General features: G+C 41.1%; 3 protein-coding genes across 5 annotated transcripts in view; 1 reads left to right on the forward strand and 2 right to left on the reverse strand.

The window, feature by feature from the left end:
• Positions 1-17,760: 17,760 nt before the first annotated feature.
• Positions 17,761-18,330, reverse strand: LOC108669756 (splicing factor 3A subunit 2-like). Its single transcript, XM_047885406.1, has one exon. The coding sequence runs from the start codon at positions 18,328-18,330 to the stop codon at positions 17,761-17,763; it is 570 nt and encodes a 189-aa protein (XP_047741362.1).
• Positions 18,331-21,126: 2,796 nt separating this feature from the next.
• LOC125179473 (putative RNA-binding protein Luc7-like 2) lies at positions 21,127-21,914 on the reverse strand. Its single transcript, XM_047885407.1, has 2 exons — positions 21,889-21,914; positions 21,127-21,535 (listed from the first exon to the last, which is right to left on the reverse strand). Exons 1-2 carry the CDS (start codon positions 21,912-21,914, stop codon positions 21,127-21,129), a joined length of 435 nt encoding a protein of 144 aa, XP_047741363.1.
• A 44,548-nt stretch (positions 21,915-66,462) lies between these two features.
• The window catches only part of LOC108669766 (LIM/homeobox protein Lhx1), a 22,079-nt gene continuing 16,452 nt past the window's right edge, over positions 66,463-72,089 (forward strand). For all 3 annotated transcript variants that reach the window (XM_047885403.1, XM_018157173.2, XM_018157174.2), the window contains exon 1: positions 66,463-67,244. In XM_047885403.1, the coding sequence (XP_047741359.1) occupies positions 67,072-67,244 (173 nt within the window). In that variant the 5' untranslated portion in view covers positions 66,463-67,071. The remainder of the gene's footprint in view (positions 67,245-72,089) is intronic.

Here is a 72,089-nt window from a genome sequence, read left to right on the forward strand (position 1 = left end):
GAGTATATAATATTGCACGTGAGTACATAATATTGCACGTGAGTACATAATATTGCACGTGAGTACATAATATTGCACGTAAGTACATAATATTGCACGTGAGTACATAATATTGCATATGAGAACATAATATTGCACGTGAGTACATAATATTGCACGTGAGAACATAATATTGCACGTGAGTACATAATATTGTACGTGAGTACATAATATTGCACGTGAGGCTGTGAGCAACATAGTAGCATCATATTGCTAATATCATACAATTAGGTAAATAACATAATATTGCATGGGTCATACATTAAGGTGAATAGCATAATATTGCATGCGTCATACATTTCTGTAAATTGCATAATATTGCAAGTGTCAGACACTTAGGAGAATAGCACAATATTGCAAGGTTTATACAATTAGTTGAATAACAAAGTATTGCAGAGATTATGAATTTAGCTGTTACGATTATGGCGATTCATCAGAGACTTGAAAGTTTTTCCTTTTTCCTCTTATAAAATCTGGTGCTGTTATCCACATTACTTCGCTTTGTAATTAAATCAACAATACATAGACTCAAATAACATTTATTGCAATATTTACCATTGCATGATCCCTACATATTCGAATTGACCTCATGCCACAAATCACGGGCTTGGTGACGCGGAGAGGCTGAATTTGTTTGTATTGATGCAGCCTCTGAATAATGGCTCGCCAGGTTTAATAGCTATAATAAAGGGCCAACTGAGCAGAGCTTGAGACGTGTTTAATAACAACCCTTAGCTCCATTAGCCCGTCCTTAATGGTAGCTCTGCCCGCGTAATGGAGTAACCTGTGTTACCTCATTGTTCAGTGTGGTTGACTATGTAGGGTCGCACTCTAATGTAGAGTGAGCATCGATATCATGCAGTCAACATAGCATAGTGTGAACCAGCGGACTATGTAGGGTCGCACTCTAATGTAGAGTGAGCACTGACGTCATGCAGTCAACATAGCATAGTGTGAACGTGTATGGTGGACTATGTAGGGTCGCACTCTAATTTAGAGTGCAAACATTTTTGGCGCTAAAAAGTTTACCATAAAATTCTGAATTCGTGACTTGACAAAGTTTAGCATATCCGATATGTTATTCATAAGCTTTATTAAATGCAAAATATGTTCTATTTACAGTGTTTTTGGGTGAATGTCGGGAAGTCTGGTAAATGCGGTATATTTTTGTACTGAAATTATGCAGAAATTGAGTTGTATATAATAAATTGGACGCAAGTGAGGAAGCAGTTGCTCTAATAAGTTTCTCTGAGCTTTTAATTATTGTTTCTGTTTCAAAATGATATGCTGCTTTGAATTTATCAATTCAACTCGCTATAAATATGCAGATTAACGACGATTTAAATAATGGGTTTAATAAATTTAGTATATTAAGTGAAGCATAATCATTTATTTGAATATCTATTGATTTATCAACACATGTCTAAAATAGGTCTAAATTTATAACGAATTATATAGACTTATTTCAGAGCCAGGCTTCTTACCGCCGCCCACGAGTCGCCAGCGCTGCGCTTGTATAGGCTCCTCACTTTTCCTGAAACAAAACAAAATGTTCAAAATATTATAAGTCAAGAACGTAAGTTCTTCACTTGAAAAAACTTGAACTTGATTGCAAACAATTGAATAATATTTTAATCAATTATGTTTGCTGTTCAATTTGAGTAAGAAATAAAGCGGTTATTTAATTTGCATCGAAACATTATATACTGGCAGGAACACTTTATAATGAGAAAAATACTTTCAAATAAAAATGAACGCAGAAAATGAACGCATTTAAAAATGACGCATAAATATGTTGTAATAGATGGTATTCAACGTATGGAATGATAGGGAATAAGCGACCAATGATGCAAGCTCAGAAGTTACTTCGGCACAAAATATTTGCACAGATACGCAGATTTTTTGCTAATGCCAATACACAGCTACGCAGATTCTGCGTGAAAATGTGATGAACATTAATGGTTTAATATCAGTTTATGAAATAAGAATAAAAAACGGCAATAATAATCTTATTAAATAGTATAATACTGGAGACTTTATAATTATTTCAAGAATTATATTTATATATAATACTACACCGGTATAAACAATTTAGTGCACAAACATTCCAGTGGCCTTGTATATAACCAATATTGAACACGCTGTATTATGGTGATCAAATTATGGCAAGTTTTCTCCACGATGAAATAAGTGATCAATGCGTTAAAAGTAAACTTGAAATGACTGGTTAATGTTGGTAAATTGTGATAAGAATAATTGAATAATGATTGCGGGATAATGGTATAAATCAGTACAGGAAAAACACTATATGCTTGGTATTGAATAATGGAATGCAGAACAATTGGTTTGCAAATTTAATACAGAATATATACAGAATAGTAGAGTAATACATAATAATTAGTACACATTGTTGCGCGTTTGTAACAAAAAGACCAAATCCTCTACAATCTACTTACATTTTGTAATGAGAAACTGTCTCTTATAAGGAGAAATGTCTCATTAGGTATCGACAACGTACTGTTTCTTAACGTAGTGGATTTGAGAAATCGGGAACCTTGTAGGTGCAAATATTCGCTACCAATAAACTTGCGTTATATAGTCGTGGAATGCTGCTTACATGGAAATTAAACCGTCATATGAATTAGCTCATAACAAGCAAATTTCGCTAAATAAATGGATTGATGGAGTATCTGAAAATATCTTACAAGAGGACGACTCATGTGATAATAAAGGGTAAACCAGAAATATTCTTCCGACCTAAGGCAAAACATGTCCCATTAGGCAAATGTAATTGAAATAACGTTGATTTTGAGTTAATGTTTATTGATCTAAGTTTAATCGACGTTCGATTTCGTTGAACAACCGAAATGTTTTAGATCAATCAGAGCTTCGGAATCAAATTCTTGTGGCAATGTAACCCTGAAGTTATACCCCGCATATAAAGTGGTGACGCAGCACATTGATGCCACGGAAGTATTTTGTACGGCGATGTCACGCACGTCGAGGCGTACTGCCGCCGCGTACAGCGTACGCACGTGCGGCGTAACTCCCGCATGACGCTGGACCGTCTTCCCCAGATCGTAAGTTCATCAGCCAATAACTGACGGCCTTTCAAGCAAAATCCACCAATCATAGACAAGAAAATAGTGCGTAAGTTCTCAAGTTCACTTAGCGAGTTTTGAAGGTGTGGCCCCTGGCATCCGTGTACACGAGTATGCGCTATAAGTTCTCATTATAATATTTTTCAAGTAGATCTCAAAATCTACATTACTGGGAGTTCATAGCTTATTTTCATCACGAATCCATATCAAAGAATTTCTTGCCCTGGATTTTCCTTACAGGATCTCCGCTGACGAATTTCTAACACAGGATTTCTTTACGGGATATTCACCAGCTAACTTCCCATGTAACTTTCGTTACATATTTCTACAAACGAGCCTCTTCCGCAGACTTTATATTGATATATGTTACCACAGATTTCTACGACAGGGTGGAGATAAGATGAGAAAATACTACTAATTCAGTAATATTAACCCGGAGCTGTATTGTCTACCGCTCCTACACTGAGGCTGTAATGTCTAATGAGTTATCCATGTAGTAAAATAAAAGAAGCCGCGCAGCGTCACAAGTATAATGACTAATGAGTTATCCATGTAGTAAAATAAAAGAAGCCGCGCAGCGTCACAAGTATAATGNCGTGCAGCGTCACAAGTACAATGTCTAATGAGTTATCCATGTAGTAAAATAAAAGGAGCCGTGCAGCGTCACAAGCAGAGCCTGCGATGAGCGCGATCAAGTCGTTGGGACTTCCTTTAGTTCCCTAAAACCATCACAAAAACTGCACAGTTTGCACTAATATCACGACGCCGCTGCAAAGATGGCGCAGACAGGAAGTAATATGGGTCATTAAGCTTCGAATTATGGCGTACGTCGTGCAATGTGGATGTCGATGGCGCAAGGCATCAAAACCTGAAACTTCCATCGCACCTGGTGAGTCTAAATGACAGACAATTGCAGTCCTTCTGTCAATCCGGCGCCCGTCAATGAGCCTGTCGATGCCTCTGTCTCACTTGCATCATTGACGGTCTCGGGAAACTCAATCTGTCCGAACGAGGTAAGAAATTTACGGTCCCGAATGCTGGTGTTAGTGCGCCGGAAACATCACGGGTCTGCGGAAATTATTCGAGACGGAGTGGTTGCGAAAACCCCGGCATCAGCGCGGGATCAAAACATCGATCCTGGAAAAAAAACTTCGCTCTGAACTCCTGAGTCACAAAAAGGAGAGGAAAAAACTTTGCACTGAACTATTAAAATGAGCTTGCGTTGTTCGCCTAGTGCTGCCCGTAGTGATGTAGCGCGCTAAAAAAGGATTTTATAAGAAATAATTCCCTTTAGCCTTAAGACTTCTAGAAAACATCCGTTTGATTTCTGAAGCAATATTTTCTCAAATTTTGAAATTCAAATAATCTTTCAGCCAATAATTGGTATCTGTATAATTTAAAGTTTTATACACCTATAGTACCAAACATAACACGAACTAGAATACACTTTATCTCAGCACAGCTCTCAGCGTTACCCTCAAGGGCACGTCGTCGATTTGGCTGCACGCCAATGAAGCTCGGAAAGCTGTGTCATCGTCCGCTCTCTATTTTATTTGGAGACGATTTTCGAAGGCAAATCAGTGGCCGTTGGATGGCCGTATTTAATTCACGGCAAATTTCAAATTGGGAGGAAGCTGTAACATATTATTTTCGGTGGCCACTCGCTGACCGATGATTGGCCACCCAGAATCTGTTCGAAATTTTCAACTGGGATCAAAAGTTTAAAAAATGAGGATGAAAAGCGCAAGGTAACGACCCTAGAGAAACTGCTTGACTTGATGATATTTTCTCCTGCGCCAAAAAAAGTTTTGTTAAAGTGAAAAAATAATTCTTGGCTTCTCCTTTCCAGGAAGTGCGCTGGAACCCAGGCGAAAGATCGCGCAAAAACCAGAGTAAAAATCTTTGATTTTAATTAGGACCGCCAAAGAGAATTAGCGGCTGATTAGCCTCGTTGCGAGCTGGGTCTTGTTTGGGCCTTCACTGTGCCTAGCTGGGCCTTCACTGTCCCTGGGACTGAACTGTGCCTGGGCCTTCGCTGGGCCTGAGTCTTCACTGTGCCTGGGCCTTCACTGTGCCTGGGTCTTCACTGTGCCTGGGCCTTCACTGTGCCTGGGACTGAACTGCGTCTGGGCCTTCACATGTGTCTGAATATTCGCTGTGCCTGGGCCTTCATTGTGCCTGGGCTTTCGCTGCGCCTGAGCCTATACGCTGTGACTGGGCATTTACTGTCCCTGGGCCTTCGCTGTGACTGGGCATTCACTGTGCCTTGGTCTTCACTGTGCCTGGGACTGGACTGTGTCTGGGCCTTCACTGTGCCTGGGCCTTCACAGTACATAGACCTTCGCTTTGCTGGAGCATTTGTTGTGCCTGAGCTTGCATAGAGCCTGGTCACGAACTGTGACTTAACTTAAATCGTTTACGGGCCTTTGCAAGACCTGACCCAGCCCATGCGTGCACCTTCAATGTATCTTGCCCAGTATGCATGAAACTAAGCATAGCAGGGCTAGCCTAGTCCTGATGTATGCATGAGCCTCTAGCATCAATGGCAGCGGCTGAATCGCTGCCAGTTTGTGCTCTAGTAAACTAACTTGAGCTCTAGTCCTAGATATAGACTCTGGGCCACCTGGATATACTGGGCCTCTTATATTTTCAGCTGGGTCCCTTCTCTACGGCCCAGAATATGGCTAGCTACACAGCACCTTGAAACTTTTTTGAACTTACTATGCTTCCGCAGGACGCTCGAATTTTTCAAAATTAATACAAGTCCAGATTTTTCCAGACATTTGTTTGGAGAAGTTTCACGTCATATCAGTATGCTTACGGGTTGAAATTGAAAAACCAACCAAAACCAAAAACCCCTTAACAATTCATATTATCCGTTGTGACTGCAAGTACACTAACACGCACACTCACTACAGCCCCCACGAACAGCCTGTTAGTGCGCATTGCAGCCCATGCGAACAGGCCTGCTAGTGCGCCAAGCAACATAAACGAACAGCCAGTTAGTGACAACGTGACGTGAGGCTCGTCAAACAAACAAGGGTCGCGTGAGCGGTTCAAGACTAAGAGCTTCCTCCCGCTCGCCTAATTCCGTCCGCAGCATTTCAATTAAGTGACGAACAAATTACCGACTAATTTGCGGAAGTTCGGCGACAGCCGCCGCTCTGCGGTTCCCTTGTTTGCGAACATAGCCTGCGTCTTGCGGCATACAGCCTGCCTGCTTAGGCGCGCAGCCTGCGCCTGTTGGCCGTCTCAGCCTGCGTTCTTAGGCGCGCAGCCTGCGTTCTTAGGCGCGCAGCCTGTGCCTGTTGGTGGCACAGCCTGCGTTTTTAGGCGTGCAGCCTGCGCCTGTTGCCATGCGCAGCCTGCTCCTTTTTGCCGGCACCGCCTGTTATTGCTGCATAGCACAGCCTGCTTTGGCGAACAGCCTATATTTCTTTGGGTTCACATTTTGGGCTTCTAATTTTAGCATTAATTCTCAATCAGCTTCTTTGGACACACACATCCTGTTTGTCATCAGAGTGATTATCCACACGTAGCTCTGTTGATCCGTCACCTCGTTCATGTCTGCATGAAAACTCGTTTACTCGACGTTGCCACCTTCCCCAGTTGGTCTGTACAAGCTTCTACTCTTTTGGTGTTCGCACTTCGTCTCCACGAAGATCCGTTAATTATCACGTCTCTGTGAGTGTCTGTTGCCACGTCTCTACCTTCTCTAATCGTCCGCTATTACATCTCTAATTTCTCTACCCGTCCGCTACCTCGTCTCTACCTTCTCTACCCGTCAACTACCACTTCTGTACCTCTCTATCCTGTCCACTACCATGTCGCTACCTGCCCGCTACCACGTCCCTACCTGTCCGCTTCCACGTATCTAAATTCTCTACTGGCCCGCTATCACGTCCCTACCTGTCCGCTTCCACGTCTCTACCTTCTCTACCTGTCCACTACCATGTCTCTAACTCTCCGCTACCAGGTCTCTACCTGTCCGTTACCCTGTCCGCCGTCTGTTCGCCCGTCTATTGGGCCGTCGGTTCTCAGGAAAGCTGCAATAACAGCACTCGAGCTTCACGTCAATCAAAGCTCAGGCAAAGCCGGGCACGAATTCTTTTTTCCTTGTTTGTTGATAAAATCGGCGGAAAAGCGATGGTGTCAAAACGCGTTAGGCTTGACGCGCAGACCACGACATGCGAAGTGGATCCCGGGATACGCTGGGTCCCAGGCGGTGATGGGTTCCAGACTACGATGGGCCCAAGGCGGAGATGGGTCCCAGGCTGCGATTGGTCTCGGGATACGATCGGTCTCAGGAAACTATGGGTTTTAGGCTGCTATTGGTACCAGGCTGCGATGGGGCCCAGGAGGCGATGGGTCTCAGGCAGCTATGGGTCCCAGCTTGTGATGGGTTCAAGGCTGCGATGGGTTCCAGGCGGTGATTTGTTTCAGGCGGCAATGAGCCCAGACGGCGATAGGTTCCTGGTGGTGATGGGTCCCAGGTTGTGATGAGTCCCAGGCTGCGATGGATTCCAGGCGGCAATGGGGCCCAGGCGTCAATGGGTCCCAAGCGGCGATAGGTTCCTGGCAGCGATGGGTTCCAGGCGGCGATTTATTCCAGGCGGCAATGGGGCCCAGGCGTCAATGGGTCCCAAGCGGCGATACTTTCCTGGCGGCGATGGGTTCTCGGTGGCTATGGGGCCCAGGCGACGATTGGTTCCCAACAGCAATGGGGACCAGGCGGCCATGGGTTTCAGACGGCGATGGGTTCCAGGCAGCGATGGATTGCTCTCATCGGACAAATTAGCTTCGGGTCCTGGAAATACTTGGTCTTCGAGACCCTTTTGTTCGTGCCGATAAAATTAGGTGAAATGTAGAGATAAATGGGGTACTTGGAAAAACATTAATAAATTTGGAAATGAATTTTATGTAATGGATTTGAAAAATTGAAATATATTGATGAGGAAAGATTTAATAAATATCTGTTGCAGAACACATCTAAAGCCAAAAAATTTAGATGGTTCCTTTGATCACAGTCTATCGATTCATTTCATTGAAGCCCATGGACTGAGACATTTTATAGTCAATTACAATCCTGAAAGAATTTTTCTACCGTCAATGCAGAGTGTTGGAGCGATCAAAGGAGCAACTGAGCGCAGCCACATGCAAGCCTGAGCTGCCATCTGGTTGATGTCTGAGCCAAGTGCTGAGGTGATCATAGACTGAAGCAATAAGCTGAGCCAAGTGCAGAGTGATCATAGACTGAAGCAATAAGCTGAGCCAAGTGCTGAGTGATCATAGACTGAAGCAATAAGCTGAGCCAAGTGCAGAGTGATCATAGACTGAAGCAATAAGCTGAGCCAAGTGCTGAGGTGATCATAGACTTAAGCAATAAGCCGAAGCAAGTGCTGAGGTGATCACAGACTTAAGCAATAAGGCGAGATGGGCCATAAAGTGGACCGCCATTAGCCTGGTAGCTCACAGTTCGAGGCGCCCATGGCTTGCAGTGCGTCGGGAAGTAGTAGCCTGTAATTCCAGCGTCTCGGATTAAGATTTACCACTGAAGGGAACACGGCGGAGTGACAACTGCTCGCGCCACCACATGACAAATGGCGTGCTCTCAAATGCTGGGCTGGTCGTGTCTTCCGCTCCTGTAATGTTTCTACGGAATTATTGTGCTCATACTTTCTGTTGCATAACAATGAGTGTATGAATTAGGAATTGTTCATTAAATCTTTGCTTGATGACATTTGTATTCGTTTACTGTTGGGGATTTATTGTGGATTGAGAACGGAATTTTGTAAGTGAGTTCACTATTAGCGTCGTCGATCCATGAAAATTATTAGCTGACACCAAAATTTTGGTGAAATTTTTTATATTTTTTCCTATGTAAATTCTCTCACCTACCGTCTGATTTTGATGTTTGTCTTTTTTTCTAGATTGTCCCATTTTATCTAACTCAAAAATCGACAAATTACATTGTTTTCTCGTAACCGGAAGTTTTTCCAAGTCAAATTATATCAACCCCTAACACATTACCCCACGCTCTTTACATATTACTCCATGCCCCTTACGTATTACCCAATGCCACTTACATATTACCCCATGTCCCTTACATATTACTCCATGCACCTTACGTATTACCCCATGCCACTAACATATTACCCCATGTCCCTTACGTATTACCCCATGCCACTTACATATTACCCCATGTCCCTTACATATTACCCCATGAACCTTACATATTACCCCATGTCCCTTACATATTACCCCATGCCACTTACATATTACCCCATGCACCTTACATATTACCCCATGCACCTTACATATTACCCCACACTCATTACATATTACTCCATGCCCCTTACATATTACCCCATGCCACTTACATATTACCCCATGTCCCTTACATATTACTCCATGCCTCTTTGTCAGTCTTTGAAAAACAAAGTAAAGTCAAAGCTAAACGTCATGTTTAACTTGATGTTTAGCTTTAGCTTGAAACGTGTTACTCTGTGACCTTGCAAATATTTTTGATCTCCATGTTCTTGCGTACATTAGTCTATGTCTGTATTTGTTTTCCTTTCTGTGCATTTTTCGTATTTTCTGTAATCAAAAAGACCAATTCTTATGTACCCACAGTTATATTTCTCTGTGCATTCGTATCTTTTTATCGAGCTATTTTGCCTCATCGCATTGTTTTCCTCATACGGATTGTTTTTTGCATTGTGTCTTCATTCTTATTAGCAAGTGGCCTATAACAAAACAAGCTTACGCTTCTCATGTCTAGTGGCCAGAGACGTCGATGTCGTCCATCCTGCTGCTGCGATATCTGTTCGCCGGCTCTTTGGATGCCAACGTAATAATTATTTGCATAAATCTAAAGCCAGTTTTATTTGCGCTTCGCCCTTACTGAAAATCACCGGCGGGTCACAAGACGCCTATCAGCGGATGTTGGTTTGCTTGAATTTCATAGAGTTTTAAATTACATGACTGTTAATGGTTGCGCACTTCTATTGTTTAATTATAAATATCAAACGTTACGCAATATTGATTCTCGGGCATAAAATCTTGCAGAAATAATAAGGCAACAACATGGTGAGCTTTATGAGCTTCACCGGTGAAAGGATTAAATCATTTAAATGTGCGCATTTATCAAATATAATTAAGATTTACTGACTAACAAAAAATTGACGACGGAAAATTTGTTTTGATTCAAAATTTGTCGCTTAAAATTTTTTTTAATACTTCTACACGGAAGTTGGGCTTATACGTATATATTCATGTGACATCCTTGACGGCATAGAAAAAGCAATGGATTTTTTGATAATATAGAGTACACGAGTATAACTAGAATATCGATGCGACATCCATATTCTGTGTTGTGAAATTAGCTCTTTCTTTTGGTAATTGGGTGAAGACTAAAAAATGAAACTTGACGCTTATGTATTGAAGTTCTCTTACTTGTTGTAAGAGAACTTCAATACATTGTTGTTTGCAGAAGTTAATTGTTGTTTATCCAGTCAATTAAAATTTCCAATTATACATTACGGGAATGCAGAATATAGATGGAATGAAATGAGTTTATTCAACCGTTTCTCAAACTAAATCGGTTTGTGGTAACGGTTAACTTGTATAACAAAGGCATTTAACTGCGCAGAAACCGTGTTTGTGATGACGGGCAGAACAAGGGATATAACAAAGGCATTGAAGTACACACAGGAAACAGCGGCTAAGACCGATCTCGAGTCGTGCCAGCGAGGCACCCAAAGAAAGACTATAACAAATTAGGGTCACCCGTGGGTTAAAAAGATTCCCCAACTCATTAATAGAGTGTAGGAATTGCACGGGACTCATGCTGGTCCACAATAAGTCTTGCCCAGAACGCAGTTTAGAGTTCTTGGAGCTGCGGTGCTGTGCGATAGCCTCATGACCACCAGCTCACTCGCGTGTTGTTCAACAAAAATGACGGCCAATAATAAGAATTCAGTGTAGCTATGATAAATGATACTTACTCGGCATATTCATGAATAGAAAGTGGCTGGTGTGGAGCCTGTGGACGCTTGATTGTGTTAGCATAGATCACGATGGGCGGTTAGGTGACTGCGACGCACGAGAGATAGTGATCCATCTACTCGATCGTTCGCTCGCACTATCATAATACTTGTACGATGGTCGTTAAACCTACGACGATTCGAGAATCTATGATGGTCATATAATATAAGATAATCGTAAAACCTACGACGATTCGAGAATCTATGATGGTCATATAATGTAAGATAATCGTAAAACCTACGATGATTCGAGAATCTATGACGGTCATATAATATAAGACAATCGTAAAACCTACGACGATTCGACAATCTACGATGGTCATATAATATAAGATAATCGTAAAACCTAAGATGATCGAAAAATTAACGATGATCGTAAAGCCTACGACGATTGTAGAATCTACGATGATCGTAAAACCTTTGTTGATATCCGATTGATATTTAGCTTTATGTTTTCACTGTCAGGAAGTTATTAATAATTTTTATTAGTAAACTTGCGTTTAACTTGGCCCTGCATGGGCTTGGAATTACAATTGATGAGCTATTTGCTACATAATATATTTTTTTCGATTGGGATTTCCATAGAAAAACTTATCATTTATAAATCACTTACGGAAGGTTTTTTGAGCAAAACATTCATTTTTAATTGAAAAACATTCATTTTTAATTGAAAAACATTCATTTTTAATTGAAAAACATTCATTTTTAATTGTGAGCTATATACCACGAAAATTTCGGTGTCATTTTCAATCGGAACAAATTTTTCAGTAAAGTCTGGGATGGATCAAATACACTATTCTGTAATATGATTCAAAATAGAGATTTGTAACAAAATGCAATGTTAAACTTTAATTTTCAAACTTTCGCATCCCTGAACTCACACCATAAAATTATGAATTAAATTTTACAATTCGTTTCAATAGATTAACTACGAGGTTCTGAGAATAATTTATCCCAACATTGTGGTATAATTTTCTTTAATAATTCTATCTAGAAAAAGTTAGTATTTATAAAAATATAACTATGATATATAATAAAAAATTCTGTTTATATTCAAGTCTGAGAGCAGTTTCTTGTACCGCAACTAATAAACAATAAGCCAGAAGTGATCACACCGGACGGCCTGACCGTGTCGTAACAACCCCGGCTCGCGATCTTCTTTAGAGCCGTCGTTCTTATACGAGGCAAAGCGCCGCAAATTAACAACACCACAAATTATGAGCGTCGGAGCCGTAATGGGTGCCGGCTGACCAATACAGTCTCTGGGCGTCCCAATTCTCTGAGAAGCAAAGGAGAAAATACCGAGCTCGATAAAAAGAAAAAAAGAGGCAGAGCATTAATAGAGGCAGTCACGCTAGCACCCGAGCACTGCTTTGCCTCCTGTGGTGCCGCCAAGACGCACGACTTTACCACGACAGCTGTAATTGATACGCTCGTGCTGCTTCATCCATGATGCTTCATCATGCTGCTTCATGCACGCTGCTTCATGCTCCATCATGTTGTTGGTGGTGCTGTGAGCTTCATAAATGGTGGGTGGTTCACGTACTGATACATCGATCGATATGCTTCATGAAGCTGTTGGTGCTCTTGGTTTCATAAATGCTGGGTAATTCCAGCGATGCTTCATGAAGCTGTTGGTGCTCTAAGCTTCAGGAGGTTCTTGTGCTGCATCATTAAGCTGCTTCTGCATGCTGCTTCATGCTGTATCAAGCTGTTGGTGGTCTAAGGCTCATAAATGTTAGGTGATTCCTGCGTTGCTTCATGAAGCTGTAATTGTGTACACAGCTTCATAAATGTTGTTTAATTCATGCGCTGCTTCATGCATGATGCTTCTTGAAGCTGACTCGCAGGCTTCATATCATCAGATTTGTTCACGAAAAAATCGTTAAGGGTTTTTCAGGTTCAGTTATTCACTCCGACGACTTGAATTATTAGGAAATTCACAAATTATTATTATATCTTCAGCAGCAAACAATATTTAAATTATTCAGAAGATGAAATTTTAAAAGGTTTGCTCACGCCATTTTATTTCATCTTCTAACCTGTAAGAATCTAATAAATTCTCCTCTCGTTCTCTAACTAAGATAATGGAAATTCAAATTAGGGAATTGGGGATTCTTAAAGTACCCATTTTTAAAGTAAATAATTACTCAATAATATTTTCATGTGCAATTTGGTTAAAGCCAACAGTTGGGAATCCTTCCGAGTTAGACTTGCATGCGAGCAAAAATAATTCAAATGCTTAAAACAATACGAAAATAATAAATAAATATGATCTATTAAAGGTAATTAAGGAGCGTAGAAATATTGTACGGAGATGGTAAAATAAAAAATCTCCAGTAGTTGTGCTTAAATATTGAACTGATGTAAAAGTATGATGCATGGAACATGAGTCCTGAGAAGTAGCACTGTCAGGGCGGGAAGACAGCTTGTAAAATTAAGGAAGAATAAGAACGAATCGTTAAGGAGTGGAATCCTCTCAGTCTCAAAGGATGAAATCAGCAGCATGAATCTGTAAAAGGTCTCTGAAGGCATCCAATAAGTTTAAAGAATCTCGAAAGATGGAGGAATTCTGAAGGGAAGAACTGAGCCATAAAGTGCCGAAGCAAAGGCCCGGTCAATGTTTAGTAGAAGTGTGGTGCTGTGGAGCGGTAGGGAGCCAAGATGCTATTGTGTCGAGCCGTGTTGCCCGTCACTGAAGACTCGTCTTTTAGAGGGGATAATTAGTACCTTGAGAACAAGAGAAAAAAACGCAACATCTCGAGAACACGGCCGAAAAAAAATTCTTCGACCTCCCCATCGTAGAGTTGGCTTCTTGATCTCTTTGCCGCGTTGAAACACGAGGTCCTCAACACTGGGGGAATCAAGCATGTATATTCTGAGTCCAATTGTAGATCGTCTCTACTTTTATTATGAAAAATTTGCTTTGGAGCTTCAGGGGTATCATGAAATATTTTAAATTGATGCCGGTTTCTCATGCCCACTTCTCAAAAATGGGCATAAAAAACCGATGTAATGTAGTCCGACATTTCCTGTGTCCAAGACCTTCAACATATATCAAAATTAATTGGAAGTTTGGAGTCGAATTGATGAGGTATTTTCACTAAAAATTTAAGATTAGATTTAATTCCTTAGCTCAATCGCATCCGCTTACAATAATCTTTGCTTTGAATAACTTTTAATGCAAATATTAACTTAATAATTAAAAAAGTAATTAAATTAATTTTTTCTAATATTAAATACTTCAAATTAGTGTTAAATTGATATAATAATTAATGTTTTTCAATTAATATCGAATTACTTTTTATTATTATTACCTCAATTACTATTGAAGGTTACCGAGTAATATTTTTCCTGACATGTTCCCATGAATCTGAAAGACGCTTCAGGTATAAGCAATTGAAACAAAGTCCGTCTATATCTAGAAAGCTGAAGCATTAGCTAGATATTACTTACCTCTAAAATTATCAGAAACTAAAATTCGAGCCAGCCCGATCCTGATAATAATCCTGATTAGGCGAACGTAAAATTTATAATTTAGTTTATTTAGATTAGTAAAACTGATACAAATAAACATATACATAAAGACAATTAATTTAGAGTTTATATTCGCTCATTTTCTCGGCCAACCTTCGAGGCATTGTTATTTTTCATGAGTGCAAAAAATATCCTAACGTTGAGGTAGAAAATAATTTTTTTTGTAAATTGAATGATAAGTTGTTAAAGTCACTCATTTTCGCACGACTGAGGGTCTACAGACTGAAGGCAAAAATTCCTTGTTTTCGTTCAATTCGAGCGAGTTGGCAATTAATGTCAACATTAAAGTGAACAATATAGCTTTTGGAATTATATGATAATTATTTGTCTAATATGTACTAATTTGACGTGACTAAGAAAGAGTAACATTTAGATTCTTTCACTAAACTTGTAAATCATGACCTATGACCACAGTCACGATCTAAGCGAAAATTCAATTGACATCAGTAGAACTCTACCATTTATTTACACACATTTTTCAAGTTACTCTCTCAAACTCCACAAAATCTTGATATATTGTAGACCATTTTTCAAGGAATTGTAGAAACTAAAGAAGTTTGTCGGTGAGTCTGACGATGCTAGTTTGTAGCTCATCACGAGCATCGTCCCTAATTATCTCAGCAGGAACACCGGTCACCACACAGGTGTTTTGGCAATAAAAAACTCGCCGCTCACCGTGTCAAGTGACACCAAATCTCTGCTTAATGTCCGCCGCAGACACTCCGCAGACTCTCGAAGAATGTGTCGCCGCTGTCGGCGCTGCGGGGGTGCCACACAAAGGAAAATCCCGGTCCCATCATCGCCAAATGATCGTCGGCCAGATTAGACGTCCCAAACACATGCAAAATTTTCATCAGGGAGCAGGAGACACATGAGAGCGCCGATCGGAAGACTTGTGACAATCGTTTCTTGAGTCATCGTTATATATACAATCCGCCGAGGGTCGGCCGGGAGCCGGCCGTGAGTTGGCCGAGAGTCGGTTGAGAGTCGGCCAAAGTTTGGCTAACATTAGGTTACGATCGATCGATAACCGAGATTTTATGTAGAGCAGAGGAAGTTCAGATGAAATGTTATCGATGATATGCTTGCAAACTCAGCAATGTCATTCTTACTGTACAATGACTAATGACTATTCACAGCATTATATGTGCTGACTTAGTGGAAGTTTTGCGGTTTCATTAATCTTCTTAAACTCTGGTTAATTACCTTTTATTTTTAAATCAATAATACAAAATTGATCTCATTGTGTGTCAGTTGAAACTCACAGCATTTAATAGACAGCCCTGAAGCCTCCATTAGTCTAAAATTTATCACTCGATAACTCATTGGTCCGCCATCATCCGCAATTTATTTCAATCAAATAAACGCCAAGCCTCATGACGGATCAGCAGCCTTGCCACATGCGTCGCCCAGCGGCGCAATGACGCACAATTAGCCACCTCCTCCACAGTGGCGCTCGATCTACTACCGATTGATGGTACCCGGAATTGCGCCATCAGGAGGCCCAATGGCGCATAAAGCTTGACTTTCAATAGAACTGTAACATCTTTGTCGGTGTTGTCAAAACCCGGCAGCGGCGAGTCGTGCGAGCAATCACAGCGGGCATTCAGCGGCGGAACACTCGTAGAAATTGCGTAACGCATGACACAGTGAGAAGAAAGAAGCCCCCCACTAGGAGAACGCTCCCCGAGGGCATATGATTTCATGATGATTGTACAGTCCCACTGCGCTCTATACACCGCGCGCTGTAGGGAGCGAGGGAGTATTTGTGGCCGGCGTGGTGAAGATGATGATGCTGATGCTGCTGCTGGTGTTTGTGGGACTGGTGAGGGAGCTAATGCTGCTGCTGCTGCTGCTGTTGGTGGGACAGGTGAGGGAGATGATGATGCCGATGCTGTTGGTGGGACAGGTGAGGGAGATGATGATGCTGCTGCTGCTGTTGGTGTTGGTGGGACTGATGACGGAGATGATGCTGCTGCTGCAGGTGATGGTGTTGGTGGGACTTGTGAGGGAGCTGATGCTGCTGGTGTTAGTGAGACTGGTGAGGGAGTTGGTGTTGGTGTGACAGGTGAGGTAGTTGATGCTGCTGGTGTTATGGGCAAGGCATCTCATCACCTTATGACAGGTTTAGGACGTCGTCGTCATCGGTCACGCTGATGCGCCACCTTCGTTGTCCTCCATCTCCAAGCCGTCGATAGGCAGGTCACTCCGCCCTCGGGTCCCAGAGTTAACTTTAAACTTGTTCTGTTCATCTGCCCTCTTTTTAGCCAGCTGATGCAAGATGCTGTTACTTGTCACTTGCCGAGGGTAGTGGTCCATATCACGATAACTTGAAATCTCGCTCAAAAAGCATTCAGTCGTCTCCTGAATGTCGCAGGGATGAACTCCCCTCCTCTCAGCTCCTTCGGCAGGGCGTTGAACAACTCAAGGCACAACACAAGACGCACCGATGCGGGTGGCCTCATCGGACCTGCACGGTGCCTTGGCCGCAACAAAATTGGAATTCACCGCAACAGAAACTGCAGCGAAAAAAATAGAGCAGCGATCTTCTACCAGTGGCTGACTGAGTAACTTTCTGCGACTGACTGACTTTCAGCACCTAACTGAGTGTCAGACTCTGACTGACTGACATAAACCGGCCGACTGGCAGTGCCTGATGACTGTAGGCGTCTGACGGACAGATGGCGCCTGACTTTCAGCGCCAGGCCGACTGTTACCACCTGCCTGACTGCCAGCACATAATTTGTTGCAAGCACCGACTGCCCTTCAGCGAACATGATGATGAAAATCTGACATACTTGAGTGGCGGTACCCATGAACCCAGCGGCGTCAGCATGAACCCGTGAACCCAGCGGCGTCAGCATGAACCCGTGAACCCAGCGGCGCCAGCATGAACCCGTGAACCCAGCGGCGTCAGCATGAACCCGTGAACCCAGCGGCGTCAGCATGAACCCGTGAACCCAGCGGCGTCAGCATGAACCCGTTACAACCAGCGGCTTCAGCATGAACCCAGCGGCGTCAGCATGAAAGCAGCGCCGTCAGCATGAACCCAGCGCCGTCAGCATGAACCCAGCGCCGTCAGCATGAACCCATGAACCCATTCTTCGCCGGCGCTGTGATGGCGGCATCGAAACTGGACTGCATTCCGCAGGCTGTACCCCGGGCATGGCAGGCTGTACCCCGGGTATGGCAGGCTGTACCGCGGGCACGGCAGGCTGTACCCCGGGCACGGCAGGCTGTACCCCGGGCACGGCAGACTGTACCCCGGGCACGGCAGGCTGTACCCCGGGCATGGCAGGCTGTACCCCGGGTATGGCAGGCTGTACCCCGGGCATGGCAGGCTGTACCCCGGGTATGGCAGGCTGTACCCCGGGTATGGCAGGCTGTACCCCGGGTATGGCAGGCTGTACCCCGGGTATGGCAGGCTGTACCCCGGGTATGGCAGGCTGTACCCCGGGTATGGCAGGCTGTACCCCGGGTATGGCAGGCTGTACCCCGGGTATGGCAGGCTGTACCCCGGGCATGGCAGGCTGTACCTCGGGCACGGCAGGCTGTACCCCGGGCTCGGCAGGCTGTACCCCGGGTATGGCAGGCTGTACCCCGGGCATGGCTGCCGTGGTCAGCTCAGCGGGGCTTCGTCTCCCGCTGTGCGCCGCTCAAACCTGACTGACCAGACGGTCAGCACTACACAGCCAGCACCCTGTGTTGTTGTCAGCACTACACAGCCAGCACCCTGTGTTGTTGTCAGCACGTTGTGTTCTTAGGAAACTTAGGAAAATTTACGAAAACGATGCTAAAAACCAATTATTAAAAACATTTTTTTTTAAATAAGGGAGTGAAAATTTTTTTTACAGTGATAATGATTTTTACTTCGCCATGAAGATGTTTAGCTGCTATTGACGTAAATACTGAATTATAATTCTTTTCTAAGGAACTGGACAAAATTTCAGTCGTTTTGAAATCGGAAATTTACAGGCTTCATCTTTAACAGCAAACTCTTGCTATTCAAGAGGAGAATTTCAAATCGATTTTCATCGACATAAGACTCACTATTCGAGGAAAGAATATTAGGATTTAATTTTCCACGACGAATTCCCTGAGCGCAATTCAGTGGAGCGCAATTCAGTGGAGCGCAATTCAGTGGAGCGCAATTCAGTGCAGGATAATCGCGCTGCAGAGTCGCGGCGCATCTTTGCATACAAGCGTCGCGCCGGCAAGTCATTTCGCTGCTATTAAATCCCGACGCAATCTTCCCGCGCCTCCCGCGCGCCGAGCGTCGAGCGTCGAGCAGCATATGCGGCGCGGCGAGCAGCATGTACGGCGCGTCGAGCAGCTGTACGGCGCGTCGAGCAGCATGTACGGCGCGTCGAGCAGCATGTACGGCGCGTCGAGCAGCTGTAAGCATGTACTACGCGTCGAGCAGCATGTACTACGCGTCGAGCGGCATGTACTACGCGTCGAGCAGCCTGTGCGGAGCGTCGAGCAGCATGTACAGCGCGTCGAGCAGCCTGTGCGGAGCGTCGAGCAGCATGTGCATGGAAATAAGACGAATGGCATTACTCTGAATAGGATGATGTACAACGAACTGATTCATTAGTAAGTGAATAAAGTAATGTATGGGAAAATTAATAATGATACTAAATCAACGGATTGGAAGTAGGGTAAGGAAGTCGGATAATGTACTCTGCTATATATATATTTATATTATTAGTTTTCATTTATAACGTTAAAAATGAATGTTGATTTTAAAGTGAAATTTTTACTTTCAAATCTATTGCTTGATTAAGGGGAGCGTCTATCCCCAAAAATTATCTCGGCTATTTACAAACGGATCACTCTGAAACTTGGTACACATATGTAAAATGGAGAATAACTCGCATTTTGTTCATGTGAATTTTTCGAAAAGAATGAAAAAAACCCTGAAATTCTTAGAAAACGGTCAAAAAAGGGGGTACTTTTGAAATCCATCGCGAGATGGATTTCAAAGATGGATGGATCCATCGCGAGATGGATTTCAGCGAGACACATATCATTCGATGCGTAAAAACCATATCTATAAAACTGCGTTGGCATTTTTGAAATTTTCATTTTTGAGGGTGTGGGACCCTTTTTCGTAAATTTTTCGGAAATTTTTCGATTTTTTTCGATTTTTCCCCACTTTTTACTGAATAAAATCCAAACTATAAATAAATTAGAAAAACCCAAACGCAACTTTGTAGATCTTTTATTTGCAAATCGAATGATATATGTCTCAACGTTGTAGCTTCAAAACTTCAGGAGGAGATAGGTTTTCCGTGACAAAGTGTGAATGTTGAGGAGAGCGCGACAAAGTCCCGCACGCACCACAAAATGCGCTCAATGTAGCATAGATACCAAACTAAACGTTTCTGGAGCTTGATTCCACTCAAGGATGATGGGAGCAACTACATGCACATCTCTTTTTAAAAAGCCCGGAGGCACACTGAGTCAGACCTCACAAAAACACTATATTTGTAGTGGTGGACAGCGAATTATCTCATATCTAATTACTGAAAGAACTCCCCCCCGCCCCCCTTTCATGAAGTGTCGTGTACGTAAAAATCGACGTACAGAGATGGTAATGATACCATTGGATAGGCCAGAATGTCAGCTTTAAGATGAGACTAAACACGTAACTGCAGCACAACTCAAGTAGACACTATATTTAAAGAGCTCAGCAGCTAATTAGTTCCTATCTAATTACTTAAAGAACTCCCCCACCCGCCCCTCTTTCATGAAATGTCGTGAAATCATAAATCAACGTAGAGAGATGGCAGTGGTACCGTTGGATAGGGCAGAATGTCAGCTTTGAAATTAGTATAAAAACCGAAGAAGTAAAAATTTTCAATTTTAGGGTAGACGCTCCCCTTAAAAGCGATCTAAAAATAACTAAAATATCAAAGTCAAAAATATTCAACTTGTAGAGGATTTGCAATATTACTATTGATTAGCAACACTATTTTAATTTATCATCCATGAATTAAGGTGATCATATCCTAGATTGTTATATATATATATAGCCCTTAGATTAAACAAAATCAAACCACGGTGTTCAATCATGCCGCATATATGCCTTTCGGCGTCGTCTCCAATGACGCTTCTAAAATTTCCAACGTGAAGGTGCCACATAAAACTTTCCTTTCTCTAACAAACATCAATTAAAAGAATCCTTTATTGCGTTGCACGATTTACGGGAGTCAATTTCACGGCGAATAGGCGTTCTTGAAGCCAGCCTTCGATTCTCATGCGAGATTTTCCGCCTCACAAAGGGACACAAAATAGCTCAAAATCGAAGCTCGAGCTTTTGTTGCTCTTTTGTGGCGTGGCGAAGCTGGTGGCCGCTTCTCCTTTGGTGCTTCTCTTTTGGTGCTTCTCCTCTGGAGCTTCTACTTTGGTGCTTCTCCTTTGGTGCTTCTCCTTTGGTGCTTCTCTTCTGGTGCTTCTACTTTGGAGCTTCTACTTTGGTGCTTCTCATTTGGTGCTTCTCCTTTGGTGCTTCTACTTTGGTGCTTCTTCTTTGGTGCTTCTACTTTGGTGCTTCTCCTTTGGTGCTTCTCCTTTGGTGCTTCTCCTTTGGTTACTTTGGTGCTTCTCCTTTGGTGCTTCTCCTTTGGTTCCTTTGGTGCTTCTCCTTTGGTGCTTCTCTTTTGGTGCTTCTCCTTTGGTGCTTCTCCTTTGGTGCTTCTCCTTTGGTGCTTCTCCTTTGGTGTTTCTCCTTTGACGCTTCTACCCTGGTGCTTCTCGTTTGGGTCTTCTTCATTGCTACTTATTTGGCGCTTCTCCTTTGGTCTTTTCCTTTGGATATTTCTTCTTTAATGCTTCTCTTTCGGTGCTTCTCCTATAGCGCTTCTGACGCATTGCAAGAAAAGATACACATAATAGATTCCAAGCATCGATTTGGGGAAATCTCATAAAAACTACAATCGAAGAATCAATCTTTCATCGATCTTTTTAAAAATCAATCCTTGAAAAATTTCTGCAAACCAGATTTAAATGAACTGAACTTCTAATTAACTAATTTAATTATTTATCTACCGCTTCGGAAGATTGATCTCGATTAATTAAACACTGAAAGATCGAGACGAAGTGGTCAACAATTGATCGAAGATCGATGGAGTTCTTGGTCGGAGACTTGTCGAAGTTCTTGCCATTGTTGTTGTTGTTGCATCGTCATTGTGGTCAAAGGAAACCATTCAAATAAGAGCAGACTAAAAAATACAATAAATCGAGTGGCTTATAGCATCCTATATGTCACCACAATACCGCAGAAATTACATCACCGAAACAATACCTGAAGATAACGGCCGAACTACATCGTATATTGTTACACTCATGTCTTTAGCAATAATATTCTCAATGATATTCTCAATAATATTCTCAATAATGTTCTCAATGATATTCTCAATAATATTCTCAATAATATTCTCAATAATATTCTCAATAATATTTCCAATAATATTCTCAATAATATTTTCAATAATATTCTCAATAATATTCTCAATAATATTTTCAATAATATTCTCAATAATATTCTCAATAATATTCTCAATAATATTCTCAATAATATTCTCAATAATATTCTCAATAATGTTCTCAATAATATTCTCAATAATGTTCTCAATAATATTCTCAATAATGTTCTCAATAATATTCTCAGAAATTTATTGATTTATTGAGAGGAGAAGATATTGTAACCACTGTATATGCTTGCAACAATTATATTCCGCAACATTTAATAGGAGGATTTGTATGAAAGTATTATAAGAACCAACGATTGCGGAAACCAACTAACCAACGCCACCGGAGCGGAAAAAATACCAAATTTTTAGAAATTATTTAGAATTCAACCATTTCAAGGTTGAAAAGATTCTCTAGATAATTATAAAAACCGTCAATCGTGACGTAGAAAAAATTCGTAAACACATTACTTACATTTTTTGATCATAAATAAAACCAGCAACTAGCGGTTTCCGAACGATTTTATCGAGGAAACTTCAAAGATGATGACAACGAAACGCTTACGTTAAAAATGTAACGTTTTTATGTATAAATTGTATTTTGCATTAGATAATATAAGCAACATCATTGGGTGATGCTAAGCCCAGCATCAGCCAGCAGCGCCCAGCAGCGCCCAGCAGCGCCCAGCAGCGCCCAGCATCACCCAGCAGCGCCCAGCAGCGCCCAGCAGCGCCCAGCAGCGCCCAGCGGCGCCCAGCATGCAGCAGCGCCCAGCAGCGCCCAGCATCACCCAGCAGCGCCCAGCAGCGCCCAGCAGCGCCAGCATCACCCAGCAGCGCTCAGCAGCGCCCAGCAGCGCCCAGCAGCGCCCAGCGGCGCCCAGCATGCAGCAGCGCCCAGCACCCAGCAGCGCCCAGCAGCGCCCAGCAGCGCCCAGCAGCGCCCAGCAGCGCCCAGCATCACCCAGCAGCGCCCAGCAGCGCCCAGCAGCGCCCAGACATACCTCCATAAACGCGCTATCATGCCGCGTTAATTTATTTTGCGGGCGTCGGGAGCGCGACAAAGCGCAGGCGGCCGACTTCATTATTTGATAGATTGCCGGGCAGCAGATTGCCTTCATCGCCATGTTGCGCCTAAATGCTCCTTATGTTGCGCCTAAATGCTCCTCATGTTGCGCCTAAATGCTCCTCATGTTGCGCCTAAATGCTCCTCATGTTGCGTCTAAATGCTCCTCATGTTGCGTCTAAATGCTCCTCATGTTGCGCCTAAATGCTCCTCATGTGCATAGCACGCCCCCGTAGTGACAAGATTGCATCTATTGGTTCGCATTGCGTGTCACAGTGGAGTATTAACCTCGGGGTTTTACTCACAAGTGAAGTATTACCCTCACATTGGAGTATCGCCCTCACATTGGAGTATTACCCTCGTAGTACTAACCACACAGAAAAGTAATACCCCCCCCCCAGTATCACCCTCACAGTAAAGTATTACCTTCGTCTCCAAATTCACCTGGAAATTACTAACGCAGTCTAGAAGCTGCAGAGCGCCCATTCCCCCCTTCCCCTCTTTCCTTTCCTCGGATTCGAGGGCAGCGGTCCGGCTTCCCTCTTGATGAGACCGAGACCGGCACACCGTAATCTGTTTGCAGCGCGGCTCAGGTTCCACGTCCCGGTTGAACTTGACGGTGTTTGTAGCCGGTTACACGCGAAAGGGTTAAGGGTATTCCCTGCTGGTTGCGCGGGGGAAGGGTTGAGGGATTTCATACCGGGGATGCACGGTAGGCTTGAGGGTGTTTCTAGCCGGCTGAGCGCGGTAAAGTTGAGGGTATTTCTAGCCGGCTGAGTGCGGTAAAGTTGAGGGTATTTCTAGTCGGTTACGCACGGTTGTGTTATGGTACTCCATGACGGTTATCTGGAACGGGGTTGACGTTATTTCTTTCGTCGGATCTCAGACTAGACTTGGATTGAGGGGTTAGAAACGATGAATTCAAACCTGAAGATTGAATTAGATTGTTCAAACCTAAGTTTTTATATTCGTAGTTATTCATACCTGGCTGTTCGTACATCCGTAGTTTTTCGTACCAGCCCGTTCGTAAGGAGTTATACGTACCTGAGTTTTCGTGCCTGGGTGTTCCAGGTCCAGCATGTAATATATCTTTTTTAAGTGTACCAGAATCTGAAACTCTTTCATGAGTCTTGGGAGCTGCCGAAAGACTGAAGGATATGAAGGAATATCCGCGTTAAATGTAAAGGAAAGACCTACGATATTACACACGGTACATGCATAACACACAGTTGAATTATAAACATGAAAGTATACAACGGCAGAAATCATTAGCCGAGGAAATATGCTGTTTGTGCAACGACCGAGCCGATGCGTGTAGCTGGTGCACTAAGAATATGAATTTAGTAAGTGCAACTAAAATTACATGTTTTGCTATTTATCTAATAACTATTTCAGAATGAATTATAATTTTAAATATGAATGAAATTATACTCACAAATACCGCAGCAAAAAATTTAAATTCATGTGTATTTAGGTTGCCAACGAGCGGCTACGCCATGCAGGCAGAGCTGCGTTCACTTACTCAGATTTGTGTTAAATAAATCAACATACGCTAAGTTTATTGCTAGGGGCGGATCATCGTCGGCCAACGTTTGGCCGCCCATAATCCAGCCAAGACAACTCGTAAGAATATAACCTTTGCGGGGCAGCGATCAAGGATCGATCGAGAGGGTGAGAACGGCTAAAAGTCACGTTGTGGTTGCCGTAGAAATAGCATTAATAGTGTTGCTTGTCGTAGGAATATGATCAAAGTGGTATTTCCGTAGTAATAACATTGTTAGTCGCAGGTGCAAACATGATAACTGGAGGCCAGAAGGCAATTCATAAGCTCTATTATTCGCACATGACCGCGGCTTCGGCGTATGGAGAGAAAAGTGCGTGGTGCGTGAGAGGGACGTGCGTGGTGCGTGAGAGGGGTGTGCGTGGTGCGTGAGAGGGGTGTGCGTGGTGCGTGTGAGAGGTGTGCGTGGTGCGTGAGACGCATGCAGTGCTGGAAGGATGGCAGGACGACGCAGTGTTGGAAGGATGGCAGGACGACGCAGTGCTGGAAGGAAGGTAGGACGACGCAGTGCTGGAAGGAAGGTAGGACGACGCAGTGCAGGAAGGATGGCAGGACGACGCAGTGCTGGAAGGATGGCAGGACGACGCAGTGCTGGAAGGATGGCAGGATGACGCAGTGCTGGTGGATGGCTGTAATGACAGGAGCAGCCTGGGTGGTGCCAGGAGCAGTTCTGTCTGCAGCCTCCTGTCATTACCTGTAGAGTTCGTCCTTTAATTACCTGAACCCTTCCATCGCCTCCCACACCTTCACTAATGACGCCTTCCTTCGCCCTAATTCCCCCTTCCGTTAGACGCTGGAAAATACGTTTTTAAAGCATTTAAGCTAAATTTCGATTCAAAAATCACTCACCACAATCAACTAAAACTTTATATTTAGAATCATGGTCATTTACAACCGCTCTAAATCTCCACGAAAGTTCAGGAAAATTATAACATCACCACCCACACATAATCAATAACTCACAGGCATCATCACACCACGCTCCACATGCACCACTTACTGCAATTTACCACATTCACCACCCACCACCACTTGCAGGACCACCTCCAGCACTCGCACCCACAACACCGCACTGATCACCACTAGCATACACACAGAGGTGGGCAGTAGCGCGCTACATGTAGCGGCCGCTACTAGCGGCCGCTACATTTTAAGTAGCGGTTGCGGCGCTACATTTAAGTAATTGTAGCGGTAGCGGTAGCGCCCGTTACATTTACAGCATGTAGCGGTAGCGGCCGCTACATTTCAAAGTAGCGCTACCAAGCTCTGCATATTCAACACCATATGCACCACCATTATCACTTACATCGCCACATTCATCATCACTGACATCCATCCACAATGCCAAACTCACCACACTCACACTCACAGCACTCGTCATTAACTTACCGCCAACAGCATCGCAATAAAACTCTCCACACAAACGACTTTCATCACCCTCACCTTATACTCACCACCAAACATCTCCCAACTCTCACCACACCGTGCCGCCACTGGGATGGCCAGCATTGCTCCATACCATCATCACTTTCATATACCTTCCCGTGAGCAATTAGGCTTCCTTCCTTCCTCCTTCCTTCCTTGCTTGCTTCCTTCCTTGCTTCCTTCTAATCATCCATCCTTCCTTCCTCCTTTTATTCCTTCCTTTCTTTCTTCTTTCGTTCCTTCTTTCATTCCTTCCTTCCTTTCTTCTTTCAATCCTTCCTTCCTTCTTTCATTACTTCCTTCCCTCCTCCTTCCTTCCTTCACTCCTTCCTTCCTTCCTCTATAGGCTACTAGCCTATGCCTATGCTTACTAGCCTATGCCTATGCCTATGCTAAGTTAAATGCTTACACCCATAGCTCCATTAGGCCACGGCCATTGTTCAAGTTGCATATTCGTCCTGGATTCCCAACTCCAACAAGGCCTTACCTCCACGCTTACCCCGACTCGCCACCCAAACAAACCTAACCTAACTGCAGTAAGGTTGGGTGTTGGGGCAAGTGGGGAGGCTGGGGCTATTCACTGGCTGCCGTAAGGTGAAGAATATGGGTAACTGTAGAGGTAGGGCCATGTTGAGGTTCCAATTGAATTGAAATGGTCACTGGCTGCAGTAAGGTGAAGAATAGGGGTAACTGTAGAGGTAGGGCCATGTTGGGGTTGACTTGAAACTAGGCTGACTTGGGCGAAGGCTGCATGCGGGTAGACGACGCCATGGCTTTAAGTAGATCCGTAACCGGTATAGGTGGCCGTGGTTTCTAGCCTGGTCTGCGGCATCGTAGCTCCGAAGCTTAGTGCATTTGTCCACGTTTAGGTTGAAAGTTGGTTTGTTTGATAGTTAAATTTGGGGCCAAAGGCTGCGCCAACCTCACCAGAGGCCATGTGGAGACACGACAGTCGAAGGCTTCAATTAAGCAGGAGTCGGCCATTAGAGGCTAGGCAAGTTATTGAGTCGGCCATTAGAGGCTAGGCAAGTTATTGCTGCCTCCTACCACTCACCACAAATGTAGCCAATAAATATCCCGGCACCACAATTACCCACTGGCCTATCCAAACTTCGCCGCCGCCGCTGCCGCTGCCGGTTCCGGTGAACCTGGCGGCATCTTAGCGCGCTGTACCTTTCCGTGCGTCAGCTGTGCACGCACTCCGTGGACTGCCGTGCACCACGAAGCTGTGCACGCACTCCGTGTACTGCCGTGCACCACGAAGACGTGCGTGAAGAATATTAGATTATAATGAGTTTATGTCAATAAATCAGATCACTGCGATCATTTCTTGTTCTGAATGTTAGAAACAATTTCATTGTGACCTTCAAGCTGCATGACCAACCTCCACTGCGGCCACTCCACTGCGTCCTGCGGCCACTCCACTGCGTCCTGCGACCACTCCACTGCGTCCTGCGGCCACTCCACTGCGTCCTGCGGCCACTAGAAGACACGAGGGGTGGGGTTAGGGGGAGGGAAAAGGGCCCACGGAGTGATAGTTGAGTGGTGATGTTGAGGTATGAGTGGTGAGTGATGGTGGTGAGTAATGTTGAGCGCTTCTTATGAGTGGTGGTGGTGGTGAGTAATGTTGAGCGCTTCTTATGAGTGGTGGTGGTGGTGGTGAGTAATGTTGACAAATGACGATTTGCTACTGCATTTAGGAGTGAGTGATGAGATGTGATGTGGTGTCGTAATAATGACACAGCGTTATTATAAATGCCAAACTTAACCTAATGCCATCATCACATCTTGGCAGTTCTGGCTCAGCGTCGCACATCATCCGCTGATGTTGTCGTGGTATGGATGGCGAAAGAAAATTCAAGTCTTCCTGTGCCCTGAAAATTATCGATTCAAGTGAAGACGTTCCAGCTGAAGGCGTTCCAGGTGAAGACGTTCCAGCTGAAGGCGTTCCAGGTGAAGGCGTTCCAGGTGAAGGCGTTCCAGCTGAAGACGTTCCAGGTGAAGGCGTTCCAGCTGAAGACGTTCCAGCTGAAGACGTTCCAGCTAAAGACGTTCCAGCTGAAGACGTTCCAGCTGAAGGCGTTCCAGGTGAAGACGTTCCAGCTGAAGGCGTTCCAGGTGAAGGCGTTCCAGGTGAAGGCGTTCCAGCTGAAGACGTTCCAGGTGAAGGCGTTCCAGCTGAAGACGTTCCAGCTGAAGACGTTCCAGCTAAAGACGTTCCAGCTGAAGACGTTCCAGCTGAAGGCGTTCCAGGTGAAGGCGTTCCAGCTGAAGACGTTCCAGCTGAAGACGTTTCAGCTGAAGGCGTTCGTTCCAGCTGAAGACGTTCCAGCTGAAGGCGTTCCAGCTGAAGGCGCTCTAACTGAAGGCGTTCCAGGTGAAGGCGTTCCAGCTGAAGACGTTCCAGCTGAAGACGTTCCAGCTGAAGGCGTTCCAGCTGAAGACGTTCCAGCAGAAGACGGTCCAGCTGAAGGCGATGCAGCTGAAGGCGTTCTAACTGAAGGCGTTCCAGCTGAAGTTGGGCCCGACTAAAGACCCGCGGGTGGGGCCCCTCTCACCCGCCAGAGGCCCGCCTCGCTGGGCCCGTGCACAGGCCCGCGGTTGGGCCCATGGCCCGCCCGTGGCCCACGGGCTCGTCCATCACAGTTCCCTTCAAATAACTCCAAACGTCACAGTTCATGATGAGAACTTCTCGCTAAATCGAAACCTGCGTCGCAGCTGCGCGTTTCCCGACCGTTGCGGCGTCACGGTTTAATTTTTGGACGTTTGAGGTACGTTGCTGGTTCAAAAACTTAACTGAAATGCTGGAAATTAGGGATAAATGTTGCTGTTTCGGAATTATAACCGAAAACGGTGGAAATAACGGACAAAGTAAATGTTGCTGTTCAGGAAATATAACAAAAAATGGTGGAAATAACGGACAAGTATTTCTGTTCATAAAATGTAGCAGAAAGGAGTGGAAATAACGGATAAATGTTGGTGTTCAGGAAATGTAACAGAAAACGGTGGAAATAACGGACAGATGTTGCTGTTTATGAAATGTAGCAGAAAAGGCTAGAAATAACGGACGTCTGAATTTCGTTTCTGTTCATCAGGCGTAGCAAATCACTAGCAATAGCGGATGGGAATTATATATACCTGCCATGAGTGAAGTGAGATGAAACTAAGTTCAAAAATCCAAGAATTCAAAAAGAAGAATGCATTTTAAAGTAATGGATAAAAGTATTTTAAAATAATGGAACAAAGAGTCTTATAATAATGGAAGAAAATATTCAAAAGTCATGATAAACAAATAAAAAATGAACGAGAAGGAAATGTTTGTATATTCTGTTTCTGTTATGATTAACAACCTCGGCAGCGACGATGAACTAAAAAATAAATGAATGTTATTACATCGCTGCCACTACGTCATACTTTGGCAGAGACTCACTTCCTACGCGGGATGAAGGGATAACGAAAAAAATACGATAAAAACGCAATAAAACGGTAAACGGGAGGCAACGAACGGAGAACAACGTAGCGGCGCTGTTGCGAGAAATGTGGTTTACGATAATCGTATGATTTCTGAATTTACGTCTGGATAGTGAAACATGTGATAAGTTATTAGTATGGGTCGTAATCTCCATGTTGATAAAAGTTATCTGTGACGATCATATTCTCCATTATGATCGTGAGTTATTGAAAGATCGTGCCTGTGTGCGTTAAAGTCAATTATTGATCTCTACATAACCTATAAGTTTATGGCTCAACGTCATTTCGATTATAAAGTTTCATAAAAGACTTTTTCCACGAAAGCTGGTTTTTAAGGCTACGTAAATATGGATTACCGAAGCCTGTTATTCAACAATTTCCTGTTAATAATCACCTTTATTTGTAATAGTTACGTTAGAAGCAACAGAACACAACTGAGAAGTCAACAACCCCACAACACCACAAGTTGGCACCACCGCCATCACTGAACACAATAAACTGCACAACTTCTAATTGTATTACAAAACTTTCCTTCCCAGTGGCAAGAGAAAAACAATATATATCCAGGACATTGCGCTGTTTAGCTCAAGCTTAACCTTTGCCTGAGTTTAGCAGCTTCTTTGCAGACTAAAATAAAGAAATTTTTAAATAAATTGCAGCTTTGCTGGGAGTTTTGGGAACTTTTGAGTCCGTGGTTGTTATCAAAATGGAATCGAGTTTACAATTTTGCTTCCATTTGTGCTGAACTGAAGCGTGATGCAGATGGACAATTATTAAATAGGCTTATTTAAAATTAGTTTATTTAAGCGTAGCTTATTTAAAATTAGCTTATTTCAAATTAGTTTACTTAAAATTAACTTATTAAAAATAAATCTATTTAAGCAGCTATCCCATGCATATCTGTGGAACGTTGCCACTTCACGGTATTCCCTCCAGCGTTGAGTCATCAGCAAGCGGTTTTCCCGCTGATCAGTGAAGAAACGCTACCAATTACTGTTTTCCCTCTGTTTAACCCAGACTACTCCCAGCTAGCGTTTTTCCCTCTATTTCAGCAAAGAACCATTCCCAGCCGGCACTTTGCCCTGATTTTACCATAGAACCATTCCCACCCAGCGGTTTTTCCTCTGTCCAGCCCTAGCGGGCAGCATTACCATGTGTTGGCAACGCTTCTATTGTTATGGCGCGCGAGGCCGGGTCAATTTTTACAGCGAAATGATAATCTGGCGCTGGTATTTTCCGCTTGATCGATGACCGGAAACCTTTTGTTGCTTTGCTCTTTATGAAGCAGAAGAAAAACGCTTAGACGCTCGCTGGTACAGGGGAGCTTTGATCGCCTTATTATACATGCATTGAGCGCCGTATAAATATATCTTGTATATAAACGATCACGGAACGATGTGTTTTAGCCAAAGTCCCAGAATGTGAGTAAATGAGAGAAAGAAAAAGTCGTTAGATACGTGGGATATTTTTAAGGCATTTTCTCATTTATGGAAAAAAGGCGCTATTGTGCTCGCCATATCCGTCCGTCCGTCCGTCTGTCCGTCCGTCTGTCCGTCCGTCTGTCCGTCCGTCTGTCTGTCCGTCCGTGACTTCACGTTTTCGTCGACGAGAAAACGCGCTCTCTGTCACTCACTGCAGTAAGTACTGAGTTATATTTTTTTAGATTTCATGCAAGCAGTTCCTGCAATGCGGAAACTTTCTACGCAAATTCTGCGGAAACTGAAGTTTGTTCATTAAATTGTGCATCGCTTGAGAAGTTCTTTTCTGCGGTTTTGTGTGCATTAAAATGAACAAAAAGAACTTACGTCACGCAGAAAATGGTTATAAAGATTAATTTTCATAAAATTTATATTTTCATACCGATTTTTTGTCCTTGTCGTTTCTTAATAACGAGAGACTTCCTTCTTAGGCCTGTTAATTAGAGAACAATTATTTGAACAATTTATTCACAGAAGTATAATTATTTGAAAAAGTAACGTAGAAATCTCATGTAAAAACATTGAATGGCCTTCATTTTATAAGAATTTATAAAATTTAACACGAATGAACATTCCTGTAGAAAGATAAAGCTCAAAAAGAAGAAATGTCGCTTTGAGATTACCAAGGAATGCTCTAAATTAGAAATTCCAACAATTTTTGCACAGACAATATGCAAAAAAAGGCTATTAGAGGGGCGCCTCTATAACAGAGGGCACTGCCGCTGGAGGGGCGCCTCTATGACAGAGGGCACTGCCGCTAGAGGGGCGCCGCTGTGACAGAGGGCACTGCCGCTGGAGGGGCGCCTCTATGACAGAGGGTACTGCCGCTAGAGGGCCGCCTCTATGACAGAGGGCACTGCCGCTAGAGGGGCGCCTCTATGACAGAGGGTACTGCCGCTAGAGGGCCGCCTCTATGACAGAGGGCACTGCCGCTAGAGGGGCGCCTCTATGACAGAGGGCACTGCCGCTAGAGGGGCGCCTCTATGACAGAGGGCATTGCTGCTAGAGCTGTCTCTTATACACATCTAGATGTGTATAAGAGACAGGTGGTGTGGTGTTGGTGTGGTGTGGTGTTGGTGGGGTGTGGCGTTGGTGTGGTGTTGGTGTGGTGTTGGTGTGGTGTGGTGTTGGTGTGGTGTGGTGTTGGTGTGGTNGCGAAGAGTTGCAGCATCAAGTGACCTCCTAGCGAAGAGTTGCAGCATCAAGTGACCTCCTAATCGGTAGCTCGTCAAGGGCTCAATTGGTCCAGTAAATGAGAGGGTCGGGGTCTAGCGTGGCAGGGTTAGGCACGGGTTCACGTGCACGTGTCATGACACGTGCACGTGAGGCCCCGACACGTGGCGTCACGGTGCCGACGCACGACAGAAATCGAACAGTCGTGGCCGACATCTGTCGGCAGTAAGCGGCACGGCGGGACGTCGGCGGCTAAACGCAGGCGCAGGCGCAGCGGCGGGACGTCTGCGTCTGAAGGCAGGCGCAGGCGCAGCAGCGGGACGTCTGCGTCTGAACGCAGGCGCAGGCGCAGCGACGGGACGTCTGCGTCTGAAGGCAGGCGCAGGCGCAGCAGCGGGACGTCTGCGTCTTAACGCAGGCGCAGACACCGCAGGCTTATCTGAGAAACTTTCATTGCATTTCCCGACGCATTTGCAGGCTTACAGACTTCACAATAGAGCCGCCCATTACCTTACCTTGTAGACTTACAGACTCGTATCGCATCATTACGCTGCGTATCATGCCACGCGTAATCTACGCATCTATATACGCAGTAATCTCATTAAAAATACACTTTTTAAATCTGCAGTGGTGCCAAATATGAACGCGCAATTTTTAACTCTTTCTCAGGCGTCAATAAAAGCTGGTTTGATAAAGCCTCAATGGCCTGAGGCGGGCCTTTTATTTAACACATAAAGGCCTCAGACGGCGACGGCCAGAAAACGTCAACGTTTTCCTGCGTCTGTTATCTGCTTCTGTCTTTGCCTGCTCACTTTCACTTCTGTCTTCATCGGCGGTCTTTCTCTTCAGCTTCTGTCTGCTGTAGTCTGCTTCATGCAGTCTACAGCTCGCCTCTGCCCGGGTGTCTGTGATCGCCGTCTGCTGCTTCTGCTGTAGTGGTCTGTAACGCTGAACGCTAACGCCACACCAACGTCACGCCAACACCTCACTAACGCCTCAGTAACGCCACACTAACCGTATTACACCAGAATAAAAGATAATTCTAATTACCCAGTAGATTCCCAGAGACTCAAAGTGTACGCAGTAGATCTCCGGACTCGCTAAACACCACACTAACGCCACACCAACAGCACACTAACGCCACACCAACACCACACTAACGCCACACTGATGCCACACTAACACCACACTAACACCACACTATCTCTCTATAACTCCCCACAAACATTTCATCAGCCCATGAAGCGCCTTACAAACGCTTTACCTCATCATCGCCGTCCCGCACGAACGTTCCTCAACTTTCGAGTAAGTGAAAAGAGGAGGAAGAATGCCGTAGATTTTCGCAGAAGATAAACTATGCTTTTGCAGTTACATATCTTGTCCTGGCTAGCTAAAATTCAAACGGCCACCTCATCAAGCCAGGCAGAGACAATGATAACGAAAAATATTAGTCATTCTGGGTTGTTTCCTTATTCTTCTTATAAAACTGCGGAACAAAATTCCGCACATCTGAACAAATGAAAATACAAACTGAATATTTAAACCAAGTACAAATATACGTGGGTATTTAATAAACCAATATCTCTGTATAGCACAACTCCTGGCTAAAATAAATATGAACGTGGCAACAGATATAACTCTCTAGGAACTTACGTGGATGGTGTGTGGCCTCTTTACATTCTAAATTGTCAACGGGAATTCAAGCTTACTTTACTCTGTCAAAAAAATGAAACTATTTTACTTCACGCTGGAGAATTATAAACTAACTAATATAATATGAACAAGACAATGACAGCAAGCCGCGGCCCCGAATACAGCTCCGCGCCATAAGGCTACAAACTAAAAGTTCGTAGTACTCGTAAGTCCCCGGTAACTTCCTGGTATCCTGTACTCCTGCCGTGTCATCCAGTATCCTCAGCCTCTCTATACCCCTGCAGAACCCGCAAATCCTCAGTACCCTCAAATATCCATGTAACCGCAAATAATAAGTACCTGCAAGTATCCAAGTACCCGTAAATACCCCAGTACCCTCAAATATCCAGTATCCCTAAATACCTAAGTACCTTCAAGTATCCAAGTATCCCCAAACACCCCAGCTAACCTCAAATATCCAGTACCCCCAATCAGTACCCCCAAACACCCAAGTACCCTCCAAATATCCAAGTACCCGCAAGTACCCCAAATGAACCAGTACCTCCACGTACCCCAGTACGGGCGCAGTGCTCGTGACAGGCAACAATAAAGTGAGCCTAAATTAGACTCGGGAAATGAGCCCCGCTGAAAAAGGGCCAACCAAGGGCGAGGCACATGGCCAACTTCGTTAAAAAACATCGCCGTGTTTTAGGTGGCCAACCGGCTGCTTTTTGTACGGCCGCTCATTGCGCGAACATAAACCGGTATGTGTAGGAATAAAAAATGAATTTTCATGATTTTTGTGCAAAATATTTCTGCAGTATAGTAAGTTGACTTATACAAGGAATGTTAAAAAATGTTTCAAATTTACAAGCGGATTATTATTGGTGGCCAGCATCCGAACGTTTAAGGTTCTACCTGAACGTGTGGAAATACTTTAAAATATGCAATTTAATAGAACTACATAGAAATATAAATTTAAATTGTGCAATTTTTTCTTGTTAAGATGGATTTTTGATAAAAATAATAATTTTTTTATGGTTTGAGTAGACCTTGTATATTGTCTGCTTCATCTAGCGCTCATGAAATTTATACAACTGAACTTGTGACGAACTATTTGCTATTAAAGTCATAAGTAATATAATATAACTCACTTAAACTAATTATTTATAAGCCATGCACGCAGTTTAATAACGAAAATATTCCCCAAAAGGAAGAAATCAACAATTTCTCTCCAAATGAATATGAAATAAGGAATTTTTGTTTAGGAATAACTAGAGTTTTTACCGCAGTTTACGATGCTCATGATGAAGATCTGCATGCATACCATCCCGATGATGTTGAAGCAAAGTCAACATCAACAATTGGATGTCAGCATTCCTGCGTCGCTGCGCTCGTAATCAACATCGGCTTTGCGGACGTCAACATCGGCACAACGGCAGGCAAAATCGCTCATTTATAGTTAATTTATGACATGCTGTTGATTTATGCCTTGACATCACCTCAATAATAATATTTATGACTGCCGGTCACATTATAAGCGTGGGTAAAACGAGGGATAGCATTTTCTGAATAAAATAGTAATTAAAGAATTTCAAATTTTTATGACTCGTAAAAGATTTACTTGTGCTTATGATCTTAGTTCTATATCCTCTTGAAATTGTAAATCGATAGGTTTTTATGTTTCGTTTGTCGTTTTCTCTTTACTTATATTTTACTTCTATTTTTTGTGTATATTAAAATTTTTACTATTGATTGTACTTGCCTTCTTTAAAATTATTAAAACTGATGATGGAGCTCGTTTACGAAACATTTTAATGAATACATGATGAATTAACTTAAGATTTTCTAAACTTTTAAATTCTTGGTGAAATCGTGATTTAAGCAGACAAGTGATATGAATACTTTATTGCGGAGATCAATTTTATTGAACAGTTCAGAGTCAAGGGGGATTAAATCAAATGAACTTTCTGCCGAAGGGTGCGGGTAAATTTAACTAAACTATTTACCGTTGGCCTTAATGGCACCTAAATCTGCTGGTGTTCTTTAAAACATTTTGAGGAAAAACCAACATTTAGTTAATCTTAAAATTCCTTACCACATGAAATTACAAGAAAATATTATTACAGATCTTCAAATTGTGATCAGGTAAAAATTACGCGCTGGTATTAATTGATTTATGAGTACAAACTCTAAATCTGTTGCTTAACTTAAAAAATTACGGGAACAGGCATGCAAAAAACGCATTGATTTGACAAAAAATAAATAGATTCCATGGGGATCTCAAAATAAAATGTGATATACATATTTAACTGAAAAACCGTGTCCATGCCAATAAAAATCACTATAAAGTATCGGTATCGTGTAACGCTGAGCGTCTTCGCGTTATGACCTCGCAAATGCTGCGTAAATTGCGTAATGCGTACCTTGAGAGGTGATATATTACCTGCACGGAGGTTATGTTGATACGTGACACCAGTGGTGACATTTTACACGTATTTCTTCGTGTAATTTCAGCTTTTTTCTGCAAACTTTCAGCATTTTTAGAGTGTAATTTCATTTTTTTTCTTCGAACTCTCTCTCTGTTTGACTTTTCTCTCCGACTTTTTATCTTTTTAGCTCGCAATTTCAGCTCTTCTCTGAGAACTTCCTGCTTCTAGACGCGCAATTTCAGCTTTTCTCAGTGCGCTTTCAGCTTTTCACCTCGGAATTTTACAATTTCTCAGTGAAATTTCGCTTATTCAGCTCGCAATTTCAGCTTTTTTCTGAAAGCTTTCAGCTTTCACCCCGGAATTTTAAAATTTCTCAGTGAAATTTCGGTTATTCAGCTTAAAATTTCACTTTTTCTCTGCAAACCTTCAGCTTTTCAGCTCGCAATTTCAGCTTTTCGCCTCGGAATTTTGGAATTTCTCAGTGAAATTTCGGTTATTCAGCTCGCAATTTTAGTTTTTATATATAAGCCTTCAGCTTTTCAGCTGGCAATTTCAGCGGCAGTGGCGGCGACTTTCCCTGTCGTGTCAGGCGCGCGTTAGCAGCCGAGGTCACTAGAGGCGCGTACGGCGACGCGGTAATGTGCGTACGTAAATCGCCTCCCTGTAATTGTGTCATTGTACCGCCGTGCTCTCCATTTGTGGCAATAACAATAAGAACCATGTCAGTTCATTTATTGTTGTGAAAAAGGGACAAAATTATTGTAACTGATAAATGACATTAAGAATTGGCATGAGGGTAGAACTAGAATATCGGCAGAATTTAGTTGATTATTACACGGATAACAGCGTAGTGGTCTGATAATGAGAGGTATAACTGCCAGGTTCATCGGCATGGTGCGACGTGTGAGTACGATACGCTGCAATGGTGCGTCGTAATGGTGCGTCGTAATGATGCGTCGTAATGGTGCGTCGTAAATGGTCTATCGTATGTCACGACGCACGGTGCGTGGTTATGGTGCGTCGTGATAGTACGTCGTACCGACCGGTCTCTACATGCAACGTGCGCTGTGCCGCTCTGTGCGTCATGGTAATACAATTCCAGCGCCGTCCTGCGTCCCAGCGTCTACAACTAAGACAAGTACAACTCAGTGCTACAACTCAGCGCTACAACTCAGCGCTACAACTCAGAGCTACAACTCAGCACTACAGCTCAGCGCTATAACTCAGCGCTACAACACAGAACGCTACAACTCAGCGCCACAAGTCAGCGCTACAACTCAGCGCTACAAGTCAGCGTCATGCGCGGAAATGAGGCGCAGGTTTTTGCGTCGCCGCGGCCGGTGTCGCAGAAGTTTTCCAGCACAGGCGTCACGCGTGGGAGCAGCTGCTGTCCTCTGTACATATGTGCGCATGCATCATGCGCTCCATGCGCACCTTACGCACCATGTGCTCCATATGTCCCACACGCAATATATATGCCATACCAACAATGCCCATCATATGTTCCACACGCACCATGCGCACCATACGCCAAAGGCGCAATATAGAGAATATCGTCAGAGCAGAACATCGTCAGAGCAGAATATCGTCAGATTGAACATCGTCAGAGCAGAACATCGTCAGAGCAGAACATCGTCAGAGCAGAACATCGTCAGAGCAGAACATCGTCAGAGCAGAACATCGTCAGAGCAGAACATCGTCAGAGCAAAACATCGTCAGAGCAGAACATCATCAGAGCAGAACATCGTCAGAGCAGCTCCGACAATTCCAGCTTCCGGCCCGAGGTCGTTTTTCCCGTCGGGCGTCGGTCGGAGTCGCGTCAGGGTAATTGTATTAATATGCCGGATATTGTAAATTGTTTGCAAGATGCCATTAGCAATTAAGGACTAATTGTGAACATTAGAAGCTAATTTATTAGCGTCAAATGATGTTATTAGTTTTAGGAAGTGTGGAGGCCAGCCCTTCTATTTGCTCTGCGCCTGAAATACAAGACGCTGCGATCACGTCAATTTTGTCCATGTTTCAATATCGACAGCAATCATTACACGATGATGATGATGAATTGCACGCAGCCTGCACGAATTATGAACTGGAACTCACACACGCATGTAGTGTACGGAGCGTGACGCTTCATACAGACATGTACACTTTGTTTGAATTCCCATACAAATCATTTCGTACCAGGAAAATTCATCTAAATGTTTTATTAGGAAGTATGCTTTATGTATATAAATTGATATAGATGTGCGATTTATAACCAGAGAATTAATTTATTACAATTTTCGGGGAGTTGAACAATTCTTACAATTAAAAAATAAATTTTGTCAAAAAATGTAAAAATTCAGTACCAGCGCTACGATGACCGGCATAAACGCCCAAGGTTGGCCGCTCTTGATGCTGACTCTGATCTTGGAATTTATTATTTAAATTGAAAAATAAATTTTGTAAAATAATAAAAAAAATTCAACACCAGCGCTATCTAGGATTTTATTGGACCTCGATAGCAACGTTGACTTTTGTCGCCACCACAAACCTTGCCACCGCTGCCACCGTCGCCACCGCCGCCGGCCGCCACAATTAACCGCGTTTATGACCAGTAATGACAAATACAACCCAAGTTTAGCTGCAGGATTTAGAGGATCAATTAGTGGACGATCTGCGCTAATGCCGTCTCATTTCGGCCGTAATTCCTGCTCTGCGCCTGCTCCGCGCCTGCGCCCAGAACAAGCACGGATGTTCGTAGTGCGTTGTATTGTTATATTTGTCAATGTATTATTCTTGTTGTTGTTGTTGTTATTACTGTTAGTGTGAGATTTCGTTTTTATTTGTGTGTGTGGAAAATTAGAGACTTAATGTGGCATTCCGAAGGGCAACATGTCATCAAAATCCGCCTCGTGTGGAGCGCTAACAAGCCATGCCATAGTACAACAGTGCCACACTATATCATTATTGTGGCATCAGTCGATGCCTTAAATTGTATGTTAACGTACGCTTCTGCCAAATACGTCATCATAAACCGCTGCTATACGAGATCATACGCAGTTCAACAAACGTCATCATACACCGTTGCTATACGAGATCATACGCAGTTCCAACATACGTGATGATACGCATCCCATCTACGCAATCGCTCGCTGCGACGTAACAATAAAAGGTTGACGTAAAAATCTTGAGTCGTCGCCGCGGAAGCAGCGCCCATGAATCATGTGCCATTATTTCAGAGACGCCGCCTGCACCGAGCGAGGACAGGGTTAACGAAGGGTTTGACGACAGGGTTCGATGGACAGGGTTAACAAAGGATTTGACGACAGGGTTAACGAAGGGTTCGACGACAGGGTTCGATGGACAGGGTTAACGAAGGGTTTGACGACAGGGTTCGATGGACAGGGTTAACCAAGGGAATTTGACGACAGGGTTCGATGGACAGGGTTAACGAAGGGTTCGACGACAAGATTCGATGGACAGGGTTAACAAAGGGTTCGACGACAGGGTTCGATGGACAGGGTTAACGAAGGGTTTGACGACAGGGTTCGATGGACAGGGTTAACGAAGGGTGTGACGACAGGGTTCGATGGACAGGGTTAACAAAGGGTTCGACGACAGGGTTCGATGGACAGGGTTAACAAAGGGTTCGACGACAGGGTTCGATGGACAGGGTTAGCGAAGGGCTTGACAAAAGGGTTTGATGGACAGGGTTAACGAAGGGTTCGACGACAGGGTTCGATGAACAGGGTTAACGAAGGGTTTGACGACAGGGCTCGATGGACAGGGTTTACCAAGGGTTTAACGACAGGGTTCGATGGACAGGGTTAACGAAGGGTGTGACGACAGGGTTCGATGGACAGGGTTAACCAAGGGTTTGACGACAGGGTTCGATGGACAGGATTAACAATGGGTTTAAGAACAGGATTAAAGAAGGGTTTGAGGAAGAGGCTAAGACAAGGGAAGAGGTAGGCACGGCTAATCGAGGAAGTCGCACTGAAAAGGAATATTGAGTTGACCAGAGACAACGTCGCTTGAATTGCATTCTAGTCATGAAAATCAGTCACTGAGAAAGAATGTTGGGCCTTGTAAGAAGGATTTGAAAGAATCCTCCGGTTTGCAGGAACATCGTCTCATTTATAAGAATTGCCATCATGCCACAGCATACACTGCCTATATCATGCCATCATGCCACAGCATGCACTGCCTATATCATGCCATCATGCCACAGCATGCACTGCCTATATCATGCCACCATGCCACAGCATGCACTGCCTATATCATGCCATCATGCTCCAGCATGCACTGCCTATATCATGCCACCATGCCACAGCATGCACTGCCTATATCATGCCATCATGCTCCAGCATGCACTGCCTATATCATGCCATCATGCTCCAGCATGCACTGCCTATATCATGCCACCATGTGCACTGCCTATATCATGCCATCATGCTCCAGCATGCACTGCCTCTATCATGCCACCATGCCACAGCATGCACTGCCTATATCATGCCATCATGCAGCAGCATGCACTGCTTATATCATGCCACCATGCCACAGCATTCCCTGCCCATCATGCCATCATGCCCCAGCATGCACTGCTATATCATGCCATCATGCCACAGAATTCCCTGCCATCATGCCATCATGCCACACAGCCAGGTGGGCGCTCATGCCCCGCAGTCGCGGCCAAGCACCAGACGCAGTTCATAAGACTGAGGTTATGGAAGGCAATTTAGGTTTTAGTGTTGACTGCGCAACATAATTGTTCCATAGCTCAGCCAGACCCGGCCCCCTACTGCGCGAGCTGGACCTAGCGTCCAAAATTTGAATGAAGCCTCGATTGAAGAGGTCTTGTGAACCTCTGGCCGGGGATCAGGCTAATACACTCCAGTCTTTATGGGACAAAAGCTAAAGGGCCACAGTGCGTCTTGGGAACAAAGCTTCATGCAGTGCATGGATGAGTTTGGAAGTGAGACAGAACAATGCGACACGGGCTGGAATACTTGGGGTTGGAAGTGAGACAGAACAATGCGACACGGGCTGGAATACTCGGGGCTGGAAGTGAGACAGAACAATGCGACACGGGCTGGAATACTTGGGGCTGGAAGTGAGACCGGATAATGCGACAAAGGTAAGAATGACTCCGATTGTTCCAGTCCGCGAGTGCCGGACTGGAACACAAAACACGAATTCTGTTTTCTCAGGTCGCTTGCCACACTATTGCCGCGGTCACTTAATAGGCCAATTGATGATCAAAAGAGCCTCGTTATGGCCGACTATAGCACGGCTATAAAGATCGCGTGGCTTTTGTCGTTTTCATGACGTGTGGCTTGAGGAGTCAATTAGTGTATCAACGAGTCCAAAGCTGAGATCATTACTCTCCCGCTGTGCGCGAGTCCATTGCTATAACAACTTAATGATTGATTCTGTGACTTTATAGTAGTCAATGAATAATAAAATAAATCATTTCCACTCTAATTAAGTCAAATTACTATCCCTAAACTCAATGCTTTTTATAGGCCTTAAAACTGATATGAATTTAATTATAACAATGCACGTGCGTGTTAAGTCCAACTGTCACTGACCCCACGTGTCTAATTAGAGCGTCGGGCAGAGCACGTATGCGTTTTTTCGTAGGGTAAAAACTATTAAACTTTCTATCATGCCGCATTCACCGGACGGTAAATCCTCGCACCTTGAACACTGAACAGGACCTTCCTTCTGATTTACAGATTTCAACCAAAAATAATACTACTCGTGCATATTGCTGACCACCAAGCAAGATGGTCCTTCTATCTTATCACTAAACAGGACACTCTGTGTGTCCTACTACCAGATAGAACGCTGCTTCCATACAACCACCAAGCAAAACTTTTTTAAGTCAGTTCCAGACACACGAATCTACAAAAATCGAATATACCATCGTATTTCCGATCACCAAACAGAATACTCGTTGGCTACCACCAAACAGAACACTTCTTATGTCTTACCACCAAACAGAACACTACCACTATTCATTGCGGTGGTCTACTTAAACAAGTTCCAGACACGACACCGTCTTTCTGTCTAACCACTGAACGGAAAAGCCTTCATCGTGGCCACCAACTTGACAGAGTGAGTTGCGATCTCTCCGTCTACAAAACAGGCAGCGGTGCCGTCTAGTAGACAGGGCCACACTCCGTCTCGCCCTTAACACTGTCAAATTGCCGGCTACGTCTCACTAATGATCAGGTATTACTCCTAATGTAAACTAATCTTGAGCACAGACTGCATAATTCCAAGATACCTAAGCTTAGTGTTTGTCTTACCCTAAGAAGGGGTAGAAGAGCAGCTGTAACTTAAAGAGTGCGTCTGTAAAAAAATATAATACCAGCTGTATACCGTAAGAAGAGCGGCCATGAGAAATAGAATACAGCTGTAATGAGGAATAATACGCGCATAAGATATATAATACCTAATTTATCGTAAATAATACGCGCAAAAGGAATATAATACCACATGTAACGATAGTAATATAAAGAATAGAATACAATTGCGACGTACGTGTAGCGCTCTCATTTAATGAAAAATTACTCAGTTGCGCCGTAAATAATATGATCCCAATGAATAAAATATCATATTATATATTAATATAATATTAATATCTTCAATGACGACAAAAATTCGTCAATAGTTGCTAAAATTTTAACTTAGACACATATTCCTAGATATGCAACGTTATAATACTACGTAGATTCGTAAATTCTAATGTGAATTAGAGTTGTAATACGATTCTAAAGAGCTGCATACGCTTGTAACGTAAAGATGCAGGATCTGATGGATAGAATGTAAGTTGTGGTTGATAAAACACTGCTTGAGGTGACTAGAATTCGAGTTACGATGTTTACATATCTACGTTATGGTGAGTCGGCTGCAGTGGCAGTTACTGTCGATGAAATGAAATATATTTAAGTCTGTTAGATAACTGCAGTGTTTGTACGCCAGATGGAGCATTTGTACCTTGGCTGCTGCATTTGTACGCTAGATGGAGCATTTGTACCTTGGCTGCTGCAATTGTACGCTAGATGGAGCATTTGTACCTTGGCTGCTGCATTTGTACGCTAGATGGAGCATTTGTACCTTGGCTGCTGCATTTGTACGCCAGATGGAGCATTTGTACCTTGGCTGCTGCATTTGTACGCCAGATGGAGCATTTGTACCTTGGCTGCTGCATTTGTACGCCAGATGGAGCATTTGTACCTTGGCTGCTGCAATTGTACGCTAGATGGAGCATTTGTACCTTGGCTGCTGCATTTGTACGCCAGATGGAGCAGTTATATCTCAGTCAGTGAGTTTAAAATGTCAATCAAAATTGTTTTCTTCAAAATAATTATCAATGTCTGAGCGATCAGATTTGATTGAAAGATAATGACAAATTTTGAAGTAATTATCAACAAATTCATTGAAATAGCGTGAAGTTCAAGATTCAACACATTTTCATATTGAGTTTGAATATGTGGAGGACCTAAACAAACGGAAAATTTCGTCACAGAAATCATCATATTCAGTTGAATGAAAAAGTATTTGAATGCAACACATGAATATGAATGGTATCCTATATATATCCAGAAATTGCGTATTATTTAAATCAGGCAAAAAATGTTAGGCATATGATATGATGAAATAAAAGAAAACATCAGCATTTCCAATATTAAAATAAGAAAGAATAGAATTCAGGAACACGTTCCAACAGCTGGCGGAAAGCATGAAATTTTATAATAAAATCACTTTTCTGCTTAAATCGAAAGCTCACCAAGTAATTTACAAGCTGAACGCAAAGTAAATTTTCTATAGATAACGAGGAGTGTAAAGAAAATTTCAATTTTTCAGTTAAATTATTCGAATTGAAATCATTTAGCATTTTTCAACTCAATTATTCAAATTAAAATCTGTAAACAAATTGTGTCAATCGAAATATTGAAATAATGCCACTACGGTTAAAATTATATTTTTTGAATCAAAATCATGATCGAACAAATGGGCCTAGTAAAATTTTTCTAAATTAGAACCATGGAATTATTGCTTAAAATAAATCATTCGAACAAAAATTATAAATGTATGAGTCAGTCTTCAGGTGTGAATAATAGAGGCGTATTTAAGCCAAAACCCACGTGGGTTACTCCAAGAGAAATGCTTTGTTTGAATCAGGATTATTTCGTACTTTCTTGTTTCGGTGCTCGTAAACCAAACCGTTGATAATTACCCTCAGTTTTCTATAAAGAAAACCCTTTCATGAGATAAAAACTTTTGATAACATTATCAAATGTTTTGATAACATTTGATAACATTTTCATGCGCTGTAATCAATTCGGTCCGGAAAAGTTTACTTTTAATTTTTACCCTACCGCTTTTTTTATAAATTACATTATAAACTGAAAGATAAATTATAATTTGCGTACGCCTGTTATTCTGATTTAGGCTTGAATTTTCAAAGCAGCAGTTTTGTGCAAAATCTCGCCTCTCTTGGGACGCATACAACGTCTTTGTGCGCATGCGTCTTGTTTTCAAACCATTGAACACATCCACTTATAAAAACATTGCCAGGTAAATACCCTAATCCTCTAAATCCTGATAAGTTTACTTGAGCATTTGGCCTGTCATCGAGGTCACCGAACGCGGTCAGTGACAACCCACATACCAGACGTTAATCTTGTTATTCCAGACTGTTAATCCCACAGCCGATAATCCCGTAGCTCTGTCCCACATGGGGATTACGAACAATGGTGACCTCTTACGTCCAATTTACATGGACAACCTTGCCTTAATGGCGGAAGGAATGACAGTCGATCATCGAACACGACATTCTACGATTGTCGTATATGCACGAGCCGTGGTGAGTGGATTGCCACTCATGAGTGAAGAATGCATGACCCATGGGGAATGAATTGCCTCTCATGAGTGAAGCATGACCCATGGGAATGAATCGACACTCATGAGTGAAGCGAGACCCATTGGGAATGAATTGCCACTCATGAGAGAAGCGAGACCCATGGTGAGTGGATCGCCACTCATAAGTAAAGCGAGACCCGTAGTGAGTGGATCGCCACTCATGAGTGAAGCGAGACCCGTGGTGAGTGGATCGCCACTCATGAGTGAAGCGAGACTTGACTTTAGTCGTCATATGCGATGCGTCAGGTTCATTCAAATATGACATATTCCAAATGACAATTCATTCATATTCTAGATACATGACAATGCAATAAGGAATAGATCAATTACAATCTCTCGCGACTTCAATATCTATTTTTAGGTCTTAAACCGAGTATTCTAAAAATCAAATCATGCATTTTTCCTGAACAGTAATTGAATGTAGACATTTCTAATCCATCACACCCATCGTTACCCGGCGCGTTATTCTCGCCCAACTCGCGAATTCATCGAAGTTTCATTGCTGCGAATTATAGCGAAGCATTTACGGACGACGCGACTCATTAAATACCTTCACGACCCGACAAATCTCGTTAATTACCTCAGCAAGTATTATAATTGCAGCAAGTATTATATATAATGCCCTGGACCCATTCTGGGTCCTGGCATGGGTACCCATTCCAAGCGCACCTAGTGCACACTCAAAAAATTTAATGTGTCACATTCACCATATCTTAACACACTTTCTAACCAACAGCACGAGCAGAGAGCGGACGTAACACTGATATGTGCCTTGTAGGGCAAAACTGGGTCAGGATGATGCATATACGAGCAGAAAATGCATTATTTTTGGACAAATTCACAATCATTTCTCCTGGTGTAGAATCGATCAGAGCTGCTGGCTCTCGCTCCGCTCAACCAATGAATAATCTTAATGACCAAAATAAAGACTTCGATTAACCAATTATTTCAATGCTGAATTAATTACACAATCTTGAGCGTTTCGTCTCTTCGTGTCCGGCTTGTTGCTCACCGAAGCGTGCGTCAGGCGTTCAATATCTCGTATACAATTAGCAACATATTTATTAAAGATAATAAACAATAAATCAACAAATGAAAACATGTAGAATTAAATTTTAATATCTCCAATGTGAATTTCAGTTTATTAATTTTTGTACTTGTGTTCACATATTTTGAACAGGCAATTGAGCTGGATTCCGAAACGTTTTCTCTTATAACGAAATGGTGAATTTGTTGGTTATTTGCTTTTCTTTGAAATTCTTCATAAATTTGCGGCATAAGCGAACAAGTGATCTTTATACTGGCAAATATGAGAGTTGCATGATTATATGCTCTGCAATATTTGTAATTTTGAACATTTCTCTAATCATGAGTTAACAGAAAATGGAAAATAAAAAATATAAAAAGAAAACGACGGGATGACTGATTGAGATAGCTGAAAGTCCTCGAAATCTACTTTTACATACACAACCCCTCGCCCTGCTGCACCTTAACACTCAACCTCTTGCAATTCACCCTCTTCATCTACAACCCCCCGTCTCATATCACCCAAACACCCAACCTTACTTTTATCCACCCCCTTCACCTACAACCCCCCCGTCTCATATCACCCAAACACCCAACCTCACTTTTATCCACCCTCTTCACCTACAACCCCCCGTCTCACTTCACCCAAACACCCAACCTCACTTTTATCCACCCCCTTCACCTACAACCCCCCGTCTCACTTCACCCAAACACCCAACCTCACTTTTATCCACCCCCTTCACCTACAACCCCCCGTCTCACATCACCCAAACGCCCAACCCCCGCGGGGTTGACAAGTGTAAACACCGCTGCCACTCAGACGACCATCTCTCAAGCGCGCGACGCGTCAAGGAGTTCTATGGGAGCCGTGGACCCCCAGCGGACGTGGTCAATAAACTTCATGTGTTGCTGGGGCTAGGAACAGCTGACCAGCTGAGACTGGCAGCCACTGACCAGCAGAGACACAGTGTGAGTGGCACAGCTGCCCACTGGGGGGCCCTTTTGGACTTCTGGTGAAGGCGCATTGAACCCCCGCTGACCCGACCGATATTGAGCGATATATATGATGCATTTGTGATACACATACCGACACTGACTGAATGTACGTGGTAATTTAGCGGTGTAAAATGAATATTGTGACACTGAGATTAATGCACAGCAATTTTGAAGCGTAAAATAAAAAAAGCAAGACTTGGTAATCATACTGCAATGTTTGACTTGAAATTAAAAACGCGACACTGATTTATTCACTATGATTTTCTTGCGTAAAACGAAGAACGTGGCTCAGAATGAAGAACACTGTCATTTTTCACTTGAAATAGAGAATACAGCATTGAAATGAATACAGCGATTATTAGACGTCAAGCTAAGATTGAGACACCGAAATGAATAGAATGTAATTTATTGTTATTAGCGTCTTATCACTCAAATTGAGTACTTTAGGGTACATTGAATACACCCTCTATATTGAAATACCGAAATAGTCCGTGACGATTGCTGAATTTAGCCAATGTCAAATCTTGAAGAGAGAGAGAGAATCTCAAATCTTGAAGAGAATCTCAAAAAAATATATATAGAGTGAACACTATCGGGGAGAGTTTTGTTTAAACATGCATAATGTTACATTACATATAACTGAAAAAAATTCTAACAAATTACGTCTGCTTTCTTCTGGTATTCGCAAGGACGATTGACCTTTGACCCATCGAAAAAAACATGGACGACCTCTGCTGACCACACGCGCGCCAGCACAATTGCGAGTAATGGTACAATAACCTAAGATGATTACCATGAGTGACATGAACACGTTAACACTTGTCCAAGCCTAAGATTATATAGTGGCGCTCTACATGCACAAAATTTTGTATAATAAAACTTTCATTTTAAGAACTCATACACGTAAAATTTTCATTGTTATGATTAATTCCAAAGAATTCAGTAAATATTTTACCAGAAATGCAGAATTCAAGATTATATAGTGGTCGCTACATGTATGAACTTTTTATAAAAAACTGTAATTTTAAGAATTCACACACGTAAAATTTTCATTACTGTTATTAATTCCAAAGAATTCAGTAAATATTTTACCAGAAATGAGAAATGTTCACCGATCCGCGGTTTAGGCCGTGGATCAGCTGACTGCTGGAGCGTGTCGTGACGTCACGAGCTCTCACCAAACTCATCTTTTTAATCCTATGAGGTGACCGCGGGATGTCATAGCTTGTGGTCCACAAACAACGGCACTTGAGCCGAAGAAAATCCCTCGACGTAAAACAACAAATTATAAACGGGGCTAAGTAAGCCATGCTTGAGAACGTTCCCACATCGTGTATGAGGTAGTCAGTCAGAGATGGTCGAGATGTTTTACGAAAAAAAATTTCACTTTTTGGACGTCTTTGCCTGTTCTTCTGTATTTTTTAAAACGTGGATTTTCTACGGACATTTCCGGAAATTTTTTTGCATGTGACTGATTTTATCAGAAAAAATTTGCGTTGTGGAGCCAAAAATAGATCCATTGAAAATCTTTACTAACACCAAACGATATTGCATTCATGTATAATTTGCCCACATTAATTAAAAAAATACTAACAAAGTAATAATATTGTTTTGATTTCAAATTTAAACAAATTTATATTAACTACTTACTCTGCGATAGCATATTTATTTTAAAACTAAGCCATGACTCCGATATACCAATTTTTAGGTATACCATAAAACATTTATAGTACAATGCACAATAATTAAGTAGATCGTGCACAATTTATCGTAACTTTGTTTCCAATAATGCAAGTCATCATCCATCAAAAACACCATGAGTCCTAAATCCAAAATTAGGAAAAATTTTCACAAAATAAATTTTTCAACTCCTACGAACATTTGTACCTGCATTTCGAACGTTTTTATATAATAAAACTTATTTTAAACCTGATTAAACCTTCTATATGCGTAGAAATACTTCAAGATATTCAGTTTTTTTTTGCACGACTAGTCTGCTTTAAAACAACAAATTTTGGAAATTAATAAAAAATCTCGGAAATACCCTATGGGGAGGATATAACCCCCAAGCTTTAGGGATGGGGCGCCTGGAGTTTCTGCAAGGCTGTAGCTGCGGCCACAGGGAAATCGGATGAAAAAAAACAGACATTTAGACACGATTTTGAACTACAGTCGTAATCATAGGATCTGCAGCCTATTTATATATTATTTCACCTAAAAAATAAAGATCAGGTAAGAAATTAAATGCAAAGAATATAGACGTAAATTAAATTCACCAAAGTTTCATACATGATGTCATCTATAAAAAGTTTTATTAGTTAATTAGTTAATTAATTAGCGTCTCCTTAATATATTGCTTCAGTGTACTATACATTATATAATATAGCTTCATATGTAATGCCACTGAACAACATGGTGGGCCAGCGATAAAACGCCGGTAATTTTTAGCAATGATCAACCAAATTTTCCTTCGTCCATCAGGCGCGCTATTACAACGATAATTTGCAACAAAAATCTGCTTTAATATTGTAAAATATGCACGTTAATTTTCTTCAAATTATACATATAAAGTTCGTGTACACAGCCGGTAATATCACAAACGTATTTCTTATCATGTTTTGTTCTGAATATGATCTCTACAAACCTGTTCTGAAACACCCATGCTTAATCTAAGCGACATGGAGCGAGTGTGCCTGGGTCTGATTTACAGCGCTTTCTGAACTACCCATTGTATAGATACAAATATATATAATATACTGTAGCAATTAGTTGTGTTTTAAGAGCGACAGATCGCAGGCCACAAGTTGTGCGCCGATAACCCGGCCATGAATCAACATAAGGTAGCCGTGTCAGCAATAGGAATGAATGTTGTCGGCAAGAAGCGAAGACACTCAAAGAAATAAACTAGGCTGTCCAAAAACCGATGCACCTTTCACCAATGTGTGCTTCCTTCATCTTGGCCCGTTTTGGCCCAGCAAACGGGCGTGTCAGTGTTGGGTACGTTCTTAGCTCGTACTGTGGGTAAGAACTTGCGTCACTATATATTAGGACATTATCACCCATGCATTTTTCTGAGAGATATAGGATCGGCACGCCAGCGTCCAGTTGTCTCTAGCCGAGACCGGCGATCCGAGTCATAAATTGCAGAGGTTCTTTACATGCGGTCCGTTGCAGCGTCTAGCTAATAAGTTCAACTCCGTGCACTTCTCTCCTAACATGATTTTTTATTACAAATTTTTCTTATATTCACTATCACAATATAAATATTTTTACCTATTTATATTGTTTATGACGGGATGCATTTATTAACTGCTTTTAAATTCAATTGAATTCTATGCCGTTAATGTAAATGTCAACGACAATTCCGACTATTTTTCTTGCATTTATCATACGTTGTATGTCAAAATACGAACTGCTAATAAAGAATTTAGAAACTTTGATCGTGTACTTTCCATCTATGAATATCATAATTTAATTTGGATGGGTTTTAATAAAAAAATATGTAAAAGAGTATAACTGAATAAGATTTTCCATACACTAAAAGATTACCGACAATTTGTTCTTCAATAAGTTTTTTCCAAATTTAGCTTTTTTGCCCACGCCTCTGAAATATAAATTCATTTCATATATGCCAAGGTATGAAAATGTTTGAACTTTTGCTAATTTCATTCAAGTACCTGTCTCTCTTTACAAAGAGCTGAAAATATATCTTCGCGTCAAAATTAAAATTTACCTCTTCAAAAATTTAAATTTGATTTTTGTTTTTTTTCCGAATGTACCTACTATGCAAGCAAAAAATATAAGATTTTCAGCTTAACAGGATTCAGTTCAAATAAAAATACTATAAGAATGCATAAAATTGGGAAGGATTCTTTAAAAATTACGAAACTATCAAAAAATTGAAGGATGATAAAAAATTCGAAGAATTGCGTCGTGTAATATAAATGAATATAATATAATAATAATATAAATGAAATATATAAAAAATATAAATAAATGAAAAAAGTCAGGTATATGGCTTAGCCTAACAAATCCTAAAATCTTATTGTAAAATATGCCGGAAGAAAAGGAGCTTGAATCAAACCGTAAAAAATACGTACAGGTGATCCAGCAGGTTGGTTTCTTAACTGTGTGGTTAAATATCTGCATACCTTCTTTTCATCTTTTTTGCAAAGGATGTGCTGGGAACTTATAAATATTATTATGTAACTTTTATTATATTAGTTTATGTAAGTTTTTATATGAGTTATTTATTTATTTCATATTATTACCATTATTTTCTTCTTATATAAAGAAACAAAACACGGAAAATGGTACCTGGTAAAAATTTTTTTGCAGAATTTGAAATATAAGAATTACAAATTTTCACTTCGCAGTTAGTACACCGCTCGGCGTGATTTATTCATTTTTATTTAAATTTTAAAACTGAATATTCGTTTTCATATTCGAATAAAGTTTTGATCAGACAATAAATTACAATATAAATGAATTTTATATTTTTCACGCAGTATCATTTGCATCGCTAATTTCAGACGTTTAATACGTGTTCAAGTTTACGTTGCTTTGAAATAAAAATGGAATAATTATAATTATAATGATAGTAAACTTTATCATAATAATAATAATAAAAATAATAATAATAACTCAGTACCAGTAAAATTCCCAAGAGTATAAATTGGGGCTGCAAATACATTACAGCTTTGGATGAGAATGTAGAGCTCATTGTGTTGCATGTGTTGAAATTCACCTGCTGTCAAATGATGCTGCAAATATCATAAGGCTGGGGCTGCAGAAGCAGAATTTATGCAAGTGACCCCTTGATGTGCGCGCTCGATATTCACGGTATTCAGTCTTCACGCATAATCTATAGTTTGGTTATCCACGAGTAGCAACCTTAGCATATGAATGCTCATTAACATCATTTTTTTTTTGTTTTCATTACATTCTTAAGAAATAATGTTCCATTTACTACTAATCGTTATTTTCACATGAACTGAAAAAATTCATGACACACAAGATTTTGAAAATGGTTTCAAAAGTGACCATTTTGCTTCTAAAACAAAAAAGCTAAATGTTCTATAAAACAAAATGCAGCTCTATAATACCACAGAAAAAGAAATCCACTTCTCCCGAATGTATCTTTTGTTGTAGCTTTTGTTCGAGTAGGTAAACTTTTGTTTGAGGATTTCGGAACTTGTGCAGGGATTCCTCCGCGGTCAACCACAACTGCTACCTGAACAATATGGCTTCTAAAATGCCTCACTAAAAGCATGTACCAAATGATGCGTAATTAAAACGTATCGTTAGTATAGATCGATATCGCCATGTGTTTTCAAAATATCATATTAATAGTCTCTAGCTTAAACTACACACGATAAAATTGAATGAATGTTCTATAACATCGGTCTAGATGTATGGACGTCTGGAGGCGTTATAATACCGCCCTGGATGCATATGTTCAAAGTAATACTAATTTTGATCCTATTGAAAGTATGGATGAATGCCTCCACGTGCATTAAAATAAAATCAAATTTATTTTAATGTAGAAACAATAAAGCAATAGACCTTGACGAATGTGAACAAAGCAAACTATGATGTACTAGAAATATATATATCTATATATATATATAATATTAATAATAATGCTAATAATATTAATAATAATTATAATAATAATAATATTAATATTCGTTAATAATAATGAAATATAATAATAATAATAACAATTATAATGACAATGTTTAACAATCTTTGAAGACTTATCCCAAACTGAAATATAAGCTTGAATTTCATGAAATGTAAGTTCTAATATATTTTTTTCTGCCAATCACTCGTTATATTGCCAATCACTCAGATTTTTACCAATCACTCAGATTTTATCAATCACTCAGATTTTACCAGTCACTCAGATTTTACCAATCACTCAGATTTTACCAATCACTCAGATTTTACCAATCACTCAGATTTTACCAATCACTCAGATTTTACCAATCACTCAGATTTTATTAATCACTCAGATTTTACCATTCACTCAGATTTTATTAATCACTCAGATTTTACCATTCACTCAGATTTTATTAATCACTCAGATTTTATCAATCACTCAGATTTTATTAATCACTCAGATTTTATCAATCACTCAGATTTTATTAATCACTCAGATTTTACCATTCACTCAGATTTTATTAATCACTCAGATTTTACCATTCACTCAGATTTTATTAATCACTCAGATTTTATCAATCACTCAGATTTTACCATTCACTCAGATTTTATTAATCACTCAGATTTTATCAATCACTCAGATTTTACCATTCACTCAGATTTTATTAATCACTTATTCGATCAGAATTTGTGCTCTGCTGAGGCACGAACTCTAGCCGAGAAACACTCAATAAATTCAATTGATCATGTTGTTCAAATAATGACACGCTCACTGCAAGATGCAGCAATACGTCCACTGCCGGGCCAAACCAAGTCAGGATGACCCACGAAAAACCAAAATGCGCATCGCGTTTTGGGCAAGTCTAACTCATTTCATTGGGTGGCAACACATTCCCCTGTATAAATGCGTTATGTATAAATTTTTCTCGTATAAATTTATAAATTTTATAAATTTTTCTCGTATAAGCATATGTATAAATTTTTCTCGTATTTAATAATAGAACATCTTATCAAAGTTATCGTTTATTTTTGAACTCCACGCGTGCAGGCGAGCCTAGAACAAAATTCACTCAAGAAAATTAGTGAGTCCTTGTCCAAATGGCGATGCACTGCTTGCACTAGGCAGTAAGAAGTTGCGCAGCATAATGCTGTTTTTATAGATGATTCTTATTTATAAAATGCTTCATATTATTGAATGGTTCATATTTTCATTAGCCGAAAAAAACTATTTCTCTAATTTCTAAAACTAAAACTAAAAATCAGACTTAATCAGGCTTAAGACAGAAATCTTTAAATAAACTCAGAGCACAGAACGTCAGAGCAGCGGCCTCTGACATCTCTGGGACGAATTTTGCAAGTCAGCTCTGCCTGTGATGATGGTTTGAGGGAGTTTTTCCAGAGCCGAGACGGCGATGTATCGATACAATCGTTAATGACTGCAGCTCAAGAACCTTCCTAACGTAACCATAAATTCTCAAGTATATCAAACGCTGCAGGAACCCAGACTCGCATTATTAGCGGTCGTTGGTTGGCCGCTGATAAACCGGCGATTATTTTGTTTAGTGTTACACAGGCATTTGAGTCATTCACATCGGCTGATAATGAAGCGCGATAGTGAGGACAATCTCATGAGAAGTTATGAGCGATTTATCGGCGGCCGACTTTCTGGCATCCCTAGAGCAGCGATGACGCCGTTACAATGTTGAATGCAAAATGTTAGATTTCTCATTAACGATAAACAATCATAGTTACGGGCAAAGTCTCTAGCAAATATCGAAAGTTTCTACTAAGAAAATAAAAAAGGGAATGAAAATAGAAATTATACGCTGTGGACCCCTATTGAAAATTCAGGTCGACTCATCGCATGCAACTGATGGATAACTTCAAAGCGATAATTTGCTTTTAGTTATATATATTGTGACTGTTAGCCGTGAGCACTTATATCATTTTCAATCATTCATCTTCAATATTCATATTCATATGCTTTGTTTCTAAACCATATAGTCTTTTACGCTCTCAAATTTATTGAAATAACGATTTAGTTACTTTATTCCTTTCATTCATTCAAAATAAATTTATTTTCATCCCCTTTTACTCAAGAAGAAACATTGATCTGAACAGAAGAGAATTTTGAAGCGTTCTTTTATGTTTTTCGGTCGATTTTACGATAACCTGAGTTTTACTTCATCCGAGACTGTACATCCTGGCTCAGAGTTGGAATGGTGCCTCGCGAGACTCATTTTATTTTGCGATAACATACGTTGTACTTTAAGGAGACAGTACATCCCTGTCTAGTGCCATCATTCAGCCTCGCGAGACGTGGTCGATTTCAGCGTCCGTTTCGCGTTGTGAACGCCGCGGAGTTTCGGGGTCAGTTTCGTATCGACGAACCGCAGGTCGATGCGTTCAAATGAGCACAGCCGGTGTGGTCTGTGCGCCAAGAAGAGAATTACGCAAAATAATGTCAATTACATTGAAAAATGTGATTGAAATGGATTCATTCGCTGTTTAATTTCCATAATTTTGATATTTTTTTTTCGCGGTCACCGTTTGTGGGGAAAATGAATCATTTGTCACGATTGATAAAATTTCTATAAATATCTTCTTTAAGGGCCAACACTACACCATCTGTAAGCAAGGGTCAACACAACACCATCTGTAAGCAAAGGTCAGCACAACACATCTGTAAGCAAGGGCCAGCACAACACCATCTGTAAGCAAATCTGTAAGCAAGGGTCAACACAACACCATCTGTAAGCAAGGGTCAACACAACACCATCTGTAAGCAAGGGTCAGCACAACACCATCTGTAAGCAACACATGAGGTGTCGGCAAGAGTTGGTCGATGAGATCGATGCCACAGCAACAATGGATGCCGTCGCTGCGATGCAGGGAAGCTTGGCCAATAAATCTGAAGTCAAGTCGAAAAGCGTGGACAATTCAGGGCTGAAACCTGGCCTAAATCATCTCTTTTTGAGGCATTTTTCTATGCTATTTAGAATTAATTAGTTTGTCTTAAACAATATTATATGTTTTTAGGAATAAGTCGAATTTGGGAACAGAGGCAGCAGAGTCCTAGAACACGCAGGTCCCGTGGGCCAGAGAAACAGAGGATCAGAAATGGCCCTGTAAGAAATTTCACAAAATTCCCGTGATTAGGCACAGTCCAGCTGAGGGTCCACAATAAGCTGAGTCACTTGAGGGACCAAACAATCCCAGCAGGTACCAAATAGCGGGCCCCAAATGCAGTAGAGTCCCGATATAGGGCCAATCAGAAGGCCCAGATATGGAGAAAAATTTACCGAAGGCCCCGGATAGGCTAAACCCCAGCAGAAGTTCACCAGCAATTCCAACGATGGCCCAGAAGAAAGGAGTAGGCCCAGCTGAGGCCCAGGACCAACATATATCCTGGAAAAACCCAAACAATGGCCCATGGCCTGCTGAGGCCTAACTGAAGGCTCAGGACCTGCCGAGGCCCAGGAGAAGGCTCAGGACACGCAGAGATTCATGGAGCCTAGGACTAGCAATGGCCCAGGCCCAGCAGAAGGCTCAGGACCAGCAGAGGCCCAGCAAAAGGCTCAGGACCGGCAGAGGCCAGCAGAAGGCCCAGGACCGGCAGAGGCTCAGCAGAAGGCCCAGGACCTGCCGTGGCCCAGCAGAAGGACCAGCTGAAGGCGGCCGAGGCCTCCCGCTGGGCCGCTGATAAATGGCAGGCTTTGTTTAGCAGCGCCAGCGCTTCATTTACCGCCGGCGTCATCGTCTTGCTTGCTACATTCCTGGTGTCTGAGCTGCCCCTACCCACCTGCTCCGACCCACCTGCTCCGACCCACCTGCTCCGACCCACCTGCTCCGACCCACCTGCTCCGACTCACCTGCTCCGACTCACCTGCTCCGACCACCTGCTCCGACCCACCTGCTCCGACTCACCTGCTCCGACCACCTGCTCCGACCACCTGCTCCGACCACCTGCTCTGCAGCGAACCACCTGCTCTGACCTCTTTCTCTGGCCGACTTCTTGCTCTGACGAACTATCTCCGCACCTGCTCTGAAATTTGTGTTCGGATTTCCTGTCTAACATAGCTGCTCCTACTTTTTACTCCGTTTAGCTGCTCCGACTCCGTGTCCTGACGCACCATGTCTGATGTCCCTGCTATGACTTCTTTCTCTGCCATCCCGGTACTCTCTTCTTGCTCTGACATACTTGCTCCGACTTTGAGTCATCAAATTTGAATAATTTCACTGCTCTGGTGCTAATTCTGCGACCCACAAATAAACACTCATTGCATAATTCAATTTTGATTTTAAAAATTACGTGAAACGGAATTTCAATAAACTCAGAATTGCAAGTTTACAATTCAACTGTATATATAATGAAATAATGAAAGTTGTATTTTGGCAACCAGCGTTGCCACCATATTGAACCTGACCCTTACTCGGGTCTATCCCTTACTACCAACGAGGATTGAACCCTCATCGCCCAGGGTTTAACCCTAACTGCCCAGGGTTCAACCCTCATAGCCAAGGGTTTATCCCTCACTGCCATCAAGAACATGTCCATCACTTGGGTCCATCCCTTACTACCAACGAGGGTCTAACCCTCACCTCCAAGGGTTTAACCCTCACTGCTTGCACTGGTTCAAGGCTCAGCCCCCACAAGTCTTCACCCTCGCGTTATCGCCGCGCCATCGCCGGCGGGACGCGCTTATCGCGCCCTGCATTCGAGCGACGGTGATGGCAGATAGCGGCGCGTGGCCGGCGTCGCAAAACCAACTTTAAAACCGAGGTTCTCACACTCCTAAAACCGGTCGATATTTATGAAATCGTTATTTTCAAATATGTTGGTTTTGCAGCCAGTTGATGACGTACGGGTGCTGGGGCGCAGATAAAGTGAGACTGTAACGAACGAATTTCAACCCGGAAGCCGTCATCACTCAATCTCAAATCTGCCGCTAGCGAAAAAAATTGATTGAAGAAATAAATAATGTTGACCATGCAGGGTTTCGGACATTGAATAATTTTTGCATTGGGAATTTCGACGCGGGAAGTAAAATTAAGCCTATACGATAGTTAAAGAATATACATGCGTGAAAGAAGATCATTATAGTGAACTATAAAGTTTTTCGTAACAACACCCATCGTTCGAAGTGAAATATACTTTAATTCAATTTAAGATTGTGAAATTATTAATAAATTGTCATTACTAGACCCTCCCCTGATAAAATCAATCAGTGAAGCCGATGTCTGAAGACCATTTCTAAATTCAAGAGCTTTAATCTTTCCCTCACTCAGCACAGAGCTTCATCAAAATTGAAATCATAACTGGAATAAAATTTTTAAAAAAAGCACCGATGTTCCGTTAAGTTGTAGTATTCTTGCTAGTATTTTAGCAGAAATTCAAGTTTAAGAACCTAATTTCTCAGAATTGAACAATTCAACATGAAAATATATTCTCATGGAACACTAGAGTCGCTGTGTAAATAATATACATGGAAATATTTTCAGCGTCATAATGGCGCTGTGAAGGAACAAAAAAATTAAATACATGATTAAAAAGGCAGAAAATATTATCAAATAATTTTTTTATTTCGCGATAACCATTTCTTAAGTTATAATATTTTTTTATTTTTGAGATTATTGTGGCCATATTACCGTTGATTATCATAGCAATAATTAGCTTCAGAATCATCACTTCTGAAATAACAACTTTCTTTATTATCAACATTTTTTGATCATAATAATTCAATTAAATTTTATAATATCTATTAAATTAGACATCAGAAAATAATACCTACAATATATCCACAATATAATTTTAATAGTAAGGAGCATATGGACTGTGGAGTCTAAATATCCACATAGCAGGCTGTGAAAATCTTTTTACGACGTACATTTTATTTTCTCTATTATTTCTCACCATTTTTTATTAAATTTACGACATTACAAAGTGCTGAGCTGGTGACCAGCTATATTGTCCGCACCGCAGTAACTCACAAGACCTGCCACTATCTTACCCTATTGCACATCACAGCCGCATTATCGTCGGCCAAAAATATACATTAAGTGACTGTAGTAATGGTTAAAAAATACTATTGAAATATCGCGCAGTATTGAACAATAAGGAACAGGCTCGTGTGTGTAGTAATGGTATAGGTTGATTTTACAATGTAAAGTCGCCGGGTGATAAAGCAGCCCAATTTCTGGACGGTCAACTCCCCTCGTCTTGCTGAGGGTGAGGGCTAGATATATAAAAATATAGATAGGCCTCTATATTACAAATAGGTCTCTAAAATATAAATAGGCCTCTAAATTACAAATAGGCCTCTGAAATGTAAATAGGTCTCTAAAATATAGAAAGTATTATACAGTATAGTTGCACCAGCAAATAGGTACGATCGAAAAATTATTTATATATTTTTCGGTGTATCATGTGAAATTGCACGAATTTAAGCAATTGTTTTCTAGACTTTTAAAGCATACTCTGGAAAGTGCTAATAATATTGATACTGAAAATAATATTATTAATATTGCATTGAATGAACAAATTATAAAAGTAAACTTCATTCTTCTTACTAAATAAATAAAAAATAAGGCTCTCAATAAATAAACTTTATTTGTCTCGCTACTTTCTATTAAACGTCAACACTCCATAGAAAATCCAAAATTAGTAATAAAATTCAAGAAGCTATTAATTTCTTCAATAAAAACACGAAAAGTTATTTATTCAAGAGCAACACAAATCTACTGAGCGATGAGCGTCACCACTCATCGGCGGCGAGTTTAGGTTGGCCGCTCATAAAACAGCGATAAATTATTACTGTATTCTAATCACCGGTAATAAAATCGGCAGAAGCAAGCACTCCTGCGAGTTGAGTATTGTTGGAACGTAGAGGCAGTTCGGAGCTTGTAAATTCATATTATAAAAAAGTTATTTATTATAAAATTCCGTATATCAAAATATCAGGGCAGAAGATGGACTGGAAATATGAGATGTCGTTGATACGCCGAAAAAATCATTCTGTGTTGTGTACAAAAATACAGCCAATCAGAGACAAGAATTCAACAAATTACTAATGAAAATCTAGCCAATCACAGGCGTCGTAACAATATTTTTAATCATCGTTGCAGTTTTGAACATAGGAATTTAGGAAAATGTGAAAAAAATTAGAAGCAAATATTTTCTAAGACATGAATAATCGTTCTGTTTGTGACGTTTTCTTTCATTTAAATGATCAATAACTATGTTTTCTTTCATTTAAATAATAACTGTGATATCAGAAAATAAGTATAAATAATTGTGAAATTTTCCACATAGATAAAAATTAGTGCGAAAATATAACATATGTATGTTATATATATATATATATATATATATTAATACATATATAATATCTAATATATTCCCAAAATACCTAATTCTTATGTCTCAAACTAATGAAAAAGAAGACACTAAAAACATTCATAATTTACACAGAGAAACAGAAAAACACATCCTAGCTTAACTTTAAAACTCAAAACGCATTTATAAAAACACTCACAGAGAGAGGGCTACCCTCACCTACCCTCGTGCGTGGCGTCCCGAGGGCGCCTCTTCTTGCCCTCTTTTATGGACCTAACTTGCAGCATTAAATTGAAGCTGGACTCGGATTTTGGAATAAACTTGAGTTGGTCTTTACAGCTGCACTGCGTCTGCTCCCCCAACTGACGCTCTGGTCTGTAAACTTGCCATGACTTCTAGGTGTGGTGGTAGAGCAGAAGTGTGATTGTTTGAGTTTAAAAGATCATAAATTACTTTACAAGTTGTGGATTTTGATCTTGGCTATGTTAGTTTGTAGAGGCATTTCAGTTTCGGCTTCAACTTATTCATCAAATTGAATGATCAAAAATTTAATGGCCTACAGAAATGTATAAATATAATTTGACTCTTTTTTGACCTAAACCTATATACATTTGAATCAAGCACCTTCCATATTGAATACAAAACAGAGTTTTCATTTCTAATACTAACCTACTTTATTATATTTGATAAATCCTTGTGTATGGAATTAGTTACCCACCTATAATCCGTCTTTAAATCTCGCCTGGGTTCAGCTGGCGCTGACAGTCAGCCGTCAGAGCTGACAGCTCGGGCCACACAGGCGGCTGGAGGCTGACGACGCGCATTCCAGCGCTCTTCAGCTCACCGGAGAAATCTATTAATTAATTAATAAATTAAATAATTGTTTATTAACATTTAATTTAAGATAAAAGTTTTTTTATGTGACGCATATTCAAGACAGATGGCGCTCTGTGGAGAATGCCGGCTATAAAAAGCGTTCATTTGTGGCTACAATATATTCAAATTTCCAAATTAATAATCAAATCAACCGAAATTTAAAGGGCTTCATATATGGAAATTTAGAAGCATGAGTTGAAGTTGCTTGCATATTAACGAGATATTTCCCCTCTGATCAAAGATTTTTATCTTCCAGTGTTAACATGCGCAAATGCGATGATATTCGACAAAATGATGAAAGAGTTCAACACCACACACTTTTGATACTCAAACATAGTATACAGCAAGTAATTAAAACTGTAATGCTCAGCACCTGCGTTACCTGAAAGTTCATGATTCTAGATTACTCATAAGTTAATATAGATAATAGAATAAAATATCTGAAATTGATTTAAATTAAAATGCTGATTGATTGATGAAATTGAATATCTTCAAATATTCGACAATATGACGTGACAGTTCAACATTTCACACGGCATGGATGTCACTCGGACATTTCTAGGCAAATTAATGCAAGGCACAGCGTTTCTCAATATCATCAAAATATAATAAAAACAAGCAAACTATTGCAAAAATAATTCAACACTACATTTATATGAAACAAAAGTAACAATCAACGATGAGTTAATAGCACAAATCTAAAAAACAAACTTCTAAACAATATCACAGCTTTGCCCTGACGATTGCCAAAACTCAAAAGTTCCGCCAGATTCATCGCATTTCCTCATACAGTTCGCGACATGCGTTACGTATAACGTACATGCCTTCGTTGTACGTAACGATTTACGTCAAGAGCATTTCGTCAGACGTCAACGAGCTCACTGACGCGAGCATTAAACGTCAAACTCGATACGTTCTTTTGGTGACGAGCCAGGGGACTGCAGGAAGCGTGGGAGATAAATACGACAATTCCCGTGTGGCAACGGCAAATGATTTGAAACGCGCTGTCTTTGCCAGGCAAACGCTCTCTTTTTGCCAGCCAAACGCAGTGTCTTTGTGAGTCAAACGCACTCTCGTTACCAAGCAATTTTTGGCAGACAATCGCACTCTCTTTGTCAGACAAATGCAGTCGTTTTACCAATCAAACGCAATGCCTTTGCCAAACAAACGCACTCTCTTTGCCAGGCAAACGTATCATCTTTGCCAGACAAACACACTCTCTTCGTCCGGCAAACGCAGTGTCTTTGCAACGAAAGCGCACTCTCTTTGGTAGTCAAACGCTCTACTCTCTTTACCCGGTTATCTCACTCTTTTTTCCGGTAACTGCTCTCTCTTTGCCCGGTAACTGCTCTCTCTCTTTGCCTGGTAACCGCACTCTCTTTACTCGGTTACCGCCTCGCTTTTTGACCGGTAACTGCACTCTCTTTACCCGGTAACCTCACTCTTTTTGCCCGGTAAATGCACTCTCTTTGCCCGATAACTGCACTCTCTTTGCCCGGTAACTGCTCTCTCTTTGCCCGGTAACTGCACTCTCTTTGAGCGGTAACTGCTCTCTTTGCCCGGTAACTGCTCTCTCTTTGACCGGTAACTGCACTTGCTTTGCCCGGTAACTGCACTCTCTTTGCCCGGTAACTGCACTCTCTTTGCCGAGTAACTGCACTCTCTTTGCCCGGTAACTGCACTCTCTTTGACCAGTTACTGCTCTCTCTTTGCCCGGTAACTATCTCTTTACCCGGTAACTGCACACTATTTGCCCGGTAACTGCTCTCTATTTGCCCGATAACTGCACTCTCTTTGCCCGGTAACTGCACTCTCTTTGCCGAGTAACTGCACTCTCTTTGCCCGGTAACTGCACTCTCTTTGACCGGTTACTGCTCTCTCTTTGCCCGGTAACTGCTCTCTCTCTTTGCCCGGTAACTGCTCTCTCTTTGCCCGGTAACTACTCTCTCTCTTTGACCGGTAACTGCTCTCTCTTTGCCTGGTAACTGCTCTCTCTTTGCCCAGTAACTGCACTCTCTTTGCTTGGTAACTGCACTCTCTTTAACCGGTAACTGCTCTCTCTTTGCCCGGTAACTGCTCTCTCTCTTTGCCTGGTAACTGCACTCTCTTTACCCGGTTACCGCCTCGCTTTTGGACCGGTAACTGCACTCTCTTTACCCGGTAACCTCACTCTTTTTGCCCGGTAAATGCACTCTCTTTGCCCGGTAACTGCACACTATTTGCCCGGTAACTGCTCTCTATTCCACCCAGTAGCCTCACTCTTTTGCCTGAGAAACGCTCTCTCCTAGCCGGTAATCTAGACTCTTCTCATCCGATGTGCACCAAAAAACGAACAGAAATTACACCTTAGAAAACGCGTGTCATCGCCAGCTCCCGATTAAAGGTTAAAGGAACTGGGAGGAGGCAGGCAGACATTGTATCTAAAGTCATATATTGTCGTGTTTAGTGTGCCCCTTGCCGCCTAAACTAAAGTCTGCACCTTGTCGCAACTTATTCTAAGTGCGCGTTTTAAACTAAAAATCACAAATCAATTGAGATAATTTTTTTTTACTCGGGCCAATAATTTTCTAAGAAGTTTTTCTCAGAAATTTGACCTAGGATAAGAATAATCGCAGAAATTATGAAATACTCGGAAATTGAATTAATTTCGTTTATTAATATCATTTAAATGCATGCAATACTAATTAACTGGGTTTAATTTGATTACAAAGTGTTTCACGGAAATATCCTATTTTATATTTTGCGCCAAGCAGTCAGATGTTTCAGATGTTGAAGGAAAAGAGCGGAGGAGTATTTCATATAGAAAACAAGGTCATGAAGTTTTGTATCCCGCCTAACCAGTTTCCATTATGCATTGGACAAGTGAGCAGTGTGCGTTTGCTGTCGAGGCGTACTTTTCTAATGACCGTTCCGCTATCTCTATACTCAAAGAGCTTTCCGCACACGGTTCCATATCCGTCATACGATCAAGTCGGGTTCCTGCTTGGAAATTGATTGTTACGTGGATGAAAACATTTAGGGCAAGTGGGAGTGTGAATGCAAGAGGGTCCGAAAACCAGCTAACTGCAACAGGATGGAGCCACGGACCACACATGCAGTGTGATATTCAATGGATATTCTGAGAATATTTTTTAGATCAAGCGCCTAATCTCCTAGAGATGGGTGACCTTTAATTACCGGTCCTATATCCCCCGATTTGGCTCCGTGTGATTTTTTATGAGATTATCACAAATCACTTGTTAATATGACTTCAAATGACCCTACGTCATTTGAAGAACAACATACGCCAAACTCTCGCCTTGCAACGTACCCATTAATATACTTCAGCGAATTGAACGGAACTTCAAAAATAGACGAACTGAAAGCAAATTGACATTGGGGGCTGTCATTTGTCCGATGGCAACCTTTAAACTATTGATAAAAAATTAAAGTAATGTCTTTTTAAATAAATTTTATGTTGCAATGATATATTTGATTGTTTTTTATTGAGCTTTCAAATCAGGAAGTTTCCGTGAATCACTCTGTATTATTGGGACCAAAGTTGAGCTTTTGTTCATATTCATGTTATATATTCATATTTGAGATTTTAATTCAAACAACTTCAGGTCATCATAATAGGCTGTATACCAAAGAAATTTTTGATCCAGAAAATCAGCATTTATGAAATACTGCAAACAAATTGTACACGTACCTAAAATTTTATTACAAATGCATTCTGATTTCCGTGTAGGAGTTTTAGTCAAAATCAAACATTTTTACTTTTAATTTCAAATTCAACCAACATTTTCTATGTCCTTACTCAAACTAAACTAACGTGGAATTGCTCGTGTATATTTGATACATTATTTATAGTGCAAAACTTCCCTATGAACGTTAAAAACTTAGACTATAATATACTGGCACGGGCAATAGAGCACCTGGAATTTTACGCGAGTCAGGCTACTGGGCTGGTTTTGTTATCAGTATGCTGCCTTATTATAATGCCACGTTGATACCCTGATGATACCATGCATGTTGATACCATGCTGATACCATGCTGATACCATGCTGATACTATGCTGATACCATGCTGGTACCATGCTGATACCATGCTGATACCATGCTGATACCATGCTGGTACCATGCTGATACCATGCTGATACCATGCTGATACCATGCTGATACCATGCTGATCCCAAATGCAAACGTTCTGCGACCATATATGTCAGCCAACATGGATAACAATTACTATGAAATTCACAGAAAAAGATATAACCAGGACATTCGCCTCTCTTTACTACTAAATTCTTGGACATTTAGAGGTTTCAGACATCAAGTCGAACAAATTCAATTTTAGATTATTGGAAGAAATTGTATTCGTCGCCATGTTTATTTTTATTCGTCCTAAACGATGTTATATAGGGGAGCACATCCATAATGTTCAGTCGTAGGCTGGTATATTGTTGTCATAATGTTCAGTCGTAGGCTGGTATAGTTTGCCATAATGTTCAGTCGTAGGCTGGTATAGTTTGCCATAATGTTCAGTCGTAGGCTGGTATAGTTTGTCATAATGTTCAGTTGTAAGCTGGTATAGTTTGCCATTATGTTCAGTCGTAGGCTGGTATATAGTTTGCCATAATATTCAGTCGTAGACTGGCATAGTTTGCCATTATGTTCAGTCATCGGCTGGTATAGTTTGCCATAATGTTCAGTCGTAGACTGGTATAGTTTGCCACAATGTTCAGTCGTAGGCTGGTATAGTTTGCCATAATGTTCAGTCGTAGGTTGGTATAGTTTGCCATAATGTTCAGTCGTAGGCTGGTATAGTTTGCCATAATGTTCAGTCGTAGGCTGTATAGTTCGCCATAATGTTCAGTCGTATAGGCTGGAATAGTTTGCGTTTCATCAGCATTAGGAAGCTGTAATGGCATGGATGGCCCTTGCTTATGCGCATATATCCGCTCGTAGCGCCCGTTCTTGACCCTGCTAAGATGCACCCATTTCTTCAATAACAAGAAAGCTCTTTTTTGAAAATATTGAATAGTGTACACTGAATGTTAATCCCAAGATTCTGCAGCTTAGGATGTTTCTCGACGCCGAAGTTGGGTAGGCATGTCGGCTGGGAGGCTCTAGTCCTTGCTATGCCTTGGACCAATCCTAACGATCCTGGGTCTCTTAAAGAGAAGAGGAGGGATCAACAACGTTGACCCGCCTTCTTCCTTCTGGTTATCGACCAACCCTAACTTCGACGATGCTCTCTTCAGTGCAACCCCAACTCTGGTCTGTGTGGTGTGAACTCCAGTGAACGTTCTCGCTCTCTTTGTGCCCGTTCCACTGAATTTAACTGTGACTAGAACGATCTTTGGAAAGCATTCCCGTTCAGGAGTTTCTTCAAGTAATACGCACAGTAAGCTCGATTACTTTTGGAGTTGTATCGACAACAACCTTAACGAACATTTAGGAATTTTCATGGATAATTTCCACGTGGTTTTCTGATCTTCGAGTCGGTCGTTTGAGAGTCCATGACAACCAACTGTTCGTCGAGAAAATTTCCATACCATAAGCTGAGGTCAAACTATACGCAATCAGTGTTCCTCGTATATTTACACGCGTAACTATTTAAATACACGTGAAATTTTCAAACTTTAATCCAGGAACCAGTTGATACAAACCACCCGAGCGTTAGCCTCAACATCTTAACCAGTATTAGCTAGGGACCTTATCGGACCACCGAAAGATCTCTCGCAAGTTCCCCTAAACTTTTCGCAAATCTGAAGGAGTTTCCGTCGCGCTGGGGCGCGTCCCACCAGAAATCTTTGGTAAAGATTGAGTGTAGCAACAAGATGATTGTCTGCTGTGCCAGTTGCAACAAGCCAATCACTGGCAAGTTCTTGTTGACGGTGCTCAACAGGACCTGGCACGCCGAGTGTGTGCGCTGCGGAGACTGCGGAGCTACCCTCTCCGAGAAATGCTTCAGCAGGGACGACAAGCTATACTGTAGAAAAGACTTCTACAGGTGAGTTACATCCCATTTAGTTATTGTTTATTCCTTTATTATATTTTGCTTTTCTTGAGTACATTATTTCCTCCTTTCTGTTTTATTTAATTTATAGGAACACATTTAATAAACTTTGTTCGGTTTACCCATGTTCCTGCTAGATGCCATTGAATATTTATGGTTTCTGATTCAATTGAGAATGGCATAGTCGGTGAAACTTTCACGCTCTGTTTTACATTTAGCAACGATGCTTCCAATCGTTGCAAATTTAGTTTATGTTCTACACTTCACCACTCAGTTTTAAATGTCCTTTCAGTTCTTACATGTCCCGTCACTTCTGAAATTTCTAGCTGACATTTTAATCATATTGTTTATATTAAAGGATCATATTGTTTTATATTAAAAGGAGCTTATATTTTGTATCGCTGGGCTGTTCTCAGGGTATTTGATGCTGAGTCTATATATCTGACACGCTTAGATCATTTCCTCCAGGATATCATTAAAAATTTATTTCGTACCGCTTAACCTCAAAGGAAATTAACCTTGAGAATCTCGCGAAACATATTAATTTAAAATGGGGCTTTCAGATGCATGACGTGCGAATTTTTATATTGAAATAGTTTGTTATCCCGAAATTGCGATATTTCTGAAGTTTTGGCCACGGAATGCGACTACTTATAATGACTTTTAACGTAGGCATATTATATTATGTCATGACATGAAAGATTTTCGCGTTAATTAAGTAGAAAAAAACATTTTTCCCAGAAGTACTGCATACGAGAAAAACTAAAGCAAGGGTTGTGAAAATTATTTTTTTTCTGAAATATTCATTTTAAATAAGACATGCATATATACTTCACATATTAACTCTATAGTTAGTGAGGCATCTATTACATCTACAATAACTATGTTAAATATTGTATATTCGCCATCATATACCAAACAAATGTTTTCTTTTATTTTTTTCTGTGTTATTACCTTGAGGTATATTCATGTTCCATAATGTTTCTCCATGTATAATATTCCCACAAAAACATGTTTTATTAGCAATGATTTTCCATTAATATTCTCGTATTAAAATTATTACGTTTGATACTCAATATTTAAAATGGTCTCCATTTGACAACCGCCGTTAATGGTAAAAATGGCTGAAATTTTAATAACGAACGTTGCATGGTTGCCATAATTCAATTCTTTAATTAAGAGTGCGGTCATGTTATAGAATTGTCCTGCATGACAATGATTTAAGACCACACTTTATGGAACAATTAAGTAATTTAAACTACTGCATTTCACGATGTATTACTTTTTCAAATAATATTTGTAACTTTAATCATTCGTCACTCCTTTAAATCACATGCAAACTATTGCATTTTTCCAGTCCAAAGTAATTGCTATAGGCGCCAGAAAATCCAAAATTGAAACCAAGTCTCATTATCTAATTTCTCCAAAAAAATTATTGCTTAGACCAAAATTAATTATTTATTCTAATTAAAAATATATAAATGGTTAGACTTACCGTTAAGTTATTTACCCAAATTCCCCAAAAAAATATTAATGGTTATATAACTAGAAATTCCGAATTGGAGGGAATGGAAACTGAGAGCAACCCAGCCCCTTTTGTTCAAGTCACGGGGGATATATATGACTTTACCTGCAGTCTGACTGATATATTCTGAATTATAGGCAGATTATCGTGAGGTTTTATACGCAAATTTTTAAATCGTATGACATGGTTCATTATTTGCTTCTTGTCATGGAGTGCTATCTTAGTATTTGAAACCAAATAGCATAACACTTCCCAATGTTATCTCATATATCATGGAGTATAAAATCTCACGATCCCTGATAGCAAACGAGTAATTATATAATTTTATTTTGAATGAAGATAAATGGGTTCTATTGAAATTTAATCACGTCGATCATGGGATCGACGCAGGGATGACATTCGCAGGGGATGAACCGGGATGCGAAGACCGGGATGACATACGCAGGATATGTCATTCTAAATTCTATTTATTAATTAATAAATATTAATTATATTATTAAATATTAATTCTAAAAATATGCGATGTCCTGCGTTACCACACTAAATAACCACACGTACTCGTAAACTTAATACATTTCGCTTTTCGCTAACAATTCTTCGATGTGACATTCATATAGCATTAAGTATATAACCTTTATATTCAAACCTGCCTGATTATAACGTTCAGATACAACAACGTATGAACGATGTAATGTAATGTATGATTATTATTAGGATATGATAGTTTATTGATGCCCATGAAGCATTAAAGTATAAGTGAACTCGATCGGCTTATTACTGGGTAGGGAAACCATAGTTACCCTGTATATATGGTTACCATGTATAACTATATATAGTATACGGAAATTTTAATAGAAAGGTTATATATACTAGTCGCTGTACTCTAAAAATGTGAGATGTTGAATTGGCCAAGCTAATATTGATTTAAATTATTAAAATAGGTTGCTTGTCTCAAAATTAAGTGAGTCAAAAAATTAAATATATACTTCCTAATAATTCGTTCAAATTATTCTTCTATTTCTCGCCCAGATTTTTTTGCATGCTGCTCCGAAAAAATTAATAAATCTCTCCAAGATGACCCTAATAAAAACTTCTAACTGCACGGTTATTCCTACTCTCAAGTATTAATGATTGTTTACCATATAACTATTTGGAGTGATTCGTTATAAGGAAATTTAAGGAATCATTTCTTCTTCTTCTTCTTTACTTTTTCTAGGGCACAACTTTCTACACGAATCCCTGGGGCATCTATCAGGGTTTAAATGCTTATAGTTGCTGCAATGCTACCTTTGAATTAAATTCTTGTATATTTCGAAGCTACTTTGATTCATTATCTCTATATTAATTGTGTAATTTATAATTCTTAATCTATTATATAATATACGATCTAAATTAATTGTACAATTAATATAATATAATCTTTAATTTTTATTTAATCTCTTATATAATTAATCTATTATTTAATTTATTATATAATCCATTATATAATTTATTTCATAATGTAAGTGGGATGGTAGATTATATAATTTATTATATGATGTACAATTGTAATTGTACATCTTTGCTTCATCAAAAGTTCAGGAAACACTGAAATTAAAATTACCAGCTAACACTAGGCCGATTTATATCAGAAAACACAAGCTACGTCAAAACGTTCGTGAATTCTCCCTAGACTTGTTAATTTTCGTGGTCAACCTTTAAAAGCTTTTTTTCCGTTCAGTTGTCTAATGTATTCTCCTTTAAGGAAAATTCTACATTACATGAAATATCAATAATATAATTAGTATTGTTGTTGAATAACCACTTTATCATAATTGAGTAATCACTATAGTATTATTGACTAATGCGCTGATTACGCTGATTACCTTATAACTATCATTGAGTAATAACTATACTATCCTTAAGAAATCGCATTATTATAATGGTTAATAAATTGAGCGTTTATTATTTCATTATAATGATGAGAAATTACTTGCATTTATTAACTTCTCTTTCAAAAGATTACAGGTAAATCCCCAGTGAATAAAAAACGGAGCGACATGCTCCATAATAATTTAACATAAGTATCTCTAATACAGTATGTTTAATTTGATTATTAATATTATTTTCTTTAATATTATTATTAATATTATTTTCTTTAATTTTATTATTAATATTATTTTGTTTAATATTATTATTAATATTATTTTGTTTACTATTGTTATTAATATTATTTTCTTTAATATTATTATTAATATTATTTTGTTTAATATTAATATTACAAATTTTTTCATGGCCGTTGCAATTATAGGTTTGTTGCACAGTGTCGGGCAAGTTTGTGGTGCAATCCGCGGCTGTGCAGTGAAATGTTAGTGGCCGGCTTCTATTACGAAATGATTTATTACCCTTATGCCCTCAGAACCCTCGTCACCCCAGTCCTCTTCATCCCCCAGTAACCCTCATCCCCCTGTAACCCTCATCCCCAGTAACCCTCATTCCCCAGTAACCCTCATCCCCCTGTAACCCTCATCCCCCTGTAACCCTCATCCTCCAGTAACCCTCATATTTAGTTTGTGACGCCTACGTTGGTGCTGCTGCTGTTGTTGCTGCTACTGCTTCTCTGCCTCTATTGATGTTGCTGCTGTTACCGTCACTCTTAATGTTGCTGCTTTTGTTGCTGCTTATATGCTGTAGTTGCTGCTGTTGCTATCACTCTTAATGTTGCTGCTGTTGCCATCACTCTTGATGTTGCTGCTGTTGTTGCTGCTTATACTGTAGTTGTTGCTGTTGCTGCGGTCGTTGCTAACGCAAATAAAATCGATTGTTTTCGGAATCGTCGTCCTGCCGCCGAACCAGCCCTTCAACGGCCACTTATATACCGTATGCCGATGACCGTAACTTCATGCCTATAGTAACTGACATTATTTTATAAGAGCTGTGAAATTTCTGTGATTTTTAATAACAGTTTTTTCCAGTTGATTCAAACGCTTTTATTCAAGCGGCGTTAATTTCGAGATTAGGGATTCCAATTAAAGCAGAGTTTCATTATAGGTGCATGCAATTTGTTCGATTTCAGGTTCGAATGAGTTTTATTTTCTTTGTTCGCCTATGATATTTAAAGCCTGAGCTTAATTTTAGACCAAGTTCCATGCATATCACTTTTACTACCTACTCAAAATATTGTATGATTTCACGTACAAATTTCGGCAATTAGCGGCTGTTGGCAAGAGACGCTGAGATTGTAGCTCGTCTGGCCGCACCAGTGGCGTCAACTGCTGCTGCTTCTCACGCTCGTCTCATTGCCTTGCATCAGATGTTAATGTATGCAACTGTTG

The sequence above is a fragment of the Hyalella azteca genome, unplaced genomic scaffold (assembly GCF_000764305.2).
Source record: "Hyalella azteca isolate HAZT.00-mixed unplaced genomic scaffold, Hazt_2.0.2 contig17841, whole genome shotgun sequence".
Lineage (NCBI taxonomy): Eukaryota > Metazoa > Arthropoda > Malacostraca > Amphipoda > Hyalellidae > Hyalella > Hyalella azteca.

Bases quoted from the DNA above. Each gene is read 5' to 3' on its own strand.
- LOC108669756 (XM_047885406.1), bottom strand. From the start codon at position 18,330: ATGCCCGGGGTACAGCCTGCCATACCCGGGGTACAGCCTGCCGAGCCC.
- LOC125179473 (XM_047885407.1), bottom strand. From the start codon at position 21,914: ATGACGATGCAACAACAACAACAATG. The intron at 21,536-21,888 runs GCAAGAACTTCG...AAATATCCAAAG, and splicing joins ATGCAACAACAACAACAATG to GAAAAGACCAAAGGAGAAGC.